At 48.8% G+C, this 68735-nt stretch overlaps 7 protein-coding genes and 1 long non-coding RNA gene across 10 annotated transcripts in view; 3 read left to right on the forward strand and 5 right to left on the reverse strand.

The window, feature by feature from the left end:
• Positions 1 to 2645: 2645 nt before the first annotated feature.
• LOC135897473 (uncharacterized) lies at positions 2646 to 6702 on the forward strand. The gene is made up of 3 exons (XM_065426098.2): positions 2646 to 2794; positions 4823 to 5234; positions 6333 to 6702. The coding sequence occupies exons 2-3, from the start codon at positions 4856 to 4858 to the stop codon at positions 6476 to 6478; spliced, it is 525 nt and encodes a 174-aa protein (XP_065282170.2). The 5' UTR covers positions 2646 to 2794; positions 4823 to 4855; the 3' UTR covers positions 6479 to 6702.
• On the reverse strand, positions 5126 to 13239 carry LOC135897475 (uncharacterized). The gene is made up of 3 exons (XR_010563041.2): positions 13059 to 13239; positions 12235 to 12483; positions 5126 to 5247 (listed from the first exon to the last, which is right to left on the reverse strand). It is a non-coding gene; the product is annotated as an uncharacterized lncRNA (long non-coding RNA).
• Positions 13240 to 15138: 1899 nt separating this feature from the next.
• On the forward strand, positions 15139 to 20628 carry LOC135897474 (nematocyst expressed protein 3-like). The gene is made up of 3 exons (XM_065426099.2): positions 15139 to 15293; positions 18351 to 18627; positions 20393 to 20628. Exons 2-3 carry the CDS (start codon positions 18369 to 18371, stop codon positions 20518 to 20520), a joined length of 387 nt encoding a protein of 128 aa, XP_065282171.2. The 5' UTR covers positions 15139 to 15293; positions 18351 to 18368; the 3' UTR covers positions 20521 to 20628.
• Positions 20629 to 21435: 807 nt separating this feature from the next.
• Positions 21436 to 27753, reverse strand: LOC135897472 (neprilysin-1-like). Of its 2 annotated transcripts, XM_065426095.2 has the most exons (3): positions 27513 to 27753; positions 25649 to 25825; positions 21436 to 23697 (listed from the first exon to the last, which is right to left on the reverse strand). In XM_065426095.2, exons 1-3 carry the CDS (start codon positions 27738 to 27740, stop codon positions 21700 to 21702), a joined length of 2403 nt encoding a protein of 800 aa, XP_065282167.2. In that variant the 5' UTR covers positions 27741 to 27753; the 3' UTR covers positions 21436 to 21699. The 2 variants fall into 2 exon arrangements, with proteins under 2 accessions (XP_065282167.2, XP_065282169.2); XM_065426097.2 differs by lacking the exon at positions 25649 to 25825.
• LOC139055787 (transcriptional regulator Myc-2-like) lies at positions 27754 to 32786 on the forward strand. Its single transcript, XM_070533333.1, has 3 exons — positions 27754 to 27928; positions 30046 to 30083; positions 32613 to 32786. Exons 1-3 carry the CDS (start codon positions 27754 to 27756, stop codon positions 32784 to 32786), a joined length of 387 nt encoding a protein of 128 aa, XP_070389434.1.
• A 37-nt stretch (positions 32787 to 32823) lies between these two features.
• LOC135897453 (neprilysin-1-like) lies at positions 32824 to 41906 on the reverse strand. Its single transcript, XM_070534177.1, has 3 exons — positions 41602 to 41906; positions 39456 to 39632; positions 32824 to 35836 (listed from the first exon to the last, which is right to left on the reverse strand). Exons 1-3 carry the CDS (start codon positions 41827 to 41829, stop codon positions 33833 to 33835), a joined length of 2409 nt encoding a protein of 802 aa, XP_070390278.1. The 5' UTR covers positions 41830 to 41906; the 3' UTR covers positions 32824 to 33832.
• A 2389-nt stretch (positions 41907 to 44295) lies between these two features.
• On the reverse strand, positions 44296 to 55886 carry LOC135897471 (neprilysin-1-like). The gene is made up of 3 exons (XM_070533099.1): positions 55638 to 55886; positions 53866 to 54042; positions 44296 to 46651 (listed from the first exon to the last, which is right to left on the reverse strand). Exons 1-3 carry the CDS (start codon positions 55854 to 55856, stop codon positions 44654 to 44656), a joined length of 2394 nt encoding a protein of 797 aa, XP_070389200.1. The 5' UTR covers positions 55857 to 55886; the 3' UTR covers positions 44296 to 44653.
• Positions 55887 to 61751: 5865 nt separating this feature from the next.
• The window catches only part of LOC135897461 (neprilysin-1-like), an 8711-nt gene continuing 1727 nt past the window's right edge, over positions 61752 to 68735 (reverse strand). The window contains exons 3-4 of one of the 2 annotated variants that reach the window (XM_070533100.1): positions 67093 to 67269; positions 61752 to 64105 (exon numbers count right to left, since the gene is read on the reverse strand). In XM_070533100.1, the coding sequence (XP_070389201.1) occupies positions 62108 to 64105; positions 67093 to 67269 (2175 nt within the window). In that variant the 3' untranslated portion in view covers positions 61752 to 62107. The remainder of the gene's footprint in view (positions 64106 to 67092; positions 67270 to 68735) is intronic. The other variant, XM_070533101.1, reaches the window with a different exon arrangement.

Here is a 68735-nt window from a genome sequence, read left to right on the forward strand (position 1 = left end):
GAAATTTAAGTGCGCGTGCGTTTTCTATTTCGCCCCCGTCAAAATTCGGCTGCCTCGATTGGGATCAAATCCACGACCTCTAGCAATGCCATAGCCGCAGAGATGACGCGGTGGGCCCAATAGTGTTGATTGCTGATTTGACGATCGAGCGCTTCCGTAGTGTCGCCTGGACCTGCGGCACGCTTTAATTAATGCAGCTCTGCTTCCGCACGCCATGCATAGGTTGCCCGCTTGACATGGCGTTTATTTTTCAGAAATAGCAGCAACGTACTCTACCGTAGCTTGAACTTAAGCTTATGCTGTGTCCCCGTAACCGCTGCCGTATAGTAGTGGGGTTCCCTTGCCTTCTCACGTCACCTCCCCCTTCTCTTGCATGGAAACTACTTCTCCTTTTTTCCTCTCTGCAGTTCTTTCTGCGTCCCCCCTGGCCTCGCACGTTAGTAGAAAGGGAAGCGCTGCAATTTATACAATGCTTCTGAGTGGAGTCACGGATAATTAAAGCTCTCAAGCTGCTAATGTGGCGACGGCCAGGGAGCTCCAGAGGGTACTGTGCACATTCAACGCGGTGGGGTGAAAACGAGTTTTTCCCGCCGCCTTTCCTCTCTTACTAGCACCTGTCATCTATATACACGTTCTCAACCACGCCCCCGGCGCGGTGTGCGCAACAGCAGCAGCCACCGCAGCAGCAGCAGCAGTTGGAAAGTCGAAGAGGCAAAGAAAGCTTCACTTTAAAAGACAGCGATATCACAAGGCCCCCAACGAGGTGATAAAGACAAATAAACCTCAGCGGGAAATGCAAAGCCTTGCATTGTACTGTGTAATACATCCCTGCGTGCAATAGAGTGACGATAAAGCGGGAAGGAGACCCTTGAGAACCCACAAATAACGTGACTTGCATAATTTGAGATTATGTTATCAAAACAAGCAGCAAGTCAAAGTGTGAACAGCTGCAACTATAATAATGTAAACGTGGCATGCTATGATAAGAGTTGTTAGGCTTTAGGGACTGAAATAAAATTATTTAATATTCCATGAAATCAAAGGCGACCGATCGCGAAAAAAAAATTGAATCTATGGAAGAAAAGAAAAGGGCTTGCTAGCAGTGGAAGAAATGAAAAGGGCTTGCTAGCGGCGCATATAAAATTTGTAACGCTTAAGATTAATGTCTGGTCATAAACACCTTAAACCTGGTGTTAAGAGGAAAAACATGTGTGTACATGATAAGCTTACATTATAAGCCACAAAGCGCCGATATACCAAGGCACAGATGGTTTATCTATCTACCCGTCCAGAAAAAAATAAAGTGTGCCTTGTAAGGTGAACAACCTGAATAAAAGATACATCGAATATACCGAATAAAAGCATCTCTTCGCATTCTTGTATGTTTATTAAGCAATTGGCTTAACAGCACCCTTTTATCAGTAACAGCCTCAACATGTGGTCATCAAAATGAAAAACTGTCATACTTCAGTGACCCGACTTGAGGTGTCAGCTGCTGCTCGAAAAAGAAAAAAAAAACGAATGTTTTTGACAACATGAAGGCAAGAAGTGAGAATCTGCCGACGTTAAGAGAAATAAAAGAGCCCGTAAAGCCAAGCGATATAAGATTGTAAAGCAGGCTTCTAGAGAACCTGTGAGGATCGAAGTTAAATTGCAGGCTTTACAAGGTTTGTCGGACGTCCTGACGAACTGGACCTAACAAGGGAATATGCTGAGTAAGATTTCAGAAAGAAATAAGATGCCGAACATCCTTTGTCAGTTTATGCTTTTGAAATGAAATGTCGTCTTGGAAACGAACAAATTGTGAGCCCGAAAAGAGTATTTTCATTAGGACTTAACGTTGTCCGGGAAGGTAGGGCTTGCCTATCTAGACAACAGAAAATGATGGACAGCCCTGTCGTGGATATTGGAAACGCGCAAGACTTTCCAAATCTGAAACGTTCCCTGACAGGCGTACTCAACCGAACGGGGACTCCAAAATTAATGGGTGCCGACATTCAGGAGAGGGGCTTATCTATCGTCAGTATAGTGAGTGTTCTTGGAGGAAATAGATTTAATTACAGAGAAGCACGAAGCGCTCTTTCAATCAATGTACGTTATATAAGCTTGAAACGTCGCGGCTCGTAGAGATAGGGAATATATGATTCGTGCAGCAGTTTGGGAACAATGAATATAGATCGTTTTCGTATTGTAGACGTATATAGAAACAAAAAAAAAACAGCGGGAACGTATAGTGACCGCTATAGTTAGTGAATGTTTGACTATAACTTATACGTACAGTTTTGCTTAAGTCACTTCAAGTAGCAGTTGTTGCTTGTTCTCGAGCTTCGGCTTCGAACTCAGGTAACAACCAGCCAGAAAGTTACGACAAAAATACTCAAGAAAGCAAAATCTCTTCACGCCGGCATCATGACGAAATTGAGAATTACCTACAAAGCAGGGGAGGGGGGGGGGCATAATAGCGTCAATGCCGATTAGATAGCATTACGAGAAATGCGGCGCGGATTTTCATTCTCACCTCGTCGTCCACAGAAGATCCGGTCTGCACACAAACTGTGAGCTCCGAGTCCCCGGACCCGGCAATAAAGGTCGCGTCGCCGACAAGCTTTTGAGAGTCCTTCGCTTTGCGCTTCTATCTGAGGGCAATTAGTATAGCCACGATAACAATAATCCTGTTTGTTTTTGTTCTTACGTGCCCGCGTCTCGACAACTGCCTTATAAGCCGCTGGTACCCCCCTTCTCCAGTCAAAAGGATTTTGCATCCGCCAACGCGTCCAGAAGACAGAGTCTAGAGGTAAGTTTAGCGCGCATGCCCCCTTTTTTTCCCATCCTCGTTAGAAGAAGCGAGCATAAAAAAAAAACGAAGTTCGATGGTCCTCACGGGTGGCTTTGTAGTTATCGTATGAAATCTCAGAAAGCGCAGTATAGATGCCGGAGTGTTCATTTTTAACTTGTAACGCGTTCAGTCCTGTCTCCAAAGTCATCACAACACTTCGCACATTTCCTTTGACTTGATGCCTTCTCTCTCTCCGTTTGACCTAAACCGGCTCATCGTCGGTTATCGTTCGTTCTTAAACAGCGAATTGAGTCTGAATAGCTTTAGGAATTTAGGAATTGCTGTGCTTTCGATATGTCAAAGACGCACGACGAGCACGACGTCCTGAAAAGCTGCAGCTTTTGCTACAACGGTTCAGCGAAGCCACCTTTATGCGGTTCCTTAGCGTAAAACAGCTGACTGTGTTGTCTACTCAGTTGGCTCGGAGGCAAAACTACACTTATATCATGAAGGCTACATTATTTGTATACAGCGTGACGCATCCTGAACGCTGAGAAGGACTTCAAACAACTGTCACGTTAGGATGTCAAAATACAGGGAAGGGATACTGCTCTCCCTTATAGCGCTGTGCTTCAATTAGTTACGTTCTGATGTGGTTGTTCTGTGGTTTCCTCGCGAATTAAGCTACGAGAACGATATAGTTGTGCCCTTACGCCTAAAAATATAAGTTCTTGTTTTTAGTTATGGTTGCTCTGACATATGAAACATTCCAAACAAGCGAGAAGTTTACGGGAAGATGGAGAGTTGAAGTGATTAACAGTAGTAGAACAAGGAATGCCGATGACGCCAACGCTTCGACAAGACGACTTGTCTTCATCGGGGCATCAGCTGCCTTCCTTAGCAGTGTTTTTATGCACATGAAGCTTACCCTCTCCCACCCTCCATGGAAGAAGAGGAGGAGAACGAGACTGTGCGTTATAAGGTGAGGTAGCTGAAGACAAAGTGCTCAAGACAAATAACTTGTCGTTTTTAGGTTATCTGAGGGTTAGTCTTAATCTGACCGTACAACACTCTGCTGCCACTCCGTCTGTTAAGTGGCCCTCCCGAGGAACGTTCATGCGGCGTGAAGGGAGCCAATTAGAACAGGGACGAAGGGCCGTAATAAGGCAGACAAACAAGGATGCAATGAAGGAAATGTTTTACTACAGGTCAGGCGAAGAAAGCCACAACAGAGTGTATCAGCGGTGCCAGGATAAGTAGCTCTTGCCGAGTTGTTTTTCTTAGTAGGGTTCACGTTTATCGTGAAGTCTCCGCTACAAAGCGGGTATATTCTCTTCTTTTCTCTTCTAAGCTTGTAAACCTGTTAGCGTTACCAGAGTCTTGGCTATATGAAATAGACGGGGGAAAATGGGTCATGACCCTGTATTGAAGCTTCTGCACAATGTTCCCATGAAGTCAAATATTTTGATAGCGTCTGCTCGTGATTATAAGTGTTCATTGATATAAAGTCAATACGCGGTGAATCTTAAGTATGCCAGACTCAGCTTTGCGAGCTCTTAGAATTTTTTCTGTGCAAAAACCATTCAACCATGGGGCAATGCATCGAAATCCATCACGCCACGGTGACGCATTGGCCTGCAATCTGGCGCGAGGTTTTGAACTGCCAATTTGTCCTTCATTTTTTTCCCTTACTGTTTACTTTTGTAAGATAAGCCTAACAATACCTTTGAAAGAATACATTGTTAGTTTGAACCTTTTCATTCATTCATTCATTCATTCATTCATTCATTCATTCATTCATTCATTCATTCATTCATTCATTCATTCATTCATTCATTCATTGGTTATTCCCCATACGAAAATATTCTGTAAGCGGTCAGGTAGGAAAGCCGGTACTCGAAGATGCTTTGGTCCTCCTTTGTGGCAATGGCAGCGACAGTACAGTCAATGCTTTTACTGTGCTTTTTAAACCTACAGCTGTTTGAAAAAAGCCCGCTATTTATCCTTCTATTTGTTTACTACCGACTTCCCTTACCACGATTGCAGAAACCCGAAACCGAGCCCGCGACGACAGGCAATATGGTCAACTCAAAGGTCAGCCGGATGGTGATGCTAGGGGTCGTCGTCATGGTAGTGGTGGCCGCGGTCATCCCGGTGGTCCAGGGCAAAGGTGGCAAGGCCGGCAAGGGTGGTAAGGCCGGTAAGGCCGGCAAGGCCGGCAAAGGGCCAGGCAGCGGCGCTGGCTCCTTCGGGACGCCGCCTCCCCCCAGCGAGGACTGCGTCGACGTCGAGGGAGGCCCGGGCGGTGGAGCGTCCCTGGTCGCTGACCCGAACGACTGCACCAAGTACTCCGTGTGCGCGGGAATGTTCAGCCTGAAGCTCACCTGCCCCCCCGAACAGCACTTCAGCGTGGCCGACAACAGGTGCACGTCCCCGGAGCAGGCTGGATGTGACCCCGGTATGTGCGATAACTGTAATGATGAGACGCGAACAGAAATAGATTGCTGTAGAAACCGTCAATCGTGTACGGTTATTAAAGATATCGTATCGTTGCAAAGTCGTTAATGCTTTTTTACCATCCACGCTAAATTAGTCGATCGCGCTTATCAAATCAGAGTAAGCTACGTATATGGGAGTATATGGGAGAATCGGTACATATTCATACACTGAAAGAAAAAGAAAAGAAAGAAATTGGCACAAAAGAGAGAGAATACAAGAAATTGTACAAGCCGTCTTTCTTATATAATCCTCTCTACGCGCCTTTTACTTCTTTATTTATGTATTTTTTCACCATTTTTATGAACGATTATCAAAAGCGAGCACTTTACGGTTAACGTGGTGCGCAACCAAATACGTGATGGTGAGAGCGAAATCGGGTAACTGATACTTTAGTTAACATTAAGAAAAAGGGTTGGAGCTGGGCAGATCGGGTGATCTGCACAACAAGTAAACAGTGAGCTTTTAGGGGTGCCCAATGAAATAAAACAGAGTCGGCGGCGGTAGAGAATCAAATAGTATCATGAGATTAGGAATTTGTAACACGCAGAGTAAAGTCTGTGCGAGCGGGACGTATGTGAACGAAAATTGCTTAAGGTGAACTCTCGTCGTGTAGCAGATGTAAACTTACGATGATGAACGCAATGTGTTGATAAGCTTAAGCTGATTTTAAATTTTCGTATCGACACTGGGCGTAGGAGATGTCGACAAATACTTTACGTTTCTGACGCTAGAAAACTGTAAGATCGAAAGAGAAGCAACACTTGAATCCACAGCGCACACCTTTGGGGTTTCCCTTCATAAAAAGTGGCTCAGGCAAATTATTTCTGGAAATATTAATAGTACCAACTACTTGTTATCCTCTATTCGTTTTCTTACGCTTTTTGACTAAACCATTGCCCATGGGTAAGGAACAACACGAAGGACAACTCTGTAGCGGGGCCCCGTAGTCTTTACCATGTTTATAGACAACATATAGATTACCTTAATCTATCTTCACCCGGTCACCGCGTTGTTTGACTCGGCGAACCTTTTTCACTACCTCTGTCTCTTTATTCAGCCTTTGCAGCTGCACCGGCTGAGACAACGGAAGCTGCCGCTGAGGCCGAAGCTGCCGAAGCAGCCGTCAACGTGGAGGCGGAGCCAGAAGCTGAAGTCACTGACGCCGCTGACGCAGTTGCCGAGGAAGTCGATGACGTAGTCTAACTATCGGTCGCTCTGCATGCATCGTTGCCCTACGGAAGTGGAAACACGCTATCGCATCACGCCTGCCCATCAGCAGCTTCGCTAAAAATAAATAAGTAAACGAAAATGACTATGTGGGCAAGCATTTAGGACGGCGGCATCGAGGACTGCTCTTGTGCAGCTGGTTTCAACCCTCGAAGGAACTTCACTTATTAAATAAACAAAAAAGATATTTTGCGAGTTTATTTCTGTTGTACCTCTTGAGTGATCGAATGACCTCACCATTACGTTATGGTCCACGTGAACTTTTTGTTGATTAAGAAAGCGGTGGGCCATTTCCAAGTTAGTGATTATACGGTTGAGGTATGAGCCACGAGACAATGAGCAGTTGACGTATCGCTTCTGTCCCTTTGTGAATTCCCGGTTTAACGAGGCTCACTTCTATGACGAGAAATAAAGCATCGCGCATGTCGTACAACTTGCAGGGGCCGTTACGTCGGCGTCGCTTGGCAGGTAAGTTATCGGAGATGTAGATAGTATATCAAACTAACGTCGATAATAAGAGACTCTGAACTAATAGAATGCTCTCGCATGGATATAGAAACGTTTTTGTCGAAGTATTGCAGGCAATAATTTAAAGTGTAACGTGTGTAACTTCATCCACAGACACTGTAGAACGCCGATTTATTATTATTATTTTTCATCCAAAGCCGAAAGTAGACAAACGCCTGACTTTAGGCACGACAACCCTTTTTCTATACATCCCACAGCGAGCCACACGATGACAGCACTGTAAGAGCTAATACTACCACAGCAGCGACACCAAATGCGTTATAAAATGTGCGGTTATTTTAATCATATCTTCTAGGTTATATAGCAAAAGAACCTGTTTAGCCTCTCCTTAGCTCAGTCTCATTCATAGCACGCCAAACATTGCAGAATTCTCCGCCGTTAAGGGTGGGTGGAAACCACGGCTTCCTTCAATGCGGCCCTTTAATATATATTTTAAAAAAATGATACGCTGCATTCCAAAGTCAGCGCTTGCTCGCGTGCAGAAAAAAAAAAAGAGCTAACCTATGCATGAGTTTGTCCGGATCCGTGTGTTTCCTGCGGATTTGCCGAAACATCACTCACAGCCCTTGTCTTTAATATCGAGGTCAAAAACTCATCGTCATTACATCCCATCTCTTGGTTCTTATAGCAGAGGTGATTGAACCCCAGTTCATTTGCTCCTTTAGTTTTCTTTGTCTATGACCAGAGTGGTAGCACGCGAAGATCAATGGATTGCAAGAACTTCTGAATAAAAAGTTAAGTTGACAGTTGTGTGCACGACAACCGAGTACAGCGTTATATTTAGATGATTGAAGATAGGTATAGGGGGAGCGGGGTGGGGTGTGTGCCTTCTTTCCTCAAACCACTTTTTGAGCCTGCTCCACCGGGCTATCGGGCCACCGAACGTCTCAAGAGTAAGTATTATCGCATAAACCTAACCCTTTAATTTTTGTTTCCGAAGGCAATGTCAGTAAGAACATCAGCGTCTCATCCGTACGACAATGTATTTTTAGCACTGTTCTCTGAAAGCGTGAAGGAATACAAAGTCGAATGTGTTTCTTTCAAATTTGTGGATGTGTTACGTGTTTGGCTACCGAACGCTATGAATTGAAAGTCGCGCTAGTTGGTCGTGATTTATCTGCAAATAACATATCATCGCTCTTCGAGTGTCCTTATCGGGCGTCGTTGTTGTATATCTTTGCTCTCAAAAATATATTAGAAGATGAAGCGTTGAACGCTATGTGCTTTTCCATATACGCTTTCTTATTTACTCATACTGTTGGCCTGTCGGCAGTTACAGCGTGGGTCAAAAGCAGCACTTCAACAGTTAGTACCAATACATGAATATTCCAGTAATACATATACCACACACAAAAAAGTCAATAGCAGTGTTTCGGCAATTAGTACAGTGCATGAATAACGCAGTACATGAATAGGCGAACATAAGCGAACAAAAAAGATACGTAAGCGAAATATTCTGCGCATACTCCGATCAATAATACGACTATAAATGTAGTGTTAACAAACAATCTCATACACACACACCTCCCCACCAAAAAAAAAAAATAAGAAGCGGTGATCACATATACGTGCATGTATCTTTCAATGTAGCTTTAAGTTTTTCTCAAATTCTTCTGCACTGATGCTTTCTCGCGTTGACGCCGGTAATTCATTCCATTCTTTAATGGTTCTCGGGAAGAAGGAAAATGCGTAAGCGTTAATGTGCATCTGAGGTATCTGAAAAATATTATATTTGCTTTTCCCTAGCGTGCTACCTTGTCGTGCTATCAAATACTGTTCACTATTGATGTTGAATGTGTTTTTAGTGAGAAGGAAAAAAAAAACTTTAACCTAGCTACGCGCCTGCGTTCAGCGAGCGTAGGCAAGTTCGGCAAACCGAGCATCTCGGAGACAGAACCTGTGCGAGAGCAACGTGATAGAATAAACCTTGCTGCTCGACCGTTAACTCTTTCCGGTCTCTCAATTAACCCCGACTGATAAGGGTCCCAGATTATGCTGACATATTCTAGCGTGGGTCGAACGTACGTTAAATAAGCTGTTAGTTTTACTGACTGTGAGGCTAACTGCAGTTTCCGTCGCAAGAACCAAAGCTTCTTTTCCGCAGTTTCGCAATTTTTATAACATAGTTCGACCAGCTTAAGTTTTTGGATATATCTATGCCTAAGTATTTCAGCACGTCAACCGTGGAAAGCATCGAAGAATTCCCTGTGTAATTAAAATTGAAAATATGATTTATTTCATTTGTTATGCGCAATACAACAGTTCTACTCTCATTCTTTCTCATTTTCCATTCGTCACACAATTTTTCTATAGCCCTAACAGCGTCACTGAGTAATTGCTGATCTTCCGTGCTATTGATTTCTATGTATATTAAGCAATAATCGGCGCAAAGTCGCACCGCAATACCTTCGTCAATGGCAGAGGAAATGTCATTATTATATACTAAAAATAGCACAGGACCTTACACAGACCCCTGTGGGACACCAGACGTCACGTTCAACGGCTTTGATTTAATGCGTTCCACTTCTACGTATTGGGTTCCGCCCCGGAGGTACGCGGTTATCCATTTTACTTTTTTCCCCTTTATTCCCATATCAATCAGTTTCACAATCATCTCTGCATGTAGCACTCAATCAATTCTGCATGTGGCACTCTGTCGAATGCTTTCGACAGACCAAGACGGATGGCATCTATCTGTTTCTTATTTTTTGATGTGCTAGCAAAGTCATGGATTGTTTCAAGAAGCTGTGCTGTTGCGGAAAGGCGCTGTCGGAGTCCGTGTTGGTTGGCAAAGAATGAGTTCCCATTTTCGATGTGCGTGTAGATTGACTTGGCTACAACATGTTCTAGGAGCTTGCAGCAAAAGCAGGTCAGCTTTATTGGAGGATAATTTTCAATCATCTGTTTATCTCCAGATTTGTGCACAGGTATAACCTTTGCCGTAAGCCAGTCATCAGGGACTCGGCCTTCCGCAAGTGACGCGTCAAACAATTTTTAAGTAATGCGCAACCCATTCCCGCACACCTGCGCAGAGATGCGTTCAGTATGTCATCGGGGCCTACCGATTTTTCGACGTCAATGTTTAGTAGGAGAACTACAATTCCCTCATATGAGACCTCAACGTCTGGCATCTCTTCCGAGCGAAGCGATGGAGAGAGTATGGATTCAGTACTGGATTGTGACGGAACAGAAAACCCTGACTGAAAGAACTCGTTGTAAGAAGAAGCAATCACTGCGGAATTAGTAACTACAGTGTTAGCAACTGCAATGCTGTGTGACTCGTTGTCCTTTTTCGACATGTGACGCCAAAATTTATCGGGAGACAACCTCATGAAATCTGTAGATGTTTCTACGTAATATCTACTTTTGGCTTCAGTAATCATAGAACGCAGTTGTGCAGACAACTCAGTCATTCTTGCGGGGTCTTTTGTTACTTTCCGTCTCTGGCGGCTTATTCTATGTTTTAGTTGGATGATTTCCCTGTTAACCCAAGGGTTCCTTAGTTTTCTTTCTTTTATGAATCGGCACGAATTTGCTAATACAATAGAAAATAATATGCTTTATCGATTCCCACATGGTATTGATATCACCTTGAGAATCAAAATTGTCCAGTGCAAATGACAAGTAGTCAATGACACTTGTGTCATCAGCGTCGAAAAAATTGGGAACATATGTAACCGCCTCTTTACATTTTGACATTGTTTCGTTATGTGCTATCTGAACGAAGACAACTTCATGGACTGAGATACCCTCCTCAACCGACACTTCAAATTGGTCAAAGCGCCCGTCGAGGAATACCAGATCCAGGATAGACGGACCTTCCCCTGACTTTCGCGTACTTTGACGAACAATTTGTGAAAGGTCATGGGTGAATGCAATGTCAAGGAGCAAATCGCAGTGTGCGTGTTCCAGCGACTCTGTTGCGAATGGGTCCCAGTTAATTGCAGGTAAATTGAAGTCACCGGTTAGTAGTAAACGGCAGTTGGGCTTTGTGTTTGTTTCTAAGTAACTCTGTATCGACTCTAAGAATGAAAGAGGTGAGTTTGGCGGTCGGTAAACTGTACCGAGAAGGACTCGTGACGTTCCCATATTCATTTCCCACCAAAGACATTCGTGTCCTGGGATACCGCTTAATGTTTTGAATTCAATATTTTCTTTCAAGATTATTGCAACGCCGCCTCCTCGAGACTGTCGATCTCAACGTACTATCTTGTATCCGGGAGGTATTGTCTCATTATCTTTAACCTCTGAACGCAACCACGTCTCTATGACCGTAACAACATCCGGATCATAACTGACTAAAATATACTCTAAGCCTGCAGTCTTATTCACGGCACTTCTAGCATTAAAGTTAACTAGACGAAATTCATAATGTCCTCTCTGTTTCGGTCAGTCCTCGCTTACTGCTGATAGAGTACTCTTACTACGCCTGACCTTGACTCGACCATTCTTTTCGTCGTCCCAACTGTACACATCACCATCAATGAACAGTCTAACATTGTCAAGACGCACGCGCTGTCCTTGTTTTCGTTTATCCTGCGCACATTTCCAAAGAAGCTTGCGTTTGGTAACTGTTTCCTTGCTGTAGTTATCAGCAATAGATATACCAGTTCCCTTTAGTTTTTCACAGTTTTTGTATACTTTCGACTTTTCTCTGGAATCGGTAAAAATTTAGTATAACAGGTCGCGGCTGTTTGTTCTGCCGTTTCCCGATCCTATGTATTCGTTCAACTGTGTGCAGAGTTTGTCAGCTGTTTGTCAAATAAATCGGCAAGCACTTTTGTAGATAGTCCTTCTGTTGTTTCTTTTTCGCCCTCCGAAATTACGAAAACCATGAGGTTCATTCTTCTGCTTCTGCCTTCCAATGACACAAGCATATCGTCCAGCGTTTTTACAGACGCGTTCAGTGTTTTGTTTGTCTTATTCAACTCAGCTACCACTTTGGCTTGGCCCCTGACAACCTGCGCCGTCTTCTCAACTTGTTTTATTCTCTCGCTCAAGGCGGCTAGATCCGTTTTGATGGCTTGTTGCACGTCAAGCAGTTCTTTCAATAGCGCTGCTGTGTTAGGACCTGGATTCGTCTCAATGTCACCAGATAACAATAGACACGGAGAAGCGAATGACAAATAAAGCACTTTTGGGCACGGAAGTACAACAATGAAGCGATTATCATTCTTGTAACTATAATACGAATAGAAACCAACCTGTTCAAGGAACAGAAGACGAGTTAAAGGTGAAATGGCATCTGCGGTGCCACCGTGCCCACTGATGCAGGCTGATGAATCCACTGCGTTCATAGTACAGAACGAAGTTCCCGTGATGCTCCTGTAGTATCTGGTGCCGAGGGTGTCACTGGCAGGCACTTCCCAGTTGAGGACGGCCATATCAGGAACGGGTCCAGCGATACATGTATTGTATGCGTTCTCATGGCAGGATGCGCAGATCAGCAGCACCTGTTCAAGGAACAGAAGACGAGTTATATGTGACATGGCTTCTGCGGTGCCACTGTGCCCACCCTGACTTCGGCTTTGCTCTATGTTGGCTTCGTATGGTCACTAAAAATCAAGCCATTGGTTCTTGTTCTCACTCAACGCACAACAGCCTGTACCAGACAGCCTTGGTGCCTTAAAAAAATCACACGAGGTTTGACTGGCCAGTTGCCCGTTGCCAAAATTAAGTACTTTGCGCGTGACATCTACGAATTTCTTTAGTTAGTTAATTAGTTAGTTAGTCTGTTTGTTTGTCTGTTTGTTTGCATTTTAAATATTCGCAACGAGCATAGTATGTCTGCGGCTTCTACACAACGTTATATTGTTAAGGCAATCAAGGATGGTCACCGGTGACGTGTAGCGTTTCAACTACGCGTATTTATAGCAGTTTGCATTCAAACAGCGGGTAGTCACTTGCGATTAAACAAACGAACGTAGAAAAATATAAACTAAATCTCATTAGTCATTAGTCAGCAGAAGGCCTGTGGAGGGCAGTGCATAAAGGAGAACTGTGGTCGTTGACGCTTGCGAGCACTCACCGTTTCGTTGGAACGAAGAATTACACGCTATTGTTAGCCCTGTCCGGCTGCCATGCACTACACATACTGTCTAGATAGGGCCGCCAACGGACCGCGCTATCTAAACCCATCTGGCCGTATACAGAACCGCACGCTTACATCCTTCCATCAGGTGTCCGGTGCGTGTACGTTATTACACGTTGTGAAGCAACAACCCCAAACAACAAGCGTCGCTGGAAGGTGAATGGCGACAAGGATGCATTCCCTCTCCCATATCTCTCGGTGATTGCTCATTATCGTCGGCAGCGGAAGGAGCCGCAGCAGCAGCCTGTTTGCGTAGCGCAGTAATCTCAGTAGAGATACGGCGTTCCGTTGCCCGAGCACGAGGTTGCGGGTTCGGTTACACCGGCCATGGCAGCCGCATTTCGATGGGAACGGAATGCACCAACGCTCGTGTGCTGAGAATTGGGTGCGTGTTAAAGAACCTCGGGGGTGGTCAGAATAAATCTGGAACCCACCAGTACGGCGTGCCTCACAGTCCACTGTAAAGCTTCAAGACGATAAACTGCCCCATATCAGGATCCGTATTCGCAAAAACCTTTTACGCTACAGTTGTCCCCGAGGGAAAATTTTCAGCCAATACTGACGCTGGACCTATCACTTAGCGAAGATGGCCTGCCACTGGCAAATTGAGTTTACGGCAGAAAAGCTCTGCGAATTCGGCCCTCGATTAAATCGGCCTGTTGAAGATCACTGTATAGAACGAAGGTCCTTTTCACCGATCTCCCGCCAACCTTGGCTTGAGCCCGCTGACGCCACGACATGACGGTGCATTTCCTAATCTTCCGGATCCACCACCTAATCCGCGGCTCTCCTTCTCTTCACGTTTTCCTTCGTTTTTGTACGCAAGTTATCTTACTCTAATAGACAGCCCGCTATCTAATCTACACATTAGATGAGTGCCTATAATGACACCCAATGCAAGAACCTACAACGGCAACGAGTAAATGTTTCTATCTGCACACCGAAATTCCACCAAGCACTTCGGACGCCTCTTCAGGAGGATAGCCTTGAGCTCATTTACGATGCATACGCTCGTACGTGGCAGTTATCGCTGCCGTAGATTACCTTTCGCTTTGGGTACCATCGAAATTAGCCGGCAAGTTGTGGAATTTTAATGAGCAATATTAACGGTTTCCGGACATAACCGATCCATATACTTTGCTTTCTTCTTAATTTGTATTTCCTAAGGCGCTCTATACGCATTTTCAACCTCGACTCCGCGACATATATCTTCTCATGTCGTATAGGATGGACACCTAATTCGTTTCGATTTCTAGAGGAGTGTAAATTGCTGTAACGCTAAATTGAAAACTACCAATGACCGAGATGTCCCGGCATGTTGGGCCTACACCTGTCGCGCACGCACTACAGAGTCAATTAGTCTCAGGGGCGTGGAGAACTGAACGTCACCGACACCAGGCAGCAATGACACCCACTGCTCTGATTTCGGACACCTGGAAACTGAACAGCCAAAAACATTTTTCGTCGCGTATAAACCGGGCTTAGGGAAAAAAAGTGCGGAAGTATGGAGAGGCGGAGGAGGGCAGGTAAGGATGAAGCTGTGGGAAGGTTATCGCGCCTGTTTCATATGCCGGATGCACAGTGAGGCATGACGTCACCGACATTCCTTCGCATTCTATCAAGGACGCGAACTCCCCAATACGGCGACATCTCTCAGCAACACCACCGGGAGTTGTAGTTTTGGCGGCCACCTTGACGGGCAGAGGCACTTTTCGCCGCGTATAAACCGGGATTAGGAAGAAGAGCGACATGGAGGGGGGGGGAGGGAATGGGGGGGCTGTCACTCGTGTGCAGAAGCCGGATGTCTAGTGCGTGCATGACGTCACGGGCATTCCTTCTTTGCAGTGCACCAACGGTGCCTCCATAAAGACGTGGCCGCGACCATTTCCCGAGTCCCCCTCCCCCCCCCCCCCTCTCGTGGTGCTATTTCTCTCAGATTTTTTTTTTTATTTTTCTTGCGCTATTCGTCTGGGCGTCTAATGACTGCGGACGCGGATTGCAGCAATCGCACCAGATAACGAAGGAGACACCAGTCTCGTGAAACGCGGGGTTTGTTTACAATACCCTCGTGACACCGACGTCGTTCGCTTTATAAGAACGTCGCTTCTAGGACGGAAGACCTCAAACAGCGCCCGCTGTCTCGCACTACTGGAAGCATACCAAGGAATCAAGGTGAGGCGAAAACACGAAGGAATTACTTCTACCCTGGTTTTGAGAACGGATTCTTGCAGTTCCTGCGCCTACTGCTGTTACTCGACATTTCCTGGTTTACTCGACATTTCCGACCCTGGTTTTGAGAACGGATTCTTGCAGTTCCTGCGCCTTATACCGCTGTTACTCGACATTTCTGCCGTTAGCCATAGGAGCCAACGGAACCAAACCTAGCGAAATCTCTTTTGTTTCTTTGCTTCGTTGTACGAGCTCTGCAGTGATGTTTCTTTTCTTCATTTTATATGTCGAATCCTCGTTTCACATCCCAGGTGAGAGCAGTCTTCATATCCTTTTCAGACGGCTAAGTGTACAGTTGCGCACGCTTAGAAAATGCCTAAAAAAATGAGGACTAATGCAAATAGCGATGTCTCAAACGCGTAACAGACTCCTTAAGGTACTTCTGAGGTGAATGTGCTTCAAAACTGATTGTGTCACTCGAAAGAGTGACGAGATAGAAACCGCGTGTTTCTTGCTAACTTAGTATATTTTCTCGTAGCGGGTTATTTTTCTTATTTTTTTTTTCAGTGATCGTCTACCCTATAGGCAGAATTCTGAGGCGGTTAAATGTTTTCCAAGTACAATTCACGTGAAATACCCGATGTCGCTTCCGCAACTCAGACCGAGTTAAGGCGTGGACCTCATATTTGAGGACGCGCAATAAAACTCGCAAGAAAACACAGGATATCTGTTCGACCGCTGTCTAATGGATGATGTCGAAAGGGAAATGAATGAGCTAAAAAAGTGTTTTAGACAGAAGTAAATAACTGGCGCCTAAACAGGCTGTAATCAATGTTTCATAGAGTTTCCCTGCCGCATCTCATGAATGAGCGGCTTCACAGACCGGAAAAAAGCAGAGTATAGACTATATTGTTCTGAAACGTTGGAGAGGCTGCCATCATGTGGTGTTAGCACGGGCGTTTTCTAAATATAGCAAGCAATGCACGATACCCTATGGTGGATTTGTATGCACGGGAATCGTTCGCATAAAAGGACGATTTCGGTTACTCGCAACCACGATAATGTGACGCTGCTTTGCACAGAATAGAAAAAAATAAGAAAGAAAAACGTGCGTGTAGCAAGTGCCCGGGATGGCGCGCCGTCCGTGAAACGAGAATCAAATCGTTTTAGACCGACTGTCAGCTGTCACACGCTGGGGCTTTTCGATACGCTTTCCCCACTCGCCTTTCTTTCCGAGAGACAAGTGTCAGCCGCCATCTCAGTATCGTCTTAGTCCGAATGCTTTGACTTTTTTTTTTTACTTTGTGCCTCTAGATCCAGTGCACAGCTCAAACAACACATACAACAAGTTATATTTTTTAGCAAAAATAATTAAAGATGTGTCGTCTTTATCATCCTCTTTCTTATCATCTCCGCTCAATGTGAGTTCACCCCAGTCGATTGACTTAGAAGGTTGTCGCGAAATCCCAGGGGTCGCGGTGAACTCGCCGTTGAGTACTGGCTTCCGCGCACCCGTCATTGCTTTCGTACAAATTGAAACTGAGATTACGTATCGTTAGAAGGTGTACAATGCACACAGTGCTGGCGGCCATATATACATATATACATATATATATATATATATATATATATATATATATATATATATATATATATATATATAGAGAGAGAGAGAGAGAGAGAGAGAGAGAATGGAAAAGCCGAGAGAGAGAGAGATAAAAATAAACTTTGTACAAAAGAGCACGCGAACGCGTAGGTAGCTTCTCCACTCTGCAGTGCGTGGTGTCTCCTCAGTCCAGGCGACCAGTGGCGTTATTGTCAATCTCGCTCAGAAAAGCAGGGACGTCAAGTCATTTAGTTTCGTAATACCATTATCTACAATATATCTCTTGATTCAAATCTAGCTATTCTCAAATTTGTACGTTTATTTTATTTCGAACTGTCCGGTCCTCAGCCGATCTCCCGGAGGGGGTGTGTGCCACTAACTCCTAGGCCCTACATCTATACTTGTCTACAACAGGAAGCAGTCCAGTTTGCTACCCCACATGTGGGAAGGGACAAAACCAAGGAGGTGCAACCCATTCAGGACATCATTTCCACTCGAAGTTTTTCTTGGTAACCTCATTGTGTAAAATACATGTAAAGAGACAAGAACAGAGAAGAATAGAAATATATACGTAAATTGCTAACACATATCGAAGGCTGTAGGCACCAAATGTTACAGCCCATTTCATTGACAGACCTACAAAAGCTTAATTTCAATTGCCTTTCCAAGAATATTACACTGGGAGAGACACAATCTCAGTAAAAAAAAAATCAATAAAATGTCAATAATACTTTTTGCAAGTCGAACTCACCGACAAGTTTATGCGTAATGAAAGGAACGCACACGTGACAGCGCTTCCTAAAGAACAGTCCCACTGCCTCGTTCGCATTCGTTTATAAGCTTGGGAACCGAAAACATGAACGTCTTACTTACTATACGCAGCAGTTATATTAAGGCGAGACATAAAGCCCGTCATTCAGTGTTAGGCAGTGGCGTAGCTAGGCCGTCTGGCACCCGGGGCCCATAGGTCTTCTGTCACCCCCCTCCCCGGGCGTAGCCGGCGGAAAGAGGGGTGTCTTCAGACGTATATGACACCCCCCCCCTCCCCTTCACTGGCCCCTTGCACCCGGGGCCCACGGCCCCCCGGCCCCCCCTTGTTGCTACGCCACTGGTGTTAGGTTTGAATAATCTCCATTAACTACTCCCTCTCCCCCTTTTAATGGTACACCTTAATGTCGTGCTACTTTACCGCGCTTCTTGCTGCAATGACGGTGTACAGTCAACAGCAAAAGTAATTGCGGGATGCGGTTTCCCCTTCACATGTGAATTCCTGCCCTGTTATGGCATGACACTTCGTACTTAATGAATCACTGCGTAGGTGGCGAAGCCTACTACATGCTGGAACATTTAATTCGAGGCTGCCTGACCACACTTCGCGAGAATTCAGCTTCTTGGCAGATCCTGCGTCGCGTAAGCTTTTGCGGTTGACTGTACGCTTCGACTGCGTTTCGCAGAGACCCACATCGCCAACCATGAAGGTCCTGGTCATCGTAGTGGTCATCCAGGCCGTCTGCGCCACGGTCGTGTCGTCCTTCGGCTTCACGGGGACCGAAGACTGCCCGGAACAGGGAGTGCCCGGCACCACGCTCAAGGTTCCCGACCCGAACGACTGCTCGGCGTACTCAGTGTGCCTGCCGCTGTTCGGCTTCAAGCTCAAGTGTACCGAGGGAAAGCACTTCAGCGTCGCTGCTGGCAAATGCCAGCCTGCCGCTGTCGCCGGATGTGACCCCGGTAAGGAAAAAAAACAAAAACAAACACAGAAGCCCAAATGACGAAGAGTATACACTCTGAAAACGCCCCCAGAAAGTCGTCGGCAATTTCCACGTCTGCGAAAGAGCACACGAACACGAAAGAACAAGTACAGAGATTCCTGCTGAAATTACTATCGAGAATTATGGCACTGAGATCGTTCAGCTACCATGGAAATGATGGGTAGCACCACAGTAAAAACGTCCTCTTTAAGGCTTGTTGTTAAAGAAAAGTATTGAACGACTGTGGTAGCACTGCAAAACCTATGGCGTGTAAGGTGCAAAAGCAGCAATCCTATTATGACGCACGCCGTAGTGGGTGACCCCGGATTAATTTTGACCACCTGGGGTTCTTTAACGCGCGCCTAAATCTAAGTACTCGAGCGCTTTCGAATTTAACCCCCATGGAAATGAGGCCGTCGTGGCCGGGATTTGACCCTGCGACCTCGTGCATATCAGCGTAACACCACACCCACTAAACCACCGCGACGGGTCCGGTAGAACTGTAGTGAGCACGTTGGGGCTTTGTCTAATCTTCGCACATGTGGCTTCAGACGTTCTTGTATAGCGCTGGTTGTTATGTTTTGGCTTTCTGCACTTCGAAGAAATTGTATATTATTAACCGCAAAGCGTTTGTTCGCACTGGCGTAAGCATCGCAACGTCTTGAATTTGTAAGACGCAATGTTCTTGTCGAAAATGATCAATTTGCAAAGCGAAGAGGTATGAAGTTTAGTCATGTCCGTGCAACTATTATTCCCCTGCTGGAACAATGCCTTCTTTACTAGATGCTTACTGCATCGCTCGCGTGAGCCATTGGAGCGGGCGTCTCCGTATTTCATGCTAGTTTGTGCTATTCGCAAAGAGATTTCGCTAGCAGCCGACAATACTTCCGGTCGCAGCGGAAGTGACGACTGCGAAGTCAGCGCGCGTTTGGCTAATGGCTCAGCCAGAGCCGGAGGGCCCTGCCTCCGGGATCGCAACAGACGGCGCTAAAATCTCGGAGGCAGGAACACGTGATTTAAGTTCGCAGCGCCTGCCACAACCAGTGCTCGTAAGCGAAAGTAATGGAGATGAGAAAAAAGAGGAGGGGCCGGAACCAGGTTCTAGGTATAAAACTCGATGTTCTGGGTTAATGTGACAGGCATCCTTCAAAGGAGGCATTGGCTGGAATACACCACCACACTTGTGACTCCCGTAGGGGATGGCCGGTGTTCCCCTTTCCTTTTGCAGGAAATTCGATTTTCTGAAAAAAGACTTAGTTAACGCCGAGTTCCTATAGTGTCGCTAAGCTTCAACTGTATATGTCCTGTGCACTTCAAGTGACCCAAGGGGGCTCCAGACGGTTATGTGGCGTCACTTTAACGTTACACAAAAATCACCTTCGCTGCAAACGCTGGGCCGAGATGACGTAAAACTACTCCAATTTGCGTCTATTCCAAATCCGCCTTTAGCAATCCGTGATAGGTCACCGTGGCTAGGGCTCCGCCCATGTGGGCACGGTGCCCGTCCATCCGGGCTTGGTTCGAGACATATTGACCTATTACGGAAGGCTAATGGCGAAGTTGGAATAAAAACACTCGAGTAGCTTTACGTTAGCTCAGCCTGGTTTAGTTTTCCCCGCGTACAAAAGTCAATCGGACATGCGTGTCCCTTTAGGAGCCCGCTGGTGCAAAGCAGTTTTTTCTAGCGTTGCCTCATATAGCGTGCGAGTCACTGTAGCGAGCTAAGTTTCATATTGACACTGCAGCCGCTGCCGAAGCAGTTGCCGAACCGCAAGTTGCTCCAGAGCCTGCAGCCCCAGTTGCACCAGCGCCCGCTCCGGATGCGCCGGCGCCAGCACCAGCAGCACCTGCGCCTGCTGCACTTGCCTTCTAAGAGCCGGAACCTGCAGCTGGAACCGCTGTTGAGGGAACGTCGTTAATCAGCACACGCGCAATAAAACAGACGCTACGCTGAATGTAAATAAACCTGCACGTTGTGCCACAGCTATGTTTTGCGTGGAGGCTCTTTATACAGCCACGGCCACTTCACAGCCATTTGACAGCCTACACGTCATTCGAACACACTGCGAAATAATATCGTCAATATGAAGCAGGAACCCGTCAGGAACAGTCGCTACGTGTACGGAGAGCCATCGAGAACTGGCGTCTTCGCGGCGGGGGGAACACGCATGTAACTGGTTTTCAGCATGGGCACCACGCTCTCGAAGCACACAGCACTCTTCACTACGCCGGATGCGGAAAGCTTCGCTCCTCAATGCGCTGTTCAGAGAGAGAAGTTTTGTTCATGTGCCTTAAAATAACTGTTACGAAGCAAGGGGGGAACTAACTTTTCCAGGGCACAAGGGGTTTTCGCAAGTTGTTCTGTACCTGCTTATACAATGTGTACTTCGTAATCCCGCAGAATCTCGCTTCTTAAAGCACAAAGGCACGTTTTGTTCAAGCCACTAACTACGAAGGGCGCTAGCGATTTGGTGTATCTTCATTGTAAACGTTTATCAGCACTCGCGTGCGCGCTTCGCTTTGGCTGCGCGGTATGTTCACAATTCACTACGCGAAGGAGGCTGTACGAATATCCGTTCATTCAACGTGTGGAGCAATGTTCAGCCCTCCCCCTTCCCCCATGCCCTCCCTCTGTCCATCGGAGTGCAAAATCATGCACAGTGCATTCAAGACAAATGGAACAACACAACACATGAACAAGAAAAAACATGGAGCCACGTACATTCGCAATATATCAAAACACAAAACTGCATAATTAAAGAAAATTCTCAACAGCTGCCCTCAAGACAGGCTCTCATGAGCTGCGAAAGTTTCAGACTGTCGGCAGCTGTCTCTGTGTGAGCGCTGATATGCCGCGAGGAACATGCGTGCGTTGATATATCAATTGCACCTCCATGTCCAGACGCACAGTTCCTCAGCACTATCTACGCATGTCTGTACGAGCGACATCCTATAGCGCGTAACCCTCAGCGCTTGAAGACGACTAGCCTTTCAAAACTTTCGTATATGCCCACGAGACCTGTGCAAATGACAGCGCGAACACATGCGGTCGTTAGAAAACCCGGCACTTGTGCACGGGGTTTAGCGATGTCTCCGGCTGGCAACGGAAGGTCTGCGAGAACCTCCGAACGTGCCGCAGAGGTGCGGAGCAAGGATCGACGTCCGCATTGCGCTCGTTGGGAGGCGCGGCGCATTTCATGAGGCACCAGGAGAGGAAAAAGGTCTCCAGTGCCGAGTAACCGGCGAGGTCCTCGTGATACTGATGCTTCTTATCCGAGTTCTCCTGGAAGGCGTCCAGCAATGCTTCGATGGCGACCGCCTCCAGCATGACGTCGACCCGCGGCGCGATCGACATCGTCCGGGCGTCCTTGGCAAAGCATTCTCGAGACTCGTCCAGACGATCCTTGGTCGCCGTCTGCCTGCCGTAGTAGTCCAGGGCGATCTCGGCCGACGCGCGCGCCAGCAGCCCGCCCAGCGTGCCGTACTTGATCGCGACTGACGTCTCGACGTCGAACATCGGGGACGTCAGCGCGAAGGGCAGCAGCACGAAGTCCTGCGAGCTCTTCTTGACCGTGTACAGTTCGCTGTTCATGATGGCGTCGACCGTGTGCAGGACGTCGACGCTGGTCTCCGTCTGAGAGCGCAAACGCGACGCAATCCTCCAGTTGCGCACGAACGACGACGTCATGTCCGGATAGCCCAGGAACGGAGCGTGAAGATCGTGTTTTATCCGGTAGTCGAACGCTTCGAACAGGCCTTCTACGGAGGCCCACTCGGTCAGCAAGGTCGTGTCAGCGGAGAACGCCGGGTCGTCTTTGAAGCGCACCGTGAACGCTTTGCGCACGGAGAGCACCAGCTTGGCCACGTCCGAGCGCACGCCCCACTTCAGGACGTGGGCGCTGTAGGGCGCGAATATGGCGTCTCCCATCACACCGTAGGTGAATATGAGACAGATGTACGGCGAAGACGTCCAGCTCGCGAGGCGGGACCCACCTGCGGCGGTGGCAAGCAGCGCGTCGCGGCTGGTGAAAATGGAGGCATACTGCACGGCGCACCAGGAGACGTACAAGTGCATCATGTCGTCACCGTACACTTCCCAGAGCTCGCCGAACACGCTGACGAACGCCGCGTTGGTCGAGACGAAGCGGAGTGCCCCGGTGACGTTGTGTCTAGCCAGCGCAGTTGCCCACGCGTTCACGCCCGGATACATGTGGTTGGTTTTCAGCGTGGCCCAGTTTCGTAACGCAAGGGCGTCCCTCAGCCGCTTCTTCATAAGAAGCTCGGCATCCAGGATGTGGCTGTAGGTGACGTTCCCGCCGCCGCCGTAGTGCTGGACGAGAGCGTCGAAGTACCCCTTGCGCTCCACGTCGTTCGTAGTTCGCGAATCAATCAGCGGGATCACTCGCGTGAACCAGGCCGAAGGCTCGAGGATCACAGTCCTTGAATTCCCCGAGGAGCCCTTGACCTTGAAGTTAAGGATCGCGGGCCACCCCAGTTCGAAGTCGAGAAACAGGCTCGTCTCCAGAACGTCCGGCCGCGACGGAATCCAGGGCCACACGACGCCGGCCTCGGCGAGGTACGCCCTGACCAGCGCGAGCTCGTCGGCGGCCGACCCGGCGTCCGCCTTGACGAGCGACTCGTAGCAGGACCGGAAAAAGGCCGCCGTCTGCTCGCCCGCGTTCTGGTGCGTGTCCGGGATGGCGACACCTTCCACCGCCGCGACGGTGGCCTCGATCGCCGTGCGGAACACCGACTCCCGCAGTGAGACCGAGTGCTTGCTGCGCCATCCGTCGCACACGTAGCGGCCGAAGCTGTCGCACGGGTTCATGGAACCATTGACGGACGCGTCGAGCAGCTTGGCGAACGAATCGCACGGCGCCGTGGTGCACAGCTCAATGCTGAGTTTCGACTGGACGACGAAGAACACGATGACGACGGCAAAGGTGACGGAGAGGAACAGTGCGGCCAAGGTCCACAGGTCGCCCTTCTCGGACTGTTGCGCGGCGGCCGCGGCGGCGTGCTGAATCTCTACGGTCACGTCCTGTTTCGGCTGCAAGCACGCGCGGTCCTTTGTTAAGACTGGAAAAGTATATATATATATAAGGCTCGGCGAACTATTCTGTGCGTAAAGCTTAATTTATATATCGCGGTTACCGGTGTATGAGGCAAAATTCTTCTCTGCACTGCGTATTTTTGCAAGAATTTGTACATATCCTTCTCACATCCAAAGAAGTGTCAGGGGCATAACCTTTTTTGAAGTCGGTACTTCTTACCGACAGATATATGTAACCAAAGTGAAAAGCGCGTTGTTGCCTTTATATGTCAAGGCGCTCAACGTAGCCTTTTCATGCATGTGCAGAAGGTAACAGAGCGTGGTGGATTGGAACGTTGAAGCTTCATCCTCACTTTTCATGTCAACTCGCGCTGCTCAAAACGCATTCCACGGGTGTTTTTCCTCCCCTGGGAAAAGCACGATAGTCTATGTCAATATAGCGGCAATTTTTACTAATCACCACAGATAATCGACCTAAACCACTTCCATACGGTTTTACACGCATCCGACTCGATATCCGCTATAGGAACATTATACAAGATCGCTTCGGAGTTATCGTTGAAAAAGAAGTAAAGGTGTATCGCAGAGAAAACAGCCCGAGGAACGAGGTCTGATACGCGCACAACACGAACGCAGCACAGCGCTCGTGCCAGGAGCGTTTCCAGTCCTCGCTTCTCGCGCTGTGTCTGCTGGAGTCTGGAATACTCAGCGTCGCAGCTTTTGGCACGTCGAAAGTGACGTGCATTATAACGTGCAACAAGGGGCCGCGCGATCGTATAGTCGTGCGTGAGTCTCACCGAAGACTCTGCGAGCTTCGAGGGGTACCCGGCGCTCCTGAGGCGGCTCACCTGGATTGTGCTGATTTCATTTTTGTGATGGCGCGGTTTTCACAGTGCGTTAAAGAGGCAAGAGTGGACAATCGCCCTCTTCCCAACCTTTTAATGCGCCGATTGGTAGGGAAGGGCAGGCTTGTTGCCACTTGGTTCATAAGAGCAACGTATGTGATCAGAGAATGCACATACATCTAGGCCTAAAAACCTAATAAAACCACTGATCGGTAGCGCATGTGTCAGTATCAATGGCCCAGGGCCTTCAGAAAATGCCGCCATAACATTAAACACCGCATAATAAAAAAACATCTAAACATCTAACTGGAACAGTTATTCGAAAGTATCTTGAACGCCAACAGATTTCTCCGCAAAGTTAGGGAATTAATATCTCGAAACTGGTGTCATCCCGACAATTCCTTTCAAGTGGATCCATCTAGCAAGCTCTCCAGCTAGAATTTGTAAATCGCAATATGTGCCATAAGTTAAATAGTTAAACCTAATGAGTGCATTTTTAATAATTAGTCGGTCATGCATTTCTTTTTTTTTCTGCAAGTAATTAGCAGACGAGCTCAGGGACTAGAGCTGCGATATCTGAAACGGGTAGTCTATGAAAATTTTGAAAGTGTTTGCTGAAACATCAAGTGCAACAGAGTAAAGAACCATTATGCTCGCACATAGTGAAATTTCTAAAAGGGCTCCGGTATGGCGAAGTAATTGAACGGGATACAGCGAAGCTTCTGCAAAAGTATTGGGTAGATTTGAGGCAGTGGCAAAACAGAGCCCTACGACTTCCGAAGGGAATTCCGCACAGAGCTTCGCTGTCTTTGCTGTATCGGTTGCTAGGATTGGCGTACAGGCGCCCAAATCTTTAAATGGCGTACGCGAGCGGCGAATCTTCCGTGCGTCAGCGCAGTATGACGGGGCGAGCAAGGAAACAGTCTGAGGCTAAGCGCATGCGCACAAAGTGCGCTCAGCTGGGCCCATCGTCTGCTAGGCTGTTTCCAGCCTCACCCCGTCATACGGCGCTGACGCACGGAAAAGTCGCCGCTCGCGCACACCAGTTAAAGATTTGGGCGCCTGTACATCTTAGAGGATTTCTTTCAATAAGTGCCTCGTACCGCAGGCGTGCTTGGCGCGGCTTTAACACCGCATTGGGCGACAATCGTTCCGGTTTTCGACCGCGACTCTTCGGGTGCTGCGTCTTTTGTTGGACGAGACCCGACGGGCGGCCTGGTTGTTGACGTCACAGCGCCTTTCGGGACAGGGGCCCCTGGTCGGTGGACGGTCGCGTTTGCCTGCGGTTTTTATTATTATTATTATTATTATTATTATTATTATTATTATTATTATTATTATTATTATTATTATTATTATTATTATTATTATTATATTTGTCGCCTCAAAATTTATACCGCCAATAAAGCTTTAAAAAATTTAATTGTAGGGTTTTAGGTGCGAAAAGCACGATGTGATTGTGAGGCGCGCCCTAGTGGAGGACTCCGGAAATTCAGACCACCTGGGATTCTCTAACGTGCACCTAAATTTGAGTACACAGGTGTTTCCGAATTTCTCCCCCATCAACATGCGGCCGCCGTGGCCGGGTTTCGATCCCGCGACCGCGGGCTTAGCAGCCCAAAAGCACAGCCAATAAGTAATCACGGTGGGTGCCTCAAGTGCCTCCAACAACTATATTCGTGCCTTGCGAAACCTTGTTAAGAGGCAGCGTTGCCTGAAGGGTTTTGAATTATTAGTATACTTTCGAGCGATGTACGATAGACCCATTTTGCCAAGCTTTAGATCAATCAATAAATCAAACAATCAATTAACCCGTATTTATTTGACCAGATATATACATCGGTAAAAAAAGGGAGACGAAGGAAAAGGTGCAAATGCTGCAGCTTCACCGAGTGCCATCCACCCAATAGGAGCAACGACAGTGTGTAAACAATGTAAGAGATAAAACAAGTGAGAAGATTTAGGTAAAATGCACTGAAACATAAGAAACCAAACTGATATGTGTGCTTGGTAATGTTTGGCTCAGTCCTTGTAGCCCCTAATTAGGGCGTGGCAATGAAGTTTTCCAAGGGGGGGGGGGGGGTGGATGTGCTTATAGCAATGAAATTCAAAGCAATTAGTTTGTTCAAGTTGGGTGAGCAAGTGTCAAAAATGTGCCAAGCTTCCCGCGAAACGCCCTAATGTAGGATCCTGTCAACCTGTACGTGTACATGTCAGCTACCGCCACAGTTTTATGCTTAACAAAAAGTGTGTTCAATATATGGAATGTCTGTTATTGGCCTGGTCGCTCTTTTTTTTTATGTATGTAAGCAAATTCAAATTTGTTGATGTAGCGTCTCCCCATACTAAGACGCCGTACAAGTGGGTATGGAAGAGAGCTTTGTATATAAGTCGCCTTATGGTGACTCATGTCTAACAGGAGCTGATGACAGAATTGCGACATCGCTTTTTTTATTATTATTGCTTAGTTAGAGAGTTGTGTGCGTGGTGCATCAGTCTTCTTCAATTTCGTGATTTTCGACAGTTGTTATAGATACATTTATGACCTCAATAAAAAAATCTTACTCCCCCATGGTCGGTATACCTTCATTCTTTTTTTCATTTCAATGCTACAAACCGTATCGAATTCGGTGGAGCGGATGCCAGGAAAAATGATTTCTCCATTCTTATGTATTTAAATAGTACATATGAAGGACTCGACTTACGCAAAACTTTTGTATAAATAGCAAACCTTCCCAGTGCCATCTGCTACTCCTCAATACGGAAGCCGAACACAGGACGGAGCGAGCATGATCCAAGACTACAGAATTCCTTGTAGTTTAGTCACTTAAGTACTCCAACGCGCCACTGTTTAACTTTCTGTAGGTGTTTGTTTTAACCGCATCATATCGCCCTTATCAATGTACAATAACGTTCCAGATAGGGCAAAGTGAATGACCACGCAAAGAACATCTCCTCGAAGTGTACCTGGATGACGGGCTTGACTTCCTGCTGCGGTCTATCTTCAGCCCGCTTGACCCTTCGTGTCCCGGGTCGAGTAGAGTTAGACCTGTCCAGCGTCCGGTCCTGCGTCTGCTCGGAGTCAGTGTGCTCGGCCTTGTCGGCGGCCTTGTGGTGCGAGTCGCTGCGGGACTTCTTGCGTTTGCCGCCCCTCCGCGACTTGGACACCTCGGGGGTCTTGTCGTCTTTGCGCATCGTGAACGGCAAGATGGCCGTAGTGAGGCTTCTTCTGACCGGCGCATGCACTGAGGCGCGCGCTTGTGAAGAAGAAGAAGAAGAAGAAGAAGAAGAAGAAGAAGAAGAAGAAGAAGAAGAAGAAGAAGAAGAAGAAGAAGATGATGATGATGATGATGATGACGGTGGTGGGGACAACTATGATGATGGTGCAGCACATGCCTTTTGAAGCGAGCAGTCACACGAGTACATCGGTACAAAAACAGAGGGAAAAAAAAGGAAATGAAAAGCAACCGTTCTCCGCGCAGTGCCTATCGCACTGCCACCTCTGCTGATTTTGGTTTGTACCCGCGGCGCTTCGTGGTCTTCGTTCAGTTGGCGCTTCGTGGTCATGGACCGCTTCATGCGTCTTCGTCAACCGCAGTTTTCATCGCCAACTGCTCGCCATAGGATTGTCCACACACCCGGGCGTAGCCCGTGAATGGGGTGGTACTACACTGGTCTATACCATAATAACGATGCGTGGGTTCAAGAGCACAAACTGCCGCAGCCTCTTCCTTGTCCTTGTGCCCGTGCTGTTCCTGATGGTGACTGCTAGGGTCTCAACCGATGATGGGGATGACGAGCCCTGAGGGAAAAAGAGATAAGTTCCTTTAATGAAGAGAAAGGAGGAGAGACTGACCGGAATAACGTACGTCTACAGCCTGCAACTCCTCGTAAGGTTAAGGAGAGAGACAGCGAAAGGAATAGCGTTGCCTACAATTTTTTTTTAAACTTTATGGAGACAGGGAGAATTACACTGTAGTTTGCAGTGCCGTAGTTCATTGTACCTTCTCTACAAATGACCAATACAACACAACGTGTAATATTGACACCGTAAACTAGCCGACTAAACAAGGAAGCAACGCGTCCACAAAACGCTTTGACAAAAAAACATTTTGCCTATTGGCATTTATTTCGCATTATACCGCACATATACTAAAGACAAGCGTGTAAGGCTGTCTCAAGAAGAAAGTCACAAGTGACTGTATGACGAGTTTGGCGCGGTCAACCTGTTTCCGTGTGCCTAGTCTTCTCCTCCGTATAGGAATGCTGCGAAATATCGCGACTGATGCAACATCTCACCACCAGAAGGTTCGCCGAGACGCCCCTGCTATTCAAGAAATATTTCAGTCGCAATACCCTACTTCGTGCCATTTTCATGACTCTAAGAACACCGCAGCGCCCCATGTTTCTGTAGCTAGGTGTAATAGGAGGGAACTACGCACGTCCCCGTTTCCCACATGACGTCCGAGATTACCACTACGCGTGCCAATAGGATAATCCTATACTTCAGTGATATATTCCCATGCTTGCAAATGCAGCTGATGTGCATGCAGGTTATACGACTACACAGTGATGACCATGAGGAGGAGGGTGATAATCATGACGATAAGGATGATGGAGCCGCTGCTCCTTGACACATTCACTACGTGACGATGATGAGTAGTAGTAGCTATGGCCTTTGCACCGGGCAGGCATTTGGAAGTTTTCTATAGCATTCAAAACTATTTATAAAAAAACCGGGAACTTTACTCCTCCACTGTGCGTTCCCAGCCGACCGAAACTGCGCTCAGTATCGTCGCCCGCCAATACGAGCAACGCCGCAGCACCAGCTTGTCCATTTAGGAATAACTACACGAAACTTCCATTATCCGCAAGGCCTCCCAGATTTGCACCTCGTTTTGACGATATCGGAGACGGCGCATCCACGCTTTTCAATTTTACTCTATGCCCCGTAGTGGGTTGCTTCGTTCTGTTGAGGACCAACCAATCAACCGGGAGCGCGCGGCACGTTTCGCGAGAGACTGCTTGGCAAGGGCTCGTGAGCCGGGCCGATGGTTGCGTTCCAGAGCCCGTTCCGTTCCAAAAACTTTTATTTTCATCAGAGACGGAGACCCCCTACTCCCTGCCCCTGGCGCGCAGGCCTATAGGGACTGGGGTGTGGGTCTCCGCGACTAGATGCAGGCAAAGAGTTGTTGACTCTTCGCGGCCTCTGCCGCCAGATGGATGGCTCTCCTCTGCATGGCGGGGTCCGCGCTTTGCAGAAGGGTGTCCCAGGCTTCTCTACTATTTATTCCTTCCTTGACACCTGGGGAGTCTACGCATTGCCAGATTATATGGTCGAGGGTCCCCCTCTCTCCGCATCTCTTACATTTATCGCCTATATCTTCGTCTTTCAGTACGTGTGACGCCCTTACTGGATTACCAGAGCAGCTCGCCCACTTACGTCGTCGGACGTTGCATAAAGCCCCGATTGCGGCTTCGTCGGTTTTCCCACCCGCAGGCGAGATGGCAGACTTAAAGAAACCTTCCATCACGAAGGTACGCTTAGTTTTCGTTTCAAAGTGTGCTCACGTACCTTTGGTGTAAAGGTTATAAACAGGGTTAAGATGCCTTAGAAAGGCTGGCCAACGTTTCGATAGGGGGACCTATCTTCGTCAAAGCCGGCCTCGTCATCCTCGGCATTTTAGTTTTAAAGGGTTAGTGCAGTGACGTCACGTGCGATTGTTGTCGGTGGTGCCTGGTTGTAAAGGGAGAGACTTCCAAGAGAATGAGCGCTGTCGCCTGAGGTCTGTGAACGTGGTTCCTAGTTAGACGAGGGGACAAGACCGGGAGAGGGGGAAGGCGGGGAGAAAATAAATAAAAGGAGAAAGAAAGACACCTAGAGGGAAAAAATTAGCAAGAAAAAGAAGGGCATGGGGGAGTGTCGGGGAAGCGAGAAGTTAGGGAGCATTCAGTGCTGACGTTGGCGGCATTTTTTTTGCGGCTTTAGAAGAGTCGGTCAGGCGGTCAGTGCACGAGTAAAAAAAAAAGGCTCTTTTGGCTAGGAAAAGCAGCGGGCAAAATGTAAAAAAAAAACTTGCATCGATGTCATTTTTTTTTACATCACCTCTAATGAATGGGATGAAAGAAGGAACGCCAAAACTTGGAGCGTTCTTCAGGCGGTATAGCCAGTAATATTTCTCGCGCATTATATATATATATATATATATATATATATATATATATATATATATATATATATATATATATATATATATATTCTTCGCATTCACAGACACTCGAAAAGCAGGGAGGAAGTTCGGGCCCAGTCGAGAAACACACCTGCGCATGGGCACACTCACGGACATACAACAGCCCTCTTTGTAAACTCTCTTTGTAGCCTGGGTCTCGACTGATGCTCCTCGTTATTTAAATCGCCTCTTCATCGTCGGCTAGTGGGTACTTTAGGCATTCAATTAACGCTCTCTCAAACAACATCGAAAACCAACAAAAACGCCTATGATGCTCCTCTCCTTCTATATTGAGCACGGCACAGCCAAGACAGCCCAAAGCATCTTCCACGCTCCAAGAATGCCTTGCACGACAAACAAGTGCTGGGAAATTATTCAGACCCTGGCAATGAAGGAGGGCCTGGTGGGGCGCGGAGGAGTTGTGGCAAAACTCAAGTTGAATTTTTTATAAACCAAGAATAAACTAAGGAACACCGAACTTTGTTTTTCATTTCCTCAACAAAGGCTTTCGCTTTCTGCGCACTCTCGGGGAGAGCACGCAGAGCCGTAACTGCGAGGCAACGTTGCTTGTCGTTAGCTACCACATGAGCCTCCCACATCTACACCGATACGTGTCCACATCTACGGAAGTGTTCCACTGCACCTAAATATAAGTACACGTGCGTTTTCGCATTTCGCCCCCAATCGAAATACGGCCGTCGTGGCCGGGATTCGATCCCGCGACCTCGTGCATATCAGCGCAACACCATAGCCCATAAACCACCGCGTCAGGTCCGGTAGAACTGTAGTGAGCACGTTGGACTTGTGTAATTTTCGCACTTGTGGCTTATGACGTTCTTGTGGAGCTGATTGTTATGCTTTATCTTTCTGCACTTCGAAGACATTGTACATTTCTACACTCAAAACGTTTCTTCGCACTGGCGTAATCATCGCAACGTGTTGAATTTGTAACGCAATGTTTTTTATTCAAATATGATCAATTTGCAAAGCGAAAAGGTATGAAGTTTAGTCATATCCGCGCAACTATTATTCCCGTGCTGGAACGATGCCTTCTTTGTTATAGGTGCCTACTGCATCGCTCGCATGACACATCGGAGCGGGCGTCTCCGTATTTCATGCTAGTTTGTGGTATTCGCAGAGATTGCGCTAGCAGCCGACAGTACTTCCGGTGGCAGCGGAAGTGACGACTGCGTGGTCAGCGCGTGTTTGGCCTGTGGCTCGGCGAGAGCCGCAGGGCGCTGCCTCCGGGATCGCTACAGACAGCGCTTTAATCTCGGAGGCAGGAGCACGTGATTTAAGTTGGCAGCGCCTTCCGGAGCCAGCGCTCGTAACCGACAGTGGTGGATATGACAAAAAAGACCAGGTGCTGGAACCAGCTTGTGGGTATTAACTCTATGTTCTGGGTTAATGTGACAGGCACCTTTCAAAGAAGGCATTGGCTGGAATACACCACCACACTTGTAACTCCCGTAGAGATGGCAAGTGTTCCCCCCATCTTTTTGCAGGAAATTAGATTTGCTGAGAAAACACTTTGTTAACGCCGAGTTCGTAGTGCCACTAAGCTTCAACTGTATATGTCGAGTGCATTTCAAGTTACCCAAGCGGGCTCGAAGAAGTTTATATGACGTTCCCTTCACGTTATACAGTTAACACCTTCCCTGCAAAGGCTGGGCTGAGATAGTTATCTCAGCCTCGTTTAGTTTGCCCGGCGTACGAAAGTGAATCGGCCATATGCTTTCCCATTCGGAGCCCGCTGCTGCAAAGCGGTTTATTCTATCGTTACCTCACTTAGCGTGAGACTCGCTGTAGCGAGCAAAGTTTGACATTGACACTGCAGCCGCTGCGGAGGCAGTTGCCGAACCGCAAGTTGCTGCGGAGCCTGCAGCCCCAGTTGCCCCAGCGCCCGCTCTCGATGCACCGGCGCCAGCACCAGCAGCGCCTGCGCCTGCTGCACTTGCCTTCTAAGAGCCGGACTCTGCAGCTGGAACTGATGTTGAGGGAACGTCGTTAATCAGCATACGTGCAATAAAAACAGACGCTACGCTGAATGTAAATAAACGTGTACGTTGTGCCACGGCTACAGATCTTGCAGCTCCCTATTGCCACGGCTGTCGTACAGCGCCACCGGCGGTCACCGAACGAACGGCTTCTTCGCGGTGGGGGGAACATGCATGTAACTGGTTTCCAACATGGACACCACGCGCGTGAAGCACACAGGACTCTCCACTACGCCGGATGTGGAAGGCTTCGCTCCGCAATGCGCTGCACAAAGAGAGAAGTTGTCTTCAGGTGCCTTAAAATAATTGTTCCGAAGCAAGGGGGAACTGTAGCTTTTTTAGGGCACACGGGGCTATCGCAATCGCAAGTTGTTCTGAAGCTCAATATACAATGTGTACTTGGTAAACCCGCAGAATCTCACTTCTTAAAGCACAAATGCGCGTTCTTTTCAAGCCTTGCACTAACTACGAAGGCTAGCGACTTCGTGCATGTTCATTGTAAACATTTATCAGCTCTCTTTTGCGCGTTTCGCTTTGGTTGCGCGGTTTGTTCGCAATTCACTACGCGAACGAGTCTATACGAATATCCGTTCATTCAACCTGTGTATAGCACTCCCCCTCCCCCCATGCCCTCCCTCTGTCCATCGGAGTGAAAACTCATGCACAGTACATTCAAGGCAAAGGGAACAACGCACCACATGAAAACGAAAAAAAAACGGAGACGTGTACATTCGCAGTATATCAAAACACAAAACTGCACAATTAAAGAAAAATTGTCAACAGCTGTCCGCAAGACTGGCTCTCGTGAGCTTCGAAAGTTTCAGACTGTCCTCAGCTGTCTCTGTGTGAGCGCTGATATGCCGCGAGGAACATGCGTGCGTTGATATATCAATTGCACCTCCATGTCCAGACGCACAGTTCCTCAGCACTATCCACGCATGTCTGTACGAGCGACATCCTATAGCGCGTAACCCTCAGCGCTTGAAGACGACTAGCCTTTCAAAACTTTCGTATATGCCCACGAGACATGTGCAAATGACAGCGCGAACACATGCGGTCGTTAGAAAACCCGGCACTTGTGCACGGGATTTAGCGACGTCTCCGGCTTGCAACGGAAGGTCTCCGAGAACCTCCGAACGTGCCGCAAAGGTGCGGAGCAAGGATCCACGTCCGCGTTGCGTTCGTTGGGAGGCGCGGCGCACTTCATGAGGCACCAGGAGAGGAAAAAGGTCTCCAGTGCCGAGTAACCGGCGACGTCCTCGTGATCCTGATGCTTCTTATCGTAGTTCTCCTGGAAGGCGTCCAGCAAGGCTTCGATGGCGACCGCCTCCAGCATGACGTTCACCCGCGGCGCGATCGACATCGTCCGGACGTCCTTGTCAAAGCATTCTCGAGACTCGTCCAGACGATGCTTGGTCGCCGCCTGCCTGCCGTAGTAGTCCAGGGCGATCTCGGCCGATGCGCGCGCCAGCAGCGCGCCCAGCGTGCCGTACTTGATCGCGACTGACGTCTCGACGTCGTACATCGGGGACGTCAGCGCGAAGGGCAGCAGCACGAAGTCCTGCGAGTTCTTCTTGACCGTGTACAGTTCTCTGTTGAGGATGGCGTCGATCGTGCGCAGGACGTAGACGCTCGCCTCCGTCTGAAACCCCAACCGCGACACGCTCCTCCAGTTGCGCACAAACGACGACGTCATGTCCGGATAGCCCAGGAACGGAGAGTGAAGATCGTGCTTTATCCGGTAGTCGAACGCTTCGAACACGCCCTCTATGGAGGCCCACTCGTTGAGCAAGGTCGTGTCAGCGGAGAACGCAGGGTCGTCTTTGAAGCGCACCGTGAACGCTTTGCGCACGGAGAACATCAGCTTGGCCACGTCCGAGCGCACGCCCGACTTGAGGACGCGGGCGCTGTAAGGCGCGAATATGGCGTCTCCCACCACACCGTAGGTGAACGTGAAACAGAGGGACAGCGAAGACGTCCAGCTCGGAAGGCGGGACCCGCCTGCGGCGGTGGCAAGCAGCGTGTCTCGGCTGGTGAAAATCGAGGCATACTGCACGGCGCACCAGGAGACGTACAAGTGCATCCTGTCGTCACCGTACTCTTGCCAGAGCTCGCCGAACGTGCTGACGAACGCCGCGCTACTCGACAAGAAGCGGAGTGCCCCGGTGACGTTGTGTCTAGCCAGCGCAGTGGCCCACGCGCTAACGTCCGGATACATGTGGTTCGTTTCCAGCGTGGTCCAGTTTCGCAACGCCAGGGCGTCCCTCAGCGGCTTCTTCATAACAAGCTCGGCATCCTGGATGTCGCTGTAGGTGACGTTCCCGACGCCGCCGTAGTGCTGGACGAGAGCGTCGAAGTACCCCTTCCGCTGCACCTCGCTCGTGGTTCTCGAATCAATCAGGGGGATCAGTCGCGTGAACCAGGCCGAAGGCTCGAGGATCACGGCGCTTGAGTTCACCGAGGAGCCCCTGACCTTGATGTCAAGGATCGCGGGCCATCCCAGTTCGAAGGCGAGGAACAGGCTCGTCTCCAGCACGTCCGGCCGCGACGGAATCCAGGGCCACACGACGCCGGCCTCGGCGAGGTACGCCTTGACTAGCGCGACCTCGTCGGCAGCCGACCCGGCGTCCGCCTTGACGAGCGACTCGTAGCAGGACCGGAAAAAGGCCGCCGTCTGCTCGCCCGCGTTCTGGTGCGTGTCCGGGATGGCGACACCTTCCACCGCCGCGACAGTGGCCTCGATCGCCGTGCGGAACACCGACTCCCGCAGTGAGACCGAGTGCTTGCTGCGCCATCCGTCGCACACGTAGCGGCCGAAGCTGTCGCACGGGTTCATGGAACCATTGACGGACGCGTCGAGCAGCTTGGCGAACGAATCGCAGGGCGCCGTGGTGCACAGCTCAATGCTGAGGTTCGACTGGACGACGAAGAACACGATGACGACGGCAAAGGTGACGGAGAGGAACAGTGCGGCCAAGGTCCACAGGTCGCCCTTCTCGGACTGTTGCGCGGCGGCGGCGGCGGCGGCGGCGTGCTGAATCTCTACGGTCACGTCCTGGTTCGGCTGCAAGCACGCGCAGTCCTTTGTTAAGACTGGAGGAGTATATACTACAAGGCATACAGGTAGCTTAAGGTAACTATAAGGTAACTATAAAGTATAAAGCTTAACTTGTATATCGCGGTTACCGGTGTATGAGGCAAAATTATTTGCGGCACTGTGTATTTTTGCAAGAATTCGTACACATCCTCCTATGTCCCGAAGAAGTGTCAGGGACAGAACCTCTCTTAAACTCTGTACTTCTTACCGACAGATATATAACCAAAATGAAAAGCGCATTCTTTTGTTTCTGTACCAAGGTGCTCAACGGGGCCTTTTCTTGCACGCGCAGAAGGTAACCGAGCGTGGTGGATTGGCATGTTGAAGCTTCATCCTCAATTTTGATGTCAAGTCGCGCTGCTCAAAACGCATTCCACGGATGCTTTTCCTCACCTGACAGAAGCACGATAGTCTATATCAATATAGCGTCTATTTTCACTAATGACCACGGATATAATCGACCTAAGCCACTTCCATACGGTCTGACACGCATCCGACTCGATATGCGCTATAGGAACATTAAACAAAATCGCTTCGGAGTTAGCATTGAAAAAGGAGTAAAGGTGTATCGCAGAGAAAACAGCCCGAGAAACGAAGCCTGATACGCGCATAACACAAACACAGCACAGCGCTCGTTCCACGAGCGTTTCCAGTCCTCGCTTTTCGCTCTGTGCCTTCTAGAGGCTTCAATACTCAGTGTGGCAGCGTTTGGCAGGTTGAAGGTGACGCGCATTATAACGTGCAACAAGGGGCCGCGCGATCGTATAGTCGTGCGTGAGCCTCACCGAAGACTCGACGATATAACGTACTAGGGGGTAGGATGCCTTTTTTACTAGTGAGGCGGAGGGTTCCGTCGAAGTGTCAATCAGACCGCCGCCAGCAAAGCAGCCTGCGTCGGAGACCTGAAGCGAACGTGTGCGAATGACCCGCCGTCGTCGAAACGCGCAGCCAGAAGCTGACGTCGGAGCGCGCATGCACCACACATGCGGGAACACGTTGATTGCATGCAGGATGTTTTTAGCGCACACTTCCCAATTTTCTTTAAGGGAATCGCCTGTGGCAGATAGCAGAATTCTGGTCCATGAGCTCGTCTATGCTCGAAGAGGCGAAAATTGCTCGCACGACACATTCAATTGCACAGTCGACTAATTAACACTCAATCGCTCATTAGGAATTTAACTAAATGTCTTATGTCACATATTGACATTTAAACATGTTCTAGTGGGGCGAGGCTACCAGGCACATCCACTGGTAAAGAACTGTGTGAACGCCACCGTTTACAAGATGTGCGCCGTCAAACTTGCGGTGAAAATGCACTGTCGTTCCACTTTCTTCACAATGATATTGAAGCAGCCCACTTAAATCTGACACGCTCATGCATGCATTAAAAACTACATACACAGGCGCTGGACTGCAGCTACTGCTTTATTACTTAAATGCCCGCCTTCTGTAGTGCCGCTTGAGAAGTGCACACGCCCTGACGACTGTGAGGCGTGAAAACCCAGAGTAAAAATGACCACCCAAGAACTCCGTACAGATGGTTAACCAGCGCAGCTTAAACGTGCGGCCCCGGTGTTTTTTACTGGAATAATCCCTGCGGTTCATTAAACAACGGCTTGGTGTACGCAGCTGCTTGCACTCGGCTACACGAGCATGTTCTTGTGCCCGGAGTGCAGCATCGGCACGGCGTAGACGAGCTCGTTCACGGTTCTCCTCACGGCGTTGCTGATCGAAAGCTGCCTGCTCCTCAGGAGTACGTATGATGCGTAGCTTACCCATGTCGTAGCCGGAGAGAAACAGCTGTACGCGCGCTTGGCTGCGATTGAGAGCAACAACGTCACTACTGGCACAGCAAACAACGCGCATCTCTTTCATTATTTCTTTTCTCGCGCATGCGCATGAGGTTGCACCGGAAGAGTTTTAGGCGCTCAGCGACAGACGGATGGACGTACGGACGGGCGAATCGGCTAGCCATATACTGCTTCGCTGTAAAAACAAAAGCAAACATCACATATTTCGCATTCCCACTCTAGAAATAAAGTCCAAGATATCGGCGCGTTCTGTCAGAGAATGATACCGAGAGGCAACTGATACACACGTCTTTTCAATTGCCGATTTTTATTGCTTCAAGGATTTCCCTTGTTTTCTTTTTGTGCTTCCTGAACACAAGTTCCGCTTCTTTCAGGATTAGTTTGCAGGCAGAATACCTGCATTAAAGGCTGAATGACCCGAATCTTTGGCCGTGCAGTGATCATTGGGCTCAGACAGCCTCCTATTCAAGCACCTGTCCGTCTGCCCGATGTATACCTTGTTACACGACAGAGGGATCTTGTAAACCACACTCTCTGTACAAATGACGGAGGGCTATCGGTGTTTCATTGCGCAGGTACTCGTTTCCTTTTCCGAGCCCCAAAGGTCACCTTTTTGCACAGGGCCGACAATCGCAGAGGCGCCGAAAACACCAAATCTAGGCCGACCATTTGCCTTATCCTGTGCAGACTGTGGAAAATTGTGTGCAAATAACGTATGACCACCCTGTCTTGATAGTCCTTGTGACTGCGAGTGGTTCAGTTCGCCTTCTTTTACCTTCTTTAGTGAGCATTCAGCAACTGATATCAACAGCTTCGAGGGGTACCCGGAGCTCCTGAGGCGGCTCACCTGCTTTGTGCTGATTTCACTTTTGTGATGGCACGGTTTTTACAGAGCGTTAAGGAAGCAAGAGCGGACAATCGCCCTCTTCACAAGCTTTTAATGTGCCGATTGTTAGGGAAGGATAGGTTTGCTGCTCCTTGGTTTATAAGACCTACATATATGATCAGAGGATCCATGTACACCAACGTCTAAAAACCTGATAAAACCACTCATTGGTAGCTCATGTGTCAGTATCAATGGCGCAAGGCATCCAAAAAATGTCGTTATTATATTAGACAAAGCAGAACCAAAAAAACATCTTAATCTTAGCAAAAAATCTTAAATCTTAACGAAACGTCGCCTTATGCATTGGAGCACGAAAGTAACTTGAACGCCAACAGATTTCTCCACAAAGTTAGGGAATTAATATCTCGAAACTGGTGTCATCCTGAGAATACATTCCAAGTGGATCCTCTAAGAAACTCCCCTGCTATAATTTGCATAATGCAATATGTGCCATAAGTTAATTAGTTGAAAACATAATTAGTGATTTTTGTTAATTAATCAACCATGTATTTCAATTATATATTTATATTTTTTTTGCAAGCGATGTCCGCCTCATCGAGTAGACAAGTTCATGCACTAGAATTGTGCCATCTGCCACAGGTAATCTATAAAAATTTTGAAAGTATTTGCTGAAACACCCGGTGCAACCGAATACAGAAGTATTATACTCGGACATAGTGAAATATCTAAACGGGCTAGGGTAAGGCGAAGTAATTGAACGGGATACAGCGAAGCAGCTGCAGAAGTATTGGGTAGATTTGAGGCAGTGGCAAAACAGAGCCCTACGACTTCCGAAGGGAATTCCTCACAGAGCTTCGCTGTCTTTGATGTATCAGTTGCTAGGATTGGCGTACATCTTTGAGGATTTCTTTAAATAAGTGCCTCGTACCGCAGGCGTGCTTGGCGCGGCTCTAACACCGCCTTGGGTGACAATCGTTCCGGTTTTCGACCGCGACTCTTCGTGTGCTGCGGCTTTTGTTGGACGAGACCCGACGGGCGGCTTCGTTGTTGACGTCACAGCTGCTTCCGGGACTGGGGCCCCTGGTCGGTGGACGGTCGCGTTCGCCTGCGGTTATTATTATTATTATTATTATTATTATTATTATTATTATTATTATTATTATTATTATTATTATTATTATTATTATTATTATTATTATTATTATTATTATTATTATTATTATTATTATTATTATTATTATTATCAGTCACCACAAAATTTATACCTCCAATAAAGCTTTAAAAAATTTAATTATGGGGTTTTACGTGCAAATAGCTCGATCTGATTATGAGGCACGCTGTAGTGGAGGACTCCGGAAATTTAGACCACCTGGGATTCTTTAAAGCGCACCTTAATTTAGGTGCAAGGGTATTTTCGCATTTGTCCCCCATCGACATGCGGCCGCCTAGGCCGGGATTCGATCCCGCGACCGCGCGCTCAGCAGCCCAACAGCACAGCCACTAAGTAATCACGGTGCATGTCTCAAGTAAAACATATATAGAGTGGAAACAACTACATTCGTGCCTAGCGAAACCTTGTTAAGAGTCAGCGTTGATTAAAGGGTATTTAATTAGTGGTATACTTCCGAGCGATGTACGATAGGGCCATATTGCCAAGGTTTAGATCAATCAATAAATCAACAAATTAATTACCCGCATTCATAAGTCCAGATATATACTTAGGTAAAAAAGGGAGACGAAAGAAAGGTGCAAATGTTGCAGCTTGAACGAGTGCCATCCACCCAATAGGAGCAACGACAGTGTGTAAACAATGTAAGAGATAATACAAGTGGGAAGATTTAAGTAAAATGCACTGAAACATAACAAACCAAACTGATATGTGTGCTTGGTAACGTTCGGCTCAGTCCTTGTAGCCCCTAATTAGGGCGTGGTAATGAAGTTTTCCAGAAGGGGGGGGGGGGGGGGAGGGTGCCTATAACAATGAAAGTAAAAACAATGAATTTGTTCAAGGTCGGTGAGCAAGTGGCAAAAATGTGCCAAGCTTCCCGCGAAACGCCCTAATGTAGCATCGTGAGAACCTGTACGTGTACATGTCAGCTGCCGCAACAATCTTATGTTTAACAAAAAGAGTGTTCAATGTATGGAATGTCTGTTATTGCCCTGGTCGCTCTTTCTGATGTATGTAAGCAAATTCAAATTTGTTGATGTAGCGTCTCCGCATACTAAGACGCCGTACAAGGTATGGAAGAGAGTTTGGTACATAAGTCGCCTTATGGTCCCTCACATCTAATAGGTGCTGATAACAGAACTGCGATATTGCTTAGTTAGAGAGTTTGTGTGCTTGGTGTTTCAGCCTCCTTCAATTTCGCGATTTTCGACAGTTATTGTAAGTACACTGATAATAATAATATTTGGGGTTTTACGTGCCAAAACCACTTTCTGATTATGAGGCACGCCGTAGCGGAGGACTCCGGAAATTTTGACCACCTGGGGTTCTTTAACGTGCACCTAAATCTAAGCACACGGGTGTTTTCGCATTTCGCCCCCATCGAAATGCGGCCGCCGTGGCCGGGATTCCATCCCGCGACCTCGTGCTCAGCAGCCCAACACCATAGCCACTGAGCCACCACGGCGGGTAAGTACACTGATGACCTGAATAAAAAATCTTACTCCCCATGGTCGGTAGACCTTGATTTTTTTTTTCATTTAAGTGTGACAAACCATATCGAATTCGTTGGAGCGGATGCCGGGAAAAATTATTTTTCCATACTGATATATTTAAATTGCACATACGAAGGACTCGACTTACGCAAAACTTTAGTATATACTATAGCAAACCTTCCCAGTGCCACCTGAAACTCCTCAATACAGAAGCCGAACACAATATGGAGCGAGCATGATCCAAGTCTACAGAGTTCCTTGTAGTTTGGTCACTTAAATATTGAAGCGCGCCACTGTTTACTTTTCTTTTAGTGTTTGTTTTCACCGGATCATATCACTGTTATCAATAAACAATAACGTTCCAGATAGGGCAAAGTGAATGACCACGCAAAGAACAACTCCTCGAAGTGTACCTGTATGACGGGCTTGACTTCCTGCTGCGGTCGATCTTCGGCCCGCTTGACCTTTCGTGTCCCGGGTCGAGTAGGGCTAGACCTGTCCAGCGTCCTCTCCAGCGTCTGCTCGGTGTCAGTGTGCTCGGCCTCGTCGGCGGCCTTGTGGTGCGAGTCGCTGCGGGACTTCTTGCGTTTGCCGCTCCTCCGCGACTTGGACACCTCGGGGGTCTTGTCGTCTTTGTTCATCGTGAACAGCAAAATGGCCGAAGTGCAGGTAGCGGCAGCTGACCCGAGGCTTCATCTGAGCGGCGCATGCACTGAGGCGCGCGCTTGTGATGAAGAAGAAGAAGAAGATGATGATAATGATGGCGGTGGTGCCGACGACTATGATGATGGTGCAGCACATGCCTTTTGAAGCGAGCAGTCACACGAGTACATCGGTACGAAAACAAAGGAAAAAAAAAGGAATGAAGAGCAACCGTTCTCCGCGCAGTGCCTATCACACTGCCACCTCTGCTGATTTTAGTTTGTGCCGCTAGCGCTTCGTTGTCTTAGTATAGGTGGCGCTTCGTGGTCATGCACCGCTTCATGCGTCTTCGTCAACCCCAGTTGCCATCGCCAACTGCTAGCCATAGGAGTGTTCACACACCCGGGCGTAGCCCGTGAATGGGGTGGTAATATACTGGTCTGTACAATAATAACGATGCGTGGGTTCAAGAGCACTAAGTGCCGCAGCCTCTTCCTTGTGCTTGTGCCCGTGCTGTTCCTGATGGTGATTGCTAGGGTCTCAACCGATGATGGGGATGAAGAGCCCTGAGAGAAAAAGAGATAAGTTCTTTTAATGAAGAGAAAGGAGGAGAGACTGACCGGAATAACGTGCGTCTACAGCCTGCAACTCCTCGTAAGGTTAAGGAGAGAGACAGCGAAAGGAATAGCGTTTCCCGCAATTTTTTTTCTGGGAAACTCTATGGAGACAGGGGGAATTACACTGTAGTTTGGAGTGCCGTAGTTCAATGTACCTTCTCTACAAATGTCCAATAGAACACACAGCGTAATATTGACACCGTAAGCCGACTAAACACGGAAGCAACGCGACCACAAAGAACGTTCTGACACAAACACATTTCGCCTATTAGCATTTATTTCGCATTTTTAAAATCAAGCGTCTAAGCCCGTCTCACGAAGAAAGTCACCAGTGATTGCATGACGAGTTGGGCGTGGTCAACCTGTTTCCGTGTGCCTAGTCTTCTTCTCCGTACAGGAATGCTCGGAAATATCGCGACTGATGCAACATCTCACCCCCAGAAGGATCGCCGAGATGCCCCTGCTATTCAAGAAATACTTCAGTCGCAAAGCCTACTTCGTGCAATTTCGTATAGTGCCACTAAGCTACAACTGTATATGTCCAGTGCATTTCAAGTTACCCAAGCGGGCTCAAAGAAGGTTATGTGACGTTCCTTTCGCGTCATACAGTTATCACCTTCCCTGCAAACGCTGGGTTGAGATAACGTACAACTACTCCAATCCGTGTTTATTCCAAATCCGCCATTATCCCTCCGTGATAGGTCACCGTGGCTAGGGCTCCGCCCAAATGGATGCGGTGCCCGCCCATTCGGGCTTGGTTCGAGTCATTTTGACCTATTACGGAAGGCGAATGGCGAAGTTAGAATAAAAACATATTAGACTAGCTTTAAGTTATCTCAGCCTCGTTTAGTTTGCCCGGCGTACGAAAGGGACTCGGACATATGCTTTCCCATTCGGAGCCCGCATCTGCAAAGCGGTTTGTTCTATGGTTACCTCACTTAGCGTGACACTCGCTGTGGAGAGCTAAGTTTCATATTGACACTGCAGCCGCTGCAGTTGCCGAACCGCAAGTTGCTGCGGAGCCTGCAGCCCCAGTTGCCCCAGGGCCCGCTCTCGATGCACCGGTGCCAGCACCAGCAGCGCCTGCGCCTGCTGCACTTGCCTTCTAAGAGCCGGACTCTGCAGCTGGAACCGCTGTTGAGACAACGTCGTTAATCAGCATACGCGCAATAAAACAGACGCTACGCTGAATGTAAATAAACGTGTACGTTGTGCCACGGCTACAGATCTTGCAGGGAGGCTCCCTATTGCAACGGCTGTCGTATAGCGCCACCGGCGGTCACCGAACGAACGGCTTCTTCGCGCCGGGGGGAACATGCATGTAACTGGTTTCCAACATGGGCACCACGCGCGTGAAGCACACAGGACTCTTCACTACGCCGGATGTGGAAGGCTTCGCTCCGCAATGCGCTGCACAAAGAGAGAAGTTGTCTTCAGGTGCCTTAAAATAATTGTTCCGAAGCAAGGGGGGAACTGTAGCTTATTTAGGGCACACGGGGCTATCGCAATCGCAAGTTGTTCTGAAGCTCAATATGCAATGTGTACTTGGTAAACCCGCAGAATCTCACTTCTTAAAGCACAAATGCGCGTTCTGTTCAAGCCATGCACTAACTACGACGGCTAGCGACTTGGTGCACGTTCATTGTAAACATTTATCAACTCTCGCTTGCGCGCTTCGCTTTGGTTGCGCGGTTTGTTCGCAATTCACTACGTGAACGAGTCTATAGGAATATCCGTTCATTCAACCTGTGTATAGCCCTCCCCCTCCCCCCATGCCCTCCCTCTCTCCATCGGAGTGAAAACTCATGCACAGTACATTCAAGGCAAAGGGAACAACGCACCACATGAAAAAGAAAAAAAAACGGAGACATGTACATTCGCAGTATATCAAAACACAAAACTGCACAATTAAAGAAAAATTGTCAATAGCTGTCCGCAAGACTGGCTCTCGTGAGCTGCGAAAGTTTCAGACTGTCGTCCGCTGTCTCTGTGTGAGCGCTGATATGCCGCGAGAAACATGCGTGCGTTGATATATCAATTGCATCTCCATGTCCAGACGCACAGTTCCTCAGCACTATCTACGCATCTCTGTACGAGCGACATACTATAGCGCGTAACCCTCAGCGCTTGAAGACGACTAGCCTTTCAAAACTTTCGTATATGCCCACGAGACCTGTGCAAATGACAGCGCGAACACATGCGGTCGTTAGAAAACCCGGCACTTGTGCACGGGATTTAGTGACGTCTCCGGCTTGCAACGGAAGGTCTCCGAGAACCTCCGAACGTGCCGCAAAGGTGCGGAGCAAGGATCCACGTCCGCGTTGCGTTCGTTGGGAGGCGCGGCGCACTTCATGAGGCACCAGGAGAGGAAAAAGGTCTCCAGTGCCGAGTAACCGGCGACGTCCTCGTGATCCTGATGCTTCTTATCGTAGTTCTCCTGGAAGGCGTCCAGCAAGGCTTCGATGGCGACCGCCTCCAGCATGACGTTCACCCGCGGCGCGATCGACATCGTCCGGACGTCCTTGTCAAAGCATTCTCGAGACTCGTCCAGACGATGCTTGGTCGCCGCCTGCCTGCCGTAGTAGTCCAGGGCGATCTCGGCCGATGCGCACGCCAGCAGCGCGCCCAGCATGCCGTACTTGATCGCGACTGACGTCTCGACGTCGTACATCGGGGACGTCAGCGCGAAGGGCAGCAGCACGAAGTCCTGCGAGTTCTTCTTGACCATGTACAGTTCTCTGTTGAGGATGGCGTCGATCGTGCGCAGGACGTAGACGCTGGCCTCCGTCTGAAACCCAAACCGCGACACGTTCCTCCAGTTGCGCACAAACGACGACGTCATGTCCGGATAGCCCAGGAACGGAGAGTGAAGATCGTGCTTTATCCGGTAGTCGAACGCTTCGAACACGCCCTCTATGGAGGCCCACTCGTTGAGCAAGGTCGTGTCAGCGGAGAACGCAGGGTCGTCTTTGAAGCGCACCGTGAACGCTTTGCGCACGGAGAACATCAGCTTGGCCACGTCCGAGCGCACGCCCGACTTGAGGACGCGGGCGCTGTAAGGCGCGAATATGGCGTCTCCCACCACACCGTAGGTGAACGTGAAACAGATGGACGGCGAAGACGTCCAGCTCGGGAGGCGGGACCCGCCTGCGGCGGTGGCAAGCAGCGTGTCTCGGCTGGTGAAAATCGAGGCATACTGCACTGCGCACCAGGAGACGTACAAGTGCATCCTGTCGTCACCGTACTCTTGCCAGAGCTCGCCGAACGTGCTGACGAACGCCGCGTTACTCGACAGGAAACGGAGTGCCCCGGTGACGTTGTGTCTAGCCAGCGCAGTGGCCCACGCGCTAACGTCCGGATACATGTGGTTCGTTTCCAGCGTGGTCCAGTTTCGCAACGCCAGGGCGTCCCTCAGCGGCTTCTTCATAACAAGCTCGGCATCCTGGATGTCGCTGTAGGTGACGTTCCCGACGCCGCCGTAGTGCTGGACGAGAGCGTCGAAGTACCCCTTCCGCTGCACCTCGCTCGTTGTTCTCGAATCAATCAGGGGGATCAGTCGCGTGAACCAGGCCGAAGGCTCGAGGATCACGGCGCTTGAGTTCGCCGAGGAGCCCCTGACCTTGATGTCAAGGATCGCGGGCCACCCCAGTTCGAAGGCGAGGAACAGGCTCGTCTCCAGCACGTCCGGCCGCGACGGAATCCAGGGCCACACGACGCCGGCCTCGGCGAGGTACGCCTTGACTAGCGCGACCTCGTCGGCAGCCGACCCGGCGTCCGCCTTGACGAGCGACTCGTAGCAGGACCGGAAAAAGGCCGCCGTCTGCTCGCCCGCGTTCTGGTGCGTGTCCGGGATGGCGACACCTTCCACCGCCGCGACGGTGGCCTCGATCGCCGTGCGGAACACCGACTCCCGCAGTGAGACCGAGTGCTTGCTGCGCCATCCGTCGCACACGTAGCGGCCGAAGCTGTCGCACGGGTTCATGGAACCATTGACGGACGCGTCGAGCAGCTTGGCGAACGAATCGCAGGGCGCCGTGGTGCACAGCTCAATGCTGAGGTTCGACTGGACGACGAAGAACACGATGACGACGGCAAAGGTGACGGAGAGGAAGAGTGCGGCCAAGGTCCACAGGTCGCCCTTCTCGGACTGTTGCGCGGCGGCGGCGGCGGCGTGCTGAATCTCTACGGCCACGTCCTGTTTCGGCTGCAAGCACGCGCGGTCCTTTGTTAAGACTGGAGAAGTATTTACTACAAGGAATAAAGGTAGCTTAAGGTAACTATAAGGTGACTATAAAGTATGAAGCTTAACTTATATATCGCGGTTACCGTTGTATGAGGCAAAATTATTTTCGGCACTGTGTATTTTTGCAAGAATTCGTACACATCCTCCTCAGTCCCAAAGATGTGTCAGGGACAGAACCTCTTTTAAAATCTGTACTTCTTACCGACAGATATATAACCAATATGAAAAGCGCCTTCTTTTTTTTTATGTACCAAGGTGCTCAACGTGGCCTTTTCATGCATGTGCAGAAGGTAACAGAGCGTGGTGGATTGTCACGTTGAAGCTTCATCCTCAATTTTGATGTCAAGTCGCGCTGCTCAAAACGCATTCCCCGGATGCTTTTCCTCACCTGGGAAAAGCACGACAGTCTATATCATTATAGCACCTATTTTCACTAATGACCACGGAAATAATCAACCTAAGCCACTTCCATACGGTCTTACACGCATGCGACTCGATATTCGGTACAAGAACATTATAGAAAATCGCTTCGGAGTTAACGTTGAAAAAGGAGTAAAGGTGTATCGCAGAGAAAACAGCCCGAGAAACGAGGTCTGATACGCGAACAACACGAACGCAGCACAGCGCTCGTTCCACGAGCGTTTCCAGTCCTCGCTTCTCGCGCTGTGTCTGCTAGAGGCTGCAATACTCAGCGTCGCAGCTTTTGGCAGGTTGAAGGTGACGCGCATTATAACGTGCAACAAGGGACCGCGCTATCGTATAGTCGTGCGTGAGCCTCACCGAAGACTCATTGATATAACCTACTAGGGGGTAGAATGCCTTTTTACGAGAAATGTCAATCAAACCGCCGCCACCAAAGCAGCTTGCGTCGGAGACCTGAAGCGAACGTGTGCGAATGACCCGCCGTCGTCGAAACGCGCAGCCAGAAGCTGACGTCGGAGCGCGCATGCACCACACATGCGGGAACACGTTGATTTCCCGCAGGATGTTTTTAGCGCACACTTTCCAATTTTCTTTAAAGGAATCGCGTGTGGCAGATAGCAGAATTCTAGTCCATGAGCTGGTCTATGCTCGAAGAGGCGGAAATTGCTCGCCCGACAAATTCAATTGCATAATTGACTAACACTCATTCGCTCATAAGGAATTTAACTAATTGCCTTATGGCACATACTGACAGTTAAACATTTTATAGTGGGGTGAGGCTACCAGGCACATCCACTGGTAAAGAACTGCGTGGACGCCGTGCACCGTTTACGAGATGTGCGCCGTCAATGGAATGGAATGGAAAACTTTATTCGCTCTTTAAAGGTTTTAGCAGGTCGAGGCCGAAGTCTTCATTCTTGAAGCTTGAGTCCTCTTCAGCCATGGATGGGCCCCTAGTCCAGGGCTCCACTGAGCCGGGCCGCCTCGCACGCGTGCGCTATTAGAGCTCTTTGAGTCTCTAGCGCGCGGCTGGTGAGCCAGCTCTCCCATTGCTCCGCACTTGGTGTTTTGTGTTTGTGGAATGCCTGGTTTCTTGTACACTCCCATGTAATGTGGTATAATGTTGGCTTAGCTCCACACCACGGACAGGTTGCGCTATACTGCGTGGGGAACATCCTACTTAGTAGGTGTAAGTTTGGAAAGGTGCCCGTTTGCAGTCTCCGCCATCCTGCGGCCTCCTCCTTTGTTAATGCTTTATGTGGTGGCGGATATTGATATCTTAGACCCTTATAGAGGTTTAATAGCTCTGAATAGCTGTTCCCGCAGTTGATCTGTGGCCCCTCTGGGGCGGTTGACGTTCCTGCTCGGCTGGTCATCCCTCGAGCTAGGCAGTCCGCCCCTTCGTTGCCCCTGATCCCTGCGTGGCTTGGTATCCAGATAATGTTATGTGTGGGTTGTCCCTCAGCGATTGGAACTCTGCTGAGGATCTTGAGCGCCGTGTTACTTATTCTGCCTCTTATATAGCTCCGGCACGCCTCTTGTGAATCTGTTAGAATATTGAGCGATATTCCTGTTCTATAACCTTCTTCCGCTGCCAGTGCGACAGCAATTTCCTCTGCCTCGGTTATGTTTGCCACCTCGGCCGTGAGTCCTGTGATTAATTCTCCTTGATTATTTACTACTACGGCTGCCGCGTTGTTTTTGTGTGCGTGTGAGTATAGGGACGCATCGGTATAGACTGTATTGTCCCGATGTCCCATCGTCTTTTCGTAAAATTCTGCCCTAGCCTGTCTCCTACTCGCATGGAGGTTTGGGTCCATGTTGCGAGGGATAGGTTGTATGCGTAGTTTCTTTCTTAGTGGGTCTGGTATTGTGGCCCTGCTACTTTGTGATTTTTCTACTTCCCGACCTAGCTTTGTCAGGAGCGCCCTTCCCGTCGTTGTATTGCTGAGTCTTCGTACTTGTGCGTTGAGCTGGCATTCCCTTAGTTCTTCAAAAGTGTTGCTGATTCCAAGTTGCATGAGTTTGTCGTTGGATGTGTTCCTTGGGAGGTGGAGAGCTGTTTTATACGCTTTCCGGAGGATGGTCTCCACTTGCTCTTTTTCGGTTTTGGTGATTGCATGGTACGGCAGTGAGTATGTGACCCGGCTGACTATCAGGCTGTTGACCAACCTGAGTGTGTCCTCCTCTTTCATGCCATATCGCTTGTGTGCCACTCTGCTAATCATTCGGCCCACCTGTCCTGCTGCTTTGTTTAGCAGGCAAATTGTGTGGCTGCATTTCCGGCTTCCTTGCAACCACATGCCGAGGATTCTAATCATCTTTTGTTCCGGAATGTTCTGTCCTTCTAGCCTTACTTCGAGCGGGGCATCAGTGGGGTGTCTGCCCACCCTGAGGAGTTCAGATTTCTCCGTGGAGCATCTGAGGCCTCTTTGCTTTGTGTATTCTTCGATGCAGGTGGCAGCTTCTTGTAGTGCCTCTTGTTTATCCCCTAGTGAGCCTTGAGTAGTCCAGATCGTTATGTCGTCCGCGTACATTGCGTGACTGATTCCTTGGATCTTGCTAAGTTTCTTGGTAAGGTTGACCATCGCTATGTTGAAGAGTACTGGCGAGATTACTGAGCCCTGCGGAGTGCCCTTGCATGGCGTTTGAAAGGCGTCACTCCGTAGGTCTCCTAGGCCTACTGTCGCTGTTCTGTCGGTTAGGAAGCTTCTGATATAGTCATGGACTTTCTTCCCGCAATTAGTGGTGTTAATCCCCTCCATAATGGCGGCGTGGGAGACGTTGTCAAAGGCTCCCTTAATGTCGATGGCCATGACCACGTTTTCCCCGTGTTTCGGCATTGTCTCGAGTACCTCTTCTTTTAGCTGTAGCAAGATATCTTGGGTAGACAAGTTTGCCCTGAAGCCGAACATGGTGTTGGGGTACCATCCTCCGTCTTCAAGATGCGTTTGGATTCTTCGGGTCACTATTCTTTCGTACAGCTTGCCTAGGCATGATGTAAGCGAAATTGGTCTGAGATTTTCAATTTGGAGTTTTTTGCCAGGTTTGGGAATCATCACCACTACGGCGTGTTTCCACTCCGCTGGTACTTTGCCATCCTCCCATAGTTTGTTGAGGTAGAGGGTGAGCTGATCAATTGCTTCGTCGCTGAGGTTTCGAATTAGCGAGTTTCGGATTTTGTCCGCCCCTGCTGCTGTGTTCTTTGTTGCAGCCCTTACAGCCTCGACGACCTCTTCTCTTGTGATGGGTCGGTCCGTAGTTGAGTTTTCGTCACCCTGGTAGTCGCCTCGGTAGCCTTCTATCGAGATCTTTCCATAGCATTTTTCCCGTACTGCTTGGAGCAGTTGTTCTTCTGTTCCTTCATACTGGTGGATTAACCTCTGAATGGATTTGCTGCTTTCCGCCTTGCTCTTGCTCGGATCCATGAGTGTTCTGAGGATATGCCATGTTCTGGCTGTGCTTAGGGTGCCATTCAGTGAGGTACTAAACTGCTGCCACCCCTGCCTTGCCAGCTGCGTTGCATACTCCTCTGCTTGCTGAGTTATTTCGGCAATTTTCTTCTTAAGCTTTCTATTTAGCTTCTGACGCTTCCACCGCTTGGTTAGGCCTCGTCGTGCCTCCCATAACCTGAGGAGTCGTTTGTCCACTTCTGGTGCTTGTTCTGTTCGTTCCACTTCTTTCGTGTAGAGATCTCTTATTTGTCTGAGTTGGTGGCTCCAATCCTCTGCCGAGGTTATGTCCCCTTTTAGCTGTTTACAGTGGACTCTAAAGGCATCCCAGTCTGTTAGACTTGCCTTGCCAATCTTCCTCCTGGTGATTTCTGCCTCTGTGCTGACCCTGATGATGTAGTGGTCGCTGCCGAGGTTTTCTTGCAAGTTCTCCCATTCGACTTGCTTAGCGCCCCTGACAAAGGTTAGGTCGGGACACGTGTCCACGCTTACGCTATTGCCCTGTCTGGTGGGTTGGCTTTCATCTGTGAGTAGCTCGCAGCCTATGTTTTCCGCAGCTGTGCAGATACTGCGCCCTTTCTTGTCTTCGATTCTACTGCCCCACTGCGGACTCTTCGCATTGAAGTCTCCTGCTATTATTAGGGTGTTTTGCCCTGCAAGCTTCTTCGCTTCCGCAAAAAGCTTAATGAAGTTTCCTCTGTTTTTAGGTGGGCTATATAGATTGATTACGAAAGTGCTCTTCGCTTTCTTTTTCCGTTTTGGAATCACTTCGGTCACTATATGTTCTAGATGTGTGTCTTCTAGTTCCTTATGTGTTATGGTTGTTATTTTCTTGCTTATTAAAGTCGCTGTTCGTCCATTTTCCTGACACGTATATCCTTTTAGGGTTGGGTTGGTTGGGTTTTTTAGGGTTGGGTTGCGCACATTGACTTGCGTCAATGTGCGCAGTCAAACCCACTTAAATTTGACACGCTCATGCATGCATTAAAAACGACGTACACAGGCGCTGTACTGCAGCTACTGCTTTATTGCTTAAATGCCCGCCTTCTGTAGGGCCGCTTGAGAAGTACACACGCTCTGATGACACTGAGGCGTGAAGACCCAGAGTAAAAATGACCAGCCAAAAACTCCGTACAGATGGTTAACCCGCGAAGCTTAAACGTGCGGCCCCGGTGTTTTTCCCTGGAATAATCCGACTGTTCATTAAACAACGGCTTGGTGTACGCAGCTGCTTGCACTCCGCTACACGAGCATGTTCTTGTGCCCCGAGTGCAGCATCGGCATGGCGTAGACGTGCTCGTTCACGGTTCTCCTCACGGCGTTGCTGATCGAAAGCTGCCTGTTCCTCAGGAGTACGTATGATGCGCAGCTTACCGATGTCGGAGCCGGAGAGAAACTGCTGTACGCGCGCTTGGCTGCGATTGAGTGCAACGACGTCACTACTGGCACAGCCAACAACGCGCCTCTCTTCCTTTTTTTTTCTTTTCTCGCGCATGCGCATGACGTATCACCGAGTTTTAGGCGTACAGGCGACAGACGGATGGACGTACGGACGGGCGAATCGGCTAGCCATATACTGTTTCGCTTTAAAACAAAAGCAAAGATCACATATTTCGCAGTCCCATTCTACAAATAAAGTCCAAGATATCGGCGCGTTCTGTCAGAGAATGATACCGAGAGGCAACTGATACACACGTCTTTTCAAATGCCGATTTTTATTGCTTCAAGGACGTCCCTTGTTTTCTTTTTGCGTTTCCTGCACACAAGCACCGCTTCTTTCAGGATTAGTTTGCAGGCAGAATCCCTGCAATGAAAGGCTGAATGACGTGAATCTTTAGCCATGCAGTGATAATTGTGCTCATTCAGCCTCCTATTCAAGCACCTGCCCGTCTGCCCGATGTATACCTCGTTACAGGACAGAGGGATCTCGTAAACCGCTCTCTCTGCACAAGTGACTTAGGGCTTTCGGTGCTTGATTGCGTAGGTCGTTTCCTTTGCCGAGCCCCAAAGTTCTCCTTTTTGCTCATGCCCGACAATCGCAAAGGCGCCGAAAACACCACATCAATGCCGGCCATTTGGCTTATCTTTCGCAGACTGTGGGAAATTGTGTGCAAATAACGTGTGACCAACTTGTCTTGACAGTCCCTGTGACTGCGAGTGGTTCTGCTCGCCTTCTTTTATCTTCTTTAGTAAGCATTCTGCAACTGATATCCAGAGGTTCGAGGGGTCCCCGGAGCTCCTGAGGTGGCTCACCTGGTTTGTGCTTATTTCACTTTTGTGATGGCATGGTTTTTGCAGTGCGTTAAGGAAGCAAAAGCAGAAAATCGCACTCTTCACAAGCCTTTAATGCGCCGATTGGTAGGGAAGGACAGGTTTGTTGCCCCATGGTTCATAAGACCAACATATATGATCAGAGGATGCATGTACACCAACGTCTAAAAAGCTAATAAAACCTCTCATTTGTAGCTCATGTGTCAGCATCAATAGCGCAATGCATTCAGAAATGTCGCCATTATATTAGACAAAGCAGAACAAAAAAAAACATGGTAATCTTACCAAAAAATCTTAACTCTTAACGAAACGTCGCCTTAGGCATTGGAGCACGAAAGTAACTTGAACGCCAACAGATTTCTCCGCAATGTTTGGGAATTAATATCTCGAAACTGATGTCATCCGGAGAATTCGTTCCAAGTGGATCCGCCAACAAACTCCCCTGCTATAATTTGTAAATTGCAATATGTGCCATAAGTTGATTAGTTGCAAACATAATTAGTGTTTTTTGTTAATTAGTCAACCCTGCATTTCAATTATTTTTTTTTTCAAGTAATATCCGCCTCATCGAGTAGACAAGTTCAGGGACAAGAATTGAGCCATCTGCCACAGGTAATCTATAACAATTTTGAAAGTGTTTGTTAAACACCCGGTGCTATAGAGTAAAGAATTGTTATACTCAGACATAGTGAAATATCTAAAAGGGCAAGGGTATAGCGAAGTAACTGAACGGGATACAGGGAAGCTTCTGCCAAAGTATTGGGTAGATTTGAGGCAGTGGCAAAACAGAGCCCTACGACTTCCGGACGGGATTCCTCGCAGAGCTTCGCTGTCTTTGATGTATCAGTTGCTAGGATTGGCGTACATCTTTGAGGATTTACCTCCCGAGGTCCTCCGAGCTGTGATACAACGGGCTCGAAACATCGCCGGAATCATCTTGGGGACCTTCGACTGAGGGGTCCTCCCACACTGCTCTCGCCATTCAAATATTAATAAAGATGTTTTACTCTCTCAACAAGTGTCACGTACCGCAGGCGTGCTTGGCGCGGCTCTAACACCGCCTTGGGCGACAATCGTTCCGGTTTTCGACCGCGACTCATCCTGTGCTGCGTCTTTTGTTGAACGAGACCCGACGGGCGGCATCGTTGTTGACGTCACAGCTGCTTCCGCGACTGGGGCCCCTGGTCGGTGGACGGCCGCGTTTGCCTGCGGTTTTATTATTTTTATTATTATTATTATTATTAGTCACCACAGAATTTATACCTCCAATAAAGCTTTAAAAAACGTAATTATGGGGTCTTACGTGCAAAATTATGAGGCACGCCATAGTGTTGGACTCCGGAAATTTAGACCACCTGGGATTTTTTACCGCGCACCTTAATTTAGGTGCAAGTGTTTTTTCGCATTTATCACCCATTGACATGCGACCGCCGTGGCCGGGATTCGATCCCGCGACCTCGTGCTCAGCAGCCCAACAGCACAGCCACTGAGCAACCACGGTGGGTGTCTCAAGTAAAACTCAGAGTGGAAACAACTATATTCGTGCCTTGCGACACCTTGTTAAGAGGCTGCGTTGCCTGAAGGGTTTTGAATTAGTAGTAACTTCCGAGCGATGTAGGATACACCCATTTTGCCAAGCTTTAGATCAATCAATAAATCAATTAACCCGTATTTATTTGACCAGATATATACATCGGTAAAGAAGGGAGACGAAGGAAAAACTGAAAATGTTGCTGCTTGACCGAATCCATCCACCCAATAGGAGCAACCACAATGTGTAAACAATGTAAGAGATAAAACAAATGAGAACAATTAAGTAAAATGCACTGAAACATAAGAAACCAAACTGATATGTGTGCTTGCTAATGTTTGGCTCAGTCCTTGTAGTCCCTAATTTGTGTATGATAATGAAGTTTTCCAAGGGGGGGTGGGTGTGCTTATAGCAATGAAAGTATAAGCAATTAGTTTGTTCAAGTTGGGTGGGCAAGTGCCAAAAATGTGCCAAGCTTACTGCGACACGCACTAATGTAGGATCCTCTGAACCTGTACATGTACATGTCAGCTGCCGCAAGAATTTTATGTTTAACAGAAAGTGTGTTCAATGTATGGAATGTCTGTTATTGCCCTGGTCACTCTTTTTTGATGTATGTAAGCAAATTCAAATTTTTGGTGTAGCGTCTCCCCATACTAAGACGCCGTACAAGTGGGTATATGGAAGAGAGCTTTGTATATAAGTTGTCTTATGGTGACTCACGTCTAATAGGTGCTGATAACAGAACTGCGATATCGCTTTTGTTTTATTGCTGAGTTAGAGAGTTGTGTGCTTGGTGTTTCAGCCTCGTTCAATTTCGCAATTTTCGACAGTTACTGTGAATACACTGATGACCTAAATAATTAATCTTACTCACCACGGCCGGTAGACCTTGATTTTTTTTTTCATTTAAGTGTGACAAACCATATCGAATTCGGTGGACCGCATGCCGTGAAAAACTATTTTTCCATCCTGATATATTTAAATAGTACATACGAAGGACTCAGCTAGCTTACGCAACACTTTAGTATAGATAGCAAGCCTTCCCAGTGCCACCTGAAACTCCTCAATATGGAAGCCGTACACAGGACGGAGCGACCATGATGCAAGTCTTCAGACTTCACTGTAGTTTAGTAACTTAAGTATTCAGGCACGCCACTATTTACTTTTCTCTAGGTGTTTGTTTTCACCGGGTTATATCACCGTTATCAATGTACAATACGATAGGGAAAGAGAACGACCACGCAAAGAACATCTCCTCGAAGTGTACCTGCATGACGGGCTTGACTTCCTGCTGCAGTCTATCTTGAGCCCGCTTGACCTTTCGCGTACCGTGTCGAGCAGGGCTAGACCTGTCCAGCGTCCGATCCTGCGTCTGCTCGGAGTAAGCCTCGTCGGCGGTCTTGTGGTGCGAGTCGCTGCGGGACTTCTTGCGGCTGCTGCTCCTCCGCGACTTGGACACCTCGGGGGTCTTGTCGTCTTTGTTCATCGTGAACGGCAAAATGGCCGAAGTGCAGGTACTGGCAGCTGACCCGAGGCTTCTTCTGATCGGCGCATGCACTGAGGCACGCGCTTGTGATGAAGAAGAAGAAGAAGAAGTAGAAGAAGAAGAAGAAGAAGAAGAAGAAGAAGATGATGATGATGATGATGATGATGATAATGATGGCGGTGGTGGCGACGACTATGATGATGGCACAGCACATGTCTTTTGAAGCGACCAGTCACACGAGTACCTAGGTACAAAAACCAAGTAAAAGACAGGAAATGAAAAGCAACAGTTCTCCACGCAGTGCCCATCACACTGCCACCTCTGCTGATTTTAGTTTGTGCCGGTAGCGCTTCGTTGTCTTAGTATAGGTGGCGCTTCGTGGTCATGCACCGCTTCATGCGTCTTCGTCAACCCCATTTGCCATCGCCAACTGCTAGCCATAGGAGTGTTCACACACCCGGGCCTAGCCCGTGAATGGGGTGGCACCACCGGTTTATACAGTAATAACGATGCGTGGGTACAGGAGCACAAAGTGGCGCAGCCTCTTCCTTGTCCTTGTGCCCGGGCTGTTCCTGATGGTGATTGCTAGGGTCTCAACCGATGATGGGGATGACGGGCCCTGAGAGAAAAAGAGATAAGTTCTTTTAATGAAGAGAAAGGAGGAGAGACTGACCGGAATAACGTACGTCTACAGCCTGCAACTCATCGTAAGGTTAAGGAGAGAGACAGCGAAAGGAATAGCGTTTCCCACAATTTATGTCTAGGAAGCTCTATGAAGACAGGGGGAATCGCACTGTAGTTTGCAGTGCCGTAGTTCAATGTAGCTTCTCTACAAATGACCAATACAACACAGAGTGTAATATTGACACCGTAAGCCGACTAAACAAGGAAGCAACGCGTCCACAAAACGTTTTGACAAAAAAACATTTTGCCTATTGGCATTTGTTTCGCATTATACCGCACATATACTAAAGACAAGCCTGTAAGGCTGTCTTACGAAGAAAGTCACAAGTGACTGAATGACGAGTTTGGCGCGGTCAACCTGTTTCCGTGTGCCTAGTCTTCCCCTCCGTACGGGAATGGTCGCAAATATCGCGACTGATGCAACATCTCACCACCAGAAGGTTCGCCGAGACGCCCCTGCTATTCAAGAAATATTTCAGTTGCAATACCCTACTTCGTGCCATTTTCATGACTCCAAGAACACCGCAGCGCCCCATTTTCTTGAAGCTAGGTGTAATAGGAGGGAACTACGCACGTCCCCATTTCCCACATGACGTCCGAGAATACCACCACGCGTGCCAATAGGGTAATCTATACTTCAGTGATATGTTCCCATGCTTGCAAATGCAGCTGGTGTGCATGCAGGTTATACGACTATACAGTGATGACCATGAGGAGGAGGGTGATAATCATGAGGATAAGGATGATGCGGCGCCGCTGCTCTTTGACACATTCACTACGTGACGATGATGAGTAGTAGTAGCTATGGCCTTTGCACCGGGCAGGCATTTGTAAAAATTATATATATTCAAAATTATATATAAAAAAATCGGAACCTAGTTCGTCCACTGTGCGTTCCCAGCCAACCGAAACTGCGCTCAGTATCGTCGCCCTCCAGTACGATTAACGCCGCAGCACCAACTTCTCCATTAAGGAATAACTAGACGGAACGTCCATTATCCGCAAGGCCTCCCAGATTTGCCCCTCGTTTTAACGATATCGGAGACGACGCTTCCACGCTTTCCAATTTTACTCTATGCCCCGTAGTGGGTTGCTCCGTTTCGTTGAGGACCAACCAATCAACCGAGAGCGCGCGGCATGTTTCGCGAGAGACTGCTTGGCAAGGGCTCGTGAGCCGGGCCGATGGTTGCGTTCCAGAGCCCGTTCCGTTCCAAAAACTTTTATTTCCATCAGAGAAGGAGACCCCCTACTCCCTGCCCCTGGCGCGCAGGCCTAGGGACAGGGGTGGGGGTCTCCGCGACTAGATGCAGGCAAACAGTTGTTGACTCTTCGCGGCCTCTGCCGCCAGATGGATGGCTCTCCTCTGCATGGCGGGGTCCGCGCTTTGCAGAAGGGTGTCCCAGGCTTCTCTACTATTTAGTCCTTCCTTGACACCTGGGGAATCTACGCATTGCCAGATTATATGGTCGAGGGTCCCCCTGTCCCCGCATCTCTTAAATTTATCGCCTATATCTTCGTCTTTCAGTACCTGTGGCGCACATACTGGATTACCAGAGCAGCTCGCCCACTTACGTCGTCGGACGTTGCATAAAGCTCTACATCTGCAGTTACGCTTCCCCGATCACTGCTTCGTCGGTTTTCTCACCCGCAGGCGAGATCGTAGACTTAAAGAAACCTTCCATCACAAAGTTACGTTTAGTTTTCGTTTCAAAGTGTGCTCACGTACCTTTGGCGTAAAGGTTATAAACAGGGTTAAGATGCCTCAGAAAGGCTGGCCAACGTTTCGTTCGATAGGAGGACCTATCTTCGTCAAAGGCGGCCTCGTCATCCTCGGCATGTTAGTTTTAAAGGGTTAGTGCAGTGACGTCACGTGCGATTGTTGTCGGTGGTGCCTGGTTGTAAAGGGAGAGACTTCCAAGAGAATGAGCGCTGTCGCCTGAGGTCTTTGAACGGGGTTCCTAGTTTGACGAGGGGACTAGACCGGGAGAGTGCGAAGGCGGGGAGAAAATAAATAAAAGGAGAAAAAAGACACCTAGAGGGAAAAATTTTGCAAAAAAAGAAGGGCGTGGGGGAGTGTCGGGGAAGCGAGAAGTTAGGGAGCATTCAGTGCTGACGTTGGCGGCATTTTTTTGCGGCTTTAGAAAAGTCGGTCAGGCGGTCAGTGCGCGAGTAAAAAAAAAGGGCGCTTTTGGCTAGGAAAAGCAGCGGGCAAAATGTAAAAAAAAAACTTGCATCGATGTCATTTTCTTTTACATCCCCTCTAATGAATGGGATGAAAGGCACACCAGAACTTGGAGCGTTTTTCAGGCGACATAGCCAGTAATAATTCTCGCGCATTATATATACATATATATTTTTTTTTTCTTCGCATTCACAGACACTCGAAAAGCAGCGACGAAGTTCGGGCCCAGTCGAGAAACACACCTGCGCATGGGCACACTCGCGGGCATACAGCAGCCCTCGTTGTAAACTCTCTCCACCGCCTGGGTCTCGGCTGATACTCCTCGTTATTTAAATCGCCTCTTCATCGTCGGCTAGTGGATACTTTAGGCATTCAATTAACGCTCTCTCAAACAATATCGAAAACCAACAAAAACGCCTATGATGCTCCTCTCCTTCTACATTATGCACTGCACAGCCAAGACAGCCCAAAGCATCTTCTACGCTCCAAGCATGCCTTGCACGACATACAAGTGCTGGGAGACACTTCTGAACCTGGCAATGAAGGAGGGCCTGGTGGGGTGTGGGGCAGTTGTGGCAAAACTCGATTTGCATTTTTTATAAACTGCGAAACAGAAAACTTTTGTTTTTCATTTCCTCAACAACGGCTTTCGCTTTCTGCGCACTCTCGGGGAGAGCGCGCAGAGCCGTACCTGCGAGGCAACGTTGCTTGTCGTTAGCTACCACATGAGCCTCCCACATCTACACCGATATGTGTTGCCTACGGAAGTGTTCCACTGCACGTAAATCTAAGTACACGTGCGTTTTCGCATTTCGCCCCCAATCGAAATGCGGCCGTCGTGGCCAGGATTTGACCCTACGACCTCGTGCATATCAGCGCAAGGCCATAGCCCATAAACCACCGCGTCAGGTCCGGTAGAATTGTAGCGAGCACGTTGGATTTGTGTAATTTTCGCACTTGTGGCTTATGACGTCCTTGTGGAGCTGGTTGTTATGCTTTATCTTTCTGCACTTCGAAGACATTGTACATTTCTAGACTCAAAACGTTTCTTCGCACTGGCGTAATCATCGCAACGTGTTGAATTTGTAACGCAATGTTTTTATTCAAATATGATCAATTTGCAAAGCGAAAAGGTATGAAGTTTAGTCATGTCCGCGCAACTATTATTTCCGTGCTGGAACAATGCCTTCTTTGCTATAGATGCCCACTGCATCGCTCGCATGACCCATTGGAGCGGGCGTCTCCGTATTTCATGCTAGTTTGTGGTATTCGCAGAGATTGCGCTAGCAGCCTGCAGTACTTCCGGTTGCAGCGGAAGTGACGACTGCGAGGTCAGCATGTCTTTGGCCTGGGGCTCTGCGAGAGCCGTAAGGCGCTGCCTCCGGGATCGCTACAGACGGCGCTTTAATCTCGGAGGCAGGAGCACGTGATTTAAGTTGGCAGCGTCTTCCGGAGCCAGCGCTCGTAACCGACAGTGGTGGATATGACAAAAAAGAACAGGTGCTGGAACCAGCTTGCGGGTATTAAATCTATCTTCTGGGTTAATGTGACAGCCGTCCTTCAAAGAAGGCACTGGCTGGAATACACCAGCACACTTGTGACTCCCGTAGATATGGCGAGTGTTCCCATCTTTTTGCAGGAAATTCCATTTGCTGAGAAAACACTTTGTTAACGCCGAGTTCGTAGTGCCACTAAGCTTCAGCTGTATATGTCCAGTGCATTTCAAGTTACCCATGCGGGCTCAAAGAAGGTTATGTGACGTTCCTTTCACGTTATACAGTTATCACCTTCCCTGCAAACGCTGGGTTGAGATAACGTACTACTGCAATCCGTGTTTATTCCAAATCCGCCATTATCCCTCCGTGATAGGTCACCGTGGCTATGGCTCCGCCCAAATGGATGCGGTGCCCGCCCATCCGGGCTTGGTTCGAGTCATTTTGACCTATTAGGGAAGGCGGATGGCGAAGTTAGAATAAAAACATATTACACTAGCTTTAAGTTATCTCAGCCTCATTTAGTTTGCCCGGCGTACGAAAGTGAATCGGACATATGCTTTCCCATTCGGAGCCCGCTGCTGCAAAGCGGTTTGTTCTGTCGTTACCTCACTGAGCGTGAGACTCGCTGTAGCGAGCTAGGTTTCATATTGACACTGCAGCCGCTGCCGAGGCAGTTGCCGAACCGCAAGTTGCTGCGCAGCCTGCAGCCCCAGTTGCCCCAGGGCCCGCTCTCGATGCACCGGCGCCAGCACCAGCAGCGCCTGCGCCTGCTGCACTTGCCTTCTAAGAGCCGGACTCTGCAGCTGGAACCGCTGTTGAGGGAACGTCGTTAATCAGCATACGTGCAATAAAACAGACGCTACGCTGAATGTAAATAAACGTGTACGTTGTGCCACGGCTACAGATCTTGCAGGGAGGCTCCCTATTGCAACGGCTGTCGTATAGCGCCACCGGCGGTCACCGAACGAACAACGGCTTCTTCGCGGCGGGGGGAACACGCATGTAACTGGTTTCCAACATGGGCACCACGCGCGTGAACCCCACAGGACTCTTCACTACGCCGGATGTGGAAGGCTTCGCTCCGCAATGCGCTGCACAAAGAGAGAAGTTGTGTTCAGGTGGCTTAAAATAATTGTTTCGAAGCAAGGGGGGAACTGTAGCTTTTTTAGGGCACACGGGGCTATCGCAATCGCAAGTTGTTCTGAAGCTCAATATGCAATGTGTACTTCGTAAACCCGCAGAATCTCACTTCTTAAAGCACAAATGCGCGTTCTGTTCAAGCCATGCACTAACTACGAAGGCTAGCGACTTGGTGCATGTTCATTGTAAACATTTATCAACTCTCGCTTGCGCGCTTCGCTTTGGTTGCGCGGTTTGTTCGCAATTCACTACGCGAACGAGTTCATACGAATATCCGTTCATTCAACCTGTGTATAGCCCTCCCCCTCCCCCCGTGCCCTCCCTCTGTCCATCGGAGTGAAAACTCATGCACAGTACTTTCAAGGCAAAGGGAACAACGCACCACATGAAAACGAAAAAAAAAAACGGAGACATGTACATTCGCAGTATATCAAAACACAAAACCGCACAATTAAAGAAAAATTGTCAACAGCTGTCCGCAAGACTGGCTCTCGTGAGCTGCGAAAGTTTCAGACTGTCGTCAGCTGTCTCTGTGTGAGCGCTGATATGCCGCGAGGAACATGCGTGCGTTGATATATCAATTGTACCTCCATGTCCAGACGCACAGTTCCTCAGCACATTCTACCGATGTCTGTACGAGCGACATCCTATAGCGCGTAACCCTCAGCGCTTGAAGACGACTAGCCTTTCAAAACTTTCGTATATGCCCGCGAGACCTGTGCAAATGACAGCGCGAACACATGCGGTCGTCAGAAAACTCGGCACTTGTGCACGGGATTTAGTGACGTCTCCGGCTTGCAACGGAAGGTCTCCGAGAACCTCCGAACGTGCCGCAAAGGTGCGGAGCAAGGATCCACGTCCGCGTTGCGTTCGTTGGGAGGCGCGGCGCATTTCATGAGGCACCAGGAGAGGAAAAAGGTCTCCAGTGCCGAGTAACCGGCGACGTCCTCGTGATCCTGATGCTTCTTATCCGAGTTCTCCTGGAAGGCGTCCAGCAAGGCTTCGATGGCGACCGCCTCCAGCATGACGTCCACCCGCGGCGCGATCGACATCGTCCGCACGTCCTTGTCAAAGCATTCTCGAGACTCGTCCAGACGATGCTTGGTCGCCGTCTGCCTGCCGTAGTAGTCCAGGGCGATCTCGGCCGATGCGCGCGCCAGCAGCGCGCCCAGCGTGCCGTACTTGATCGCGACTGACGTCTCGACATCGTACATCGGGGACGTCAGCGCGAAGGGCAGCAGCACGAAGTCCTGCGAGTTCTTCTTGACCGTGTACAGTTCTCTGTTGAGGATGGCGTCGATCGTGCGCAGGACGTAGACGCTCGCCTCCGTCTGAAACCCAAACCGCGACACGTTCCTCCAGTTGCGCACAAACGACGACGTCATGTCCGGATAGCCCAGGAACGGAGAGTGAAGATCGTGCTTTATCCGGTAGTCGAACGCTTCGAACACGCCCTCTATGGAGACCCACTCGTTGAGCAAGGTCGTGTCAGCGGAGAACGCAGGGTCGTCTTTGAAGCGCACCGTGAACGCTTTGCGCACGGAGAACATCAGCTTGGCCACGTCCGAGCGCACGCCCGACTTGAGGACGCGGGCGCTGTAAGGCGCGAATATGGCGTCTCCCACCACACCGTAGGTGAATATGAGACAGATGTACGGCGAAGACGTCCAGCTCGCGAGGCGGGACCCACCTGCGGCGGTGGCAAGCAGCGCGTCGCGGCTGGTGAAAATCGAGGCATACTGCACGGCGCACCAGGAGACGTACAAGTGCATCATGTCGTCACCGTACACTTCCCAGAGCTCGCCGAACACGCTGACGAACGCCGCGTTGGTCGAGACGAAGCGGAGTGCCCCGGTGACGTTGTGTCTAGCCAGCGCAGTTACCCACGCGCTCACGCCCGGATACATGTGGTTGGTTTTCAGCGTGGCCCAGTTTCGTAACGCAAGGGCGTCCATCAGCCGCTTCTTCATAAGAAGCTCGGCATCCAGGATGTGGCTGTAGGTGACGTTCCCGCCGCCGCCGTAGTGCTGGACGAGAGCGTCGAAGTACCCCTTGCGCTCCACGTCGTTCGTGGTTCTCGAATCAATCAGCGGGATCACTCGCGTGAACCAGGCCGAAGGCTCGAGGATCACAGTACTTGAATTCCCCGAGGAGCCCCTGACCTTGAAGTTAAGGATCGCGGGCCACCCCAGTTCGAAGTCGAGGAACAGGCTCGTCTCCAGCACGTCCGGCCGCGACGGAATCCAGGGCCACACGACGCCGGCCTCGGCGAGGTACGACCTGACCAGCGCGACCTCGTCGGCGGCCGACCCGCCGTCCGCCTTGACGAGCGACTCGTAGCAGGACCGGAAGAAGGCCGCCGTCTGCTCGCCCGCGTTCTGGTGCGTGTCCGGGATGGCGACACCTTCCACCGCCGCGACGGTGGCCTCGATCGCCGTGCGGAACACCGACTCCCGCAGTGAGACCGAGTGCTTGCTGCGCCATCCGTCGCACACGTAGCGGCCGAAGCTGTCGCACGGGTTCATGGAACCATTGACGGACGCGTCGAGCAGCTTGGCGAACGAATCGCAGGGCGCCGTGGTGCACAGCTCAATGCTGAGGTTCGACTGGACGACGAAGAACACGATGACGACGGCAAAGGTGACGGAGAGGAAGAGTGCGGCCAAGGTCCACAGGTCGCCCTTCTCGGACTGTTGCGCGGCGGCGGCGGCGGCGTGCTGAATCTCTACGGTCACGTCCTGTTTCGGCTGCAAGCACGCGCGGTCCTTTGTTAAGACTGGAGAAGTATATATATATATATAAGGCTCGGCGAACTATTCTGTGCGTAAAGCTTAATTTATATTTCGCGGTTACCGGTGTATGAGGCAAAATTCTTCTCTGCACTGCGTATTTTTGCAAGAATTTGTACATATCCTTCTCAGATCCAAAGAAGTGTCAGGGGCATAACCTTTTTTGAAGTCTGTACTTCTTACCGACAGATATATGTAACCAAACTAAAAAGCGCGTTGTTGAGTTTATATGCCAAGGCGTTCAACGTAGCCTTTTCATGCATGTGCAGAAGGCAACAGAGCGTGGTGGATTGGCACGTTGAAGCTTCATCCTCAATTTTGATGTCAAGTCGCGCTGCTCAAAACGCATTCCAGGGATGCTTTTCCTCACCTTGGAAAAGCACGATAGTCTATATCATTATAGCGCCTATTTTCTCTAATGACCACGGAAATAATCGACCTAAGCCACTTCCATAGGGTCTTAGACGCATGCGACTCGATGTTCGCTATAGGAACATTATATAAAATCGCTTCGGAGTTAGCGTGTAAAAAGGAGTAAAGGCATATCGCAGAAAAAACAGCCCGAGAAACGAGGTCTGATACGCGCATAACACAAACACAGCACAGCGCTCCTGCCACGAGCGTTTCCAGTCCTCGCTTTTCGCTCTGTGCCTTCTAGAGGCTGCAATACTCAGTGTGGCAGCGTTTGGCAGGTTGAAGGTGACGCGCATTATAACGTGCAAAACGGGGCCGCGCGATCGTATAGTCGTGCGTGAGCCTCATTGAAGACTCGACAATATAACCTACTAGCGGGTAGGATGCCTTTTTACGAGTGAGGCGGAGAGGCCCGTCGAAACGTCAATCAAACCGCCGCCAGCAAAGCAGCCTGCGTCGGAGACCTGAAGCGAACGTGTGCGAATGACCGGCCGTCGTCGAAACTCGCATGCAGTACACATGCGGGAACACGTTGATTGCATACAGGCTGCTTTTAACGCATACTTTCAAATATTTTTTTTTTAAATTGCCTGTGGCAGTTAGCACAATTCTATAGTCCATAAGCTGATCTATACTCGAACAGGCGGACGTTAGCGCACGACAAATTCAATTGCATAATTGACTAACTAACACTAATTCGCTCACTAGAAATTTCACTAATTACCTTATGGCACATATTGACATTTAAGCATGTTCCAGTGGGTGAGGCTACCAGGCGCATCCAATTGTAAAGAACTGTGTGGACGCCACTGTTTACGAGACGTGCGCCATCAAACTTGCGGTAAAAATGCATGACGTCACTACTGGCACAGCCAATCAGGCGCCGCTCTTCCTGTTTTTCTTTTCTCGCGCATGCGCATGAGGTTGCGCCGGAAGAGGTTTAGCTGTACAGGCTACAGACGGATGGACGCACGGACGGACGAATCGGCTAGCCATATATACTGCTTCTCTGTAAAAACAAAAGCAAAGATGACATGGAAATAAAGTCGAAGGTATCGGCGCGTTCTGTCAGAGAATGATACCGAGAGGCAACTGATACACGTCTTTTCAATTGCCGATTTTTATTGCTTCAAGGATATCCCTTGTTTTCTTCTTGTGTTTCCTGCACACAAGTTATCCGCTTCTTTCAGGAATGGTAGCCGAAATCCCTGCAATGAAAGGCTAAATGACCTGAATCTTTAGCCGTGCAGTGATAATCTTGCTCAGCTATAGCCTCCTGTTCAAGCACCTGCCCGTCTCCCCGATGTATACCTTGTTACAGGACAGAGGGATCTCGTAAACTGCTCTCTCTGTACAAGTGACTTAGGGCTTTCGGTGCTTGACTTCGCAGGTACTCGTTTCCTTTTCCGCGCCACAAAGTTCACCCTTTTGCACAGGAACGACAATTGCACAGGCGCCGAAAACACCACATCAACCCCGCCCCTTTGCCTTATCTTTCGCAGACTGTGGGAAATTGTGTGCAAATAACGTGTGACCAACTTGTCTTGACAGTCCCTGTGACTGCGAGTGGTTCTGCTCGCCTGCTTTTATCTTGTTTAGTGAACATTCTACAACTGATATCAACAGCTTCGAGGGCTACGCGGAGGTCCTGAGGCGGCTCACTGCATGATGTGTGCTGATTTCACTTTTGTAGTGGCACGCTTTTTACAGCGCGTTAAGGAAGCAAGAGCTGACATCCGCCCTCTTCCCAACCGTTTAATGCGCCGATTGGTAGTGCAGGACAGGTTTGTTGCACGTGGTTCATAAGACCAACATATATGATCGGAGGATGCATGTACACCAACGTCTAAAAACCTTAGAAAACCACTGATCGGTAGGTCATGTGTCAGTATCAATGGCGCAAGGCCTTCAGAAAATGCCGCCATAAGATTAGACACAGCATAATCAAAAAACATCAAAACATCTGAGTAACTGGAACAGTTGTTGGAAAGTAACTGGAACGCCAATAAATTTCTCCGCAAAGTTAGGGAATTAACATGTCCAAACTGGTTTCAGCCCGAGAATTCCTTCCAAGTGGATCCGCAGCAAGCTCTCCAGCTAGATTTTCTAAATTGCAATATGTGCCATAAGCTAATTAAACTTAATTAGTATTTCTTAATAATTATGCGATCATGCCTTTCTTTTTTTTCTGCAAGTAATTAGTAGACAAGTTCATGCACTAGAAATGTGCCATCTGCCACAGGTAATCTATAAAAATTTTGAAAGTGTTTGCTAAAACACCCGGTGCTATAGAGTAAAGAAGTGTTATACTCGGACATAGTGAAATATGTAAAAAGGCTCGGGTATGGCGAAGTAATTGAACGGGATACAGCGAAGCTTCTGCAAAAGTATTGGGTAGATTTGAGGCAGTGGCAAAACAGAGCCCTACGACTTCCGAAGGGAATTCCTCACAGAGCTTCGCTGTCTTTGATGTATCAATTGCTAGGATTGGCGTACATCTTTGAGGATTTCTTTAAATAAGTGCTTCGTACCGCAGGCGTGCTTGGCGCGGCTCTAACACCGCCTTGGGCGACAATCGTTCCGGTTTTCGACCGCGACTCTTCGGGTGCTGCGTCTTTTGTTGGACGAGACCCGACGGCCGGCCTGGTTGTTGACGTCACAGCGCCTTTCGGGACAGGGGCCCCTGGTCGGTGGACGGCCGCGTTTGCCTGCGGTTATTATTATTATTATTATTATTATTATTATTATTATTATTATTATTATTATTATTATTATTATTATTATTATTATTATTATTATTAGTCACCACAAAATTTATACCTCCAACAAAGCTTTAAAAAATGTAATTATGGGGTTTTACGTGCAAAAAGCACGATCTGATTATGAGTCACGCTGTAGTGGAGGAGTCCGGAAGTTTAGACCGCCTGGGATTCTTTAACGCGCACCTTAATTTAGGTGCAAGGGTATTTTCGCATTTCTCCCCCATCGACATGCGGCCGCCGTGGCCGGGATTCGATCCCGCGACCGCGCGCTCAGCAGCCCAACAGCACAGCCACTAAGTAATCACGGTGCATGTCTCAAGTAAAACATATATAGAGTGGAAACAACTACATTCGTGCCTTGCGAAACCTTGTTAAGAGGCAGCGTTGACTGAAGGGTTTCGAATTAGTAGTATACTTCCGAGCGATGTACGACAGGGCCATATTGCCAAGGTTTAGATCAATCAATAAATCAACAAATTAATTACCCGCATTCATAAGTCCAGATATATACATAGGTAAAAAAGGGAGACGAAAGAAAGGTGCAAATGTTGCAGCTTGAACGAGTGCCATCCACCCAATAGGAGCAACGACAGTGTGTAAACAATGTAAGAGATAATACAAGTGGGAAGATTTAAGTAAAATGCACTGAAACATAACAAACCAAACTGATATGTGTGCTTGGTAATGTTTGGCTCAGTCCTTGTAGCCCCTAATTAGGGCGTGGTAATGAAGTTTTCCAGGGGGGGGGGGGGGGTGCTTATAAAATGAAAGTAAAAACTATGAGTTTGTTCAAGGTCGGTGAGCAAGTGCCAAAAATGTGCCAAGCTTCCCGCGACACGAATTAACGTAGGATCGCGAGAATCTGCACGTGTACATGTCAGCTGCCGCAACAATTTTATGTTTAACAAAAAATGTGTTCAATGTATGGAATGTCTGTTATTGCCCTGGTCGCTCTTTTTTGATGTATGTAAGCAAATTCAAATTTGTTGATGTAGCGTCTCCGCATACTAAGACGCCGTACAAGTGGGTATGGAAAAGAGTTTGGTACATAAGTCGCCTTATGGTCACTCACGTCCAATAGGTGCTGATAACAGAACTGCGATATTGCTTAGTTAGAGAGTTGTGTGCTTGGTGTTTCAGCCTCCTTCAATTTCGCGATTTTCGACAGTTGCTGTAAGTACACTGATGACCTGAATAAAAAAGCTTACTCCCCACGGTCGGTAGACCTTGATTTTTTTTTTTTTCATTTAAGTGTGACAAACCATATCGAATTCGGTGGAGCGGATGCCGGGAAAAATTATTTTTCCATCCTGATATATTTAAGTAGTACATATGACGGACTCGACTTACGCAAAACTTTAGTATATATAGCAAGCCTTCCCAGTGCCACCTGAAACTCCTCAATACGGAAG

Source organism: Dermacentor albipictus, chromosome 2 (assembly GCF_038994185.2).
Source record: "Dermacentor albipictus isolate Rhodes 1998 colony chromosome 2, USDA_Dalb.pri_finalv2, whole genome shotgun sequence".
NCBI classification, from domain to species: Eukaryota; Metazoa; Arthropoda; class Arachnida; order Ixodida; family Ixodidae; genus Dermacentor; species Dermacentor albipictus.

Excerpts from the sequence above, each read along its gene's own strand:
- LOC135897473 (XM_065426098.2), top strand. The coding sequence starts at position 4,856 with ATGGTCAACTCAAAGGTCAGCCGGATGGTGATGCTAGGGGTCGTCGTC. Across the intron at positions 5,235-6,332 it reads GCAGGCTGGATGTGACCCCG|CCTTTGCAGCTGCACCGGCT; the intron begins GTATGTGCGATA and ends CTCTTTATTCAG.
- LOC135897474 (XM_065426099.2), top strand. The coding sequence starts at position 18,369 with ATGAAGGTCCTGGTCATCGTAGTGGTCATCCAGGCCGTCTGCGCCACG. Across the intron at positions 18,628-20,392 it reads TGTCGCCGGATGTGACCCCG|CCGCTGCCGAAGCAGTTGCC; the intron begins GTAAGGAAAAAA and ends TTGACACTGCAG.
- LOC135897472 (XM_065426095.2), bottom strand. The coding sequence starts at position 27,740 with ATGCGCAAAGACGACAAGACCCCCGAGGTGTCCAAGTCGCGGAGGGGC. Across the intron at positions 25,826-27,512 it reads AAGTCAAGCCCGTCATCCAG|GCAAACGCGACCGTCCACCG; the intron begins GTACACTTCGAG and ends TAAAAACCGCAG. Across the intron at positions 23,698-25,648 it reads CCGCGCCAAGCACGCCTGCG|CCGAAACAGGACGTGACCGT; the intron begins GTACGAGGCACT and ends GCGTGCTTGCAG.
- LOC139055787 (XM_070533333.1), top strand. The coding sequence starts at position 27,754 with ATGGCCGTAGTGAGGCTTCTTCTGACCGGCGCATGCACTGAGGCGCGC. Across the intron at positions 27,929-30,045 it reads TGGGGACAACTATGATGATG|GCGAGATGGCAGACTTAAAG; the intron begins GTGCAGCACATG and ends TCCCACCCGCAG. Across the intron at positions 30,084-32,612 it reads AGAAACCTTCCATCACGAAG|CCGCTGCGGAGGCAGTTGCC; the intron begins GTACGCTTAGTT and ends TTGACACTGCAG.
- LOC135897453 (XM_070534177.1), bottom strand. The coding sequence starts at position 41,829 with ATGAACAAAGACGACAAGACCCCCGAGGTGTCCAAGTCGCGGAGGAGC. Across the intron at positions 39,633-41,601 it reads AAGTCAAGCCCGTCATACAG|GCGAACGCGACCGTCCACCG; the intron begins GTACACTTCGAG and ends TAATAACCGCAG. Across the intron at positions 35,837-39,455 it reads CCGCGCCAAGCACGCCTGCG|CCGAACCAGGACGTGACCGT; the intron begins GTACGAGGCACT and ends GCGTGCTTGCAG.
- LOC135897471 (XM_070533099.1), bottom strand. The coding sequence starts at position 55,856 with ATGAACAAAGACGACAAGACCCCCGAGGTGTCCAAGTCGCGGAGGAGC. Across the intron at positions 54,043-55,637 it reads AAGTCAAGCCCGTCATGCAG|GCAAACGCGGCCGTCCACCG; the intron begins GTACACTTCGAG and ends ATAAAACCGCAG. Across the intron at positions 46,652-53,865 it reads CCGCGCCAAGCACGCCTGCG|CCGAAACAGGACGTGGCCGT; the intron begins GTACGTGACACT and ends GCGTGCTTGCAG.